The sequence below is a fragment of the Cervus canadensis genome, chromosome 15 (assembly GCF_019320065.1).
Source record: "Cervus canadensis isolate Bull #8, Minnesota chromosome 15, ASM1932006v1, whole genome shotgun sequence".
Classification (NCBI taxonomy): Eukaryota; Metazoa; Chordata; class Mammalia; order Artiodactyla; family Cervidae; genus Cervus; species Cervus canadensis.
This window is the reverse complement of record NC_057400.1, coordinates 23,149,871-23,221,959: the sequence shown is the minus strand read 5'-3', so window position 1 is coordinate 23,221,959 and position 72,089 is coordinate 23,149,871. Positions and strand designations below refer to the sequence as shown.

General features: G+C 35.2%; 1 long non-coding RNA gene and 1 other non-coding gene across 2 annotated transcripts; one reads left to right on the top strand and one right to left on the bottom strand.

Moving 5' to 3' along the window:
* Positions 1-33,259: 33,259 nt before the first annotated feature.
* TRNAC-ACA lies at positions 33,260-33,331 on the top strand. The gene has a single exon. It is a non-coding gene; the product is annotated as a tRNA-Cys (tRNA).
* A 10,759-nt stretch (positions 33,332-44,090) lies between these two features.
* LOC122453849 lies at positions 44,091-52,620 on the bottom strand. The gene is made up of 3 exons (XR_006273197.1): positions 52,477-52,620; positions 50,880-50,881; positions 44,091-44,100 (listed from the first exon to the last, which is right to left on the bottom strand). It is a non-coding gene; the product is annotated as an uncharacterized LOC122453849 (long non-coding RNA).
* Positions 52,621-72,089: the final 19,469 nt, after the last annotated feature.

The following is a 72,089-nucleotide window of genomic DNA, read 5'->3' as shown; positions in this document are numbered from 1 at the left end:
AACCCCTCCTGTATTCTTGCCTGGAGCATTCTATGGACAGAGGAGCCTGGCGGGCAACAGTCAATGGGTTAGCAAAAAATCAGACACGACTGAGTGACTTAGCACACTTTCACACCTGAAATAGTGTCAACATTCAGGGGGCCAGAAAGAAAAGATTTGGAATTGGAAAGCTCCATTTAGCATAATTAAATTTTGACTATACCTCTATATCAGTCTGTTCCACCGACAGATTTTTAGAGTAGAGCAGTCAACTTTCAAGAATAAAAACATAGATGTTCAATTGACTGATGAGAAATCTCAATTTTTTTTTCTAAAAGAGAACAAAAAATAACTATTTATCACATTTTGACACAAAAATAATTTTGTTCTCTTTAAGAAAATGCTGCATGATATTTTGGGTGCTAAAATATACTGTTCACCAGTATAACTGCATCCTCCATCTGAATGGGTAGGTGGGAGAGAAATGAAAGTGACAAGGGGAGTAAGCGAGGTCCCACAGCCCATTTAGCTTCCACTGTGATTATGGATTGAACACTCCTCAGCGAAATGGATTCCACTTTTGAAAGTAGTATGGGGCAAAGATGAAAAAGAGAAGGTAATAAGCAGATTATATTTGTGATATGGCCCTTTGTGCTGAAAAAAAGAAAGGGGAGATATTTAAAATATATAAACAATCATGCTAGAGAATTGTGAGTGTCAACAGAATAAAATGCAAATTCAGAAAGTTGACACCCCAAAGTTTTATGATTTATTGAAATTAAATATAGAGCCGAAACACACTCCTCATGCATACTGATAGGAAAGGGAAACCAGATAAATTTGGAAAAGAAAAGCATACTGAGCTCTTTTAAAGTGGTATATTACCACTGGTTCAGACACAGACAAATATTAATTGTCTTGAATATTAATTGTGGGTAAGGAATATCATCCCTTGCAGAGTCCTGCAGACTCTTTCTTCTAGAACAGCAAGACAGCCTCAAGCAAGCTTTAGTTAACAGGACTGAAACTGCAGGTACAGAGTTATGTGTCTTGTACAGAAGGTGCAGTGTTATATACCTGACACTTTAAGTACAAGATTATGTGCTTGACACTAAAAGTGCAGGGTTCAACGCAGTCAGTACAGACTTCTGCTGCAGTTGATTAATTTTCATATTTCAACATTTAAAAAGAAGATGACAGTGCCTAAGTGTAAGGTCCTAATTCTTCCTGCTCATATTAATTCTCTGGTGAAGAGAATATTTCACCAAGGGAAGATTTAGAATGTAAAGAAGCAAAGGGTATGGGAAAGGTCTTGAGAAAGTAGAAGATTAAAAGGAGGGAAGAAGTGTACACAGTTTGTATGTTGATTGTAACCAGAGGCTTCCTAGGTGGCTCAGTGGTAAAGAATCAGCCTGCCAATGCAGAAGAGTCCAGGTTTGATGCTTGGATTAGAAAGATCCCCTGGAGAAGGAAATGCAACCCCCTCCAGTCTTCTTGCCTGGAAAATCCCATGGACAGAGGAACCTGACAGTCTATGGGGTCGCAAAAGAGTTGGACATGACTTAGGACTAAACAACAACACAAGTAATCAGAAAAGAATGAAGTGAGGAAGTGGAACTTTAAAATCTGTCTAAGAGGATGAAGGGAATCACATTAAGAGCAGAAGATGATATATGTCTTATTAAACCCTTGCTAAAGTTTTGGCTTGAGGAAAAGGCATGACCATGAGAAAAGAATTGCAGGGACTATGTGGGAGACAGGATAACGCCATTCATTTCTGAATATGTCGGAATATAGGGTTTGGGGCCTGCTTATATTTAAGTGGGAAAAGAAGGATATGCTAATTACAATTTGTGAATAAGCACTCTGAATAGCATATACACAGAATAAAATGTCTAGAGGCAGATGTTCCAGAAATAATTAAATAATAAAACAAATTGAAAAGTTAAAAAAAGCAAAGAGAAACTTTCATCATCCAGTTTTCAGGTTTAGTATTGATATTCAATTTTTGTAGAAACTGTTAGAATTCTGTAGAATTTCTGTTGGATTGGCTCACAGGCGTTGGATTGTAAATATGTATGATACGTAAACAACTTTAAGATCTGTAAATGATTTAAAAAGAGAGATAATAGATATGAAAATGCTCCACAATGACATTATAGACACTGGGAATACTGAAATGCTCCTAAGTCACTTAAGTTGTGTCCGACTCTGTGTGACCCCATAGACGACTGCCCACCAGGCTCCCCTGTCCCTGGGATTCACCAGGCAAGAACACTGGAGTGGGTTGCCATTTCCTTCTCCAATGCATGAAAGTGAAGTCGCTCAGTCGTTTCCGACTCTTAAGCGACCCCATGGACTGCAGCCTACCAGGCTCCTCCATCCATGGGATTTTCCAGGCAAGAGTACTGGAGTGGGGTGCCATTGCCTTCTCTGGGGAATGTTGAAAGGAGTACCCAAAAAACTTTTCCAATTCTTGTCTCATTTCTCCTGAAATGTATCTAATTTCCTACATAGAGTCACATGTAAAATATAGTCCCTTCCTTATTGAATATATTTTCTTTCAACTTACCTTCTTTCGAGCCATTGCCTCTCAGGATTTCTGTATAGTGAAGATTCATTTGGCTGCTTTTCTATGTTTATATTTATTGTTTTTGTCATCCATTTTAGGCCCAACAATTCTAAAAAGCAGGAAATGTAGCTATTTACATTGCCTGGTCCGGAAAACATAAATATTACATGATAATGATAATCAGAGATTAATTCACTAGGCAGCATTTTAAACAATTCCATTTTGAAAATAAATTCAATTTCTTACATACAGCTTATATCTTCTAATAAAATTTACAGTAAAACTGGAGATGTCTTTAATATATAGTCAACTCTCAATATATAGGCAAATCTTATTTGCAAAAGCTGAATGTTCTTCCAACAGCATTAATTTCATCATATTTCAAGGACCTTCAATGGTTTCTAGTTACATACTCAGTATGAATTCAGAATTTACAGCTTTAAAAAATTCCGGTCAATATCACCATGGTATAACCAACCATAAAACACTCTTTTGCTTTTGCTTTGATTAAAGTTTGCCATGACTACCCATCACAATTTTTTTTTCAATCAATCTCATGTTTTTCTTCATTATTGCATGCTGATGTTTAATATCAGGACTTTACTTTGTGAAAAACACATTTCCTATAATAGCACCTTAGTGCATTGTTTCATTGTCAGTAATCAATTTTTTTCAACATAATGAACATTGATTTAATTTTTTTGTATTTTGTAATAATTTGCATGATAATAATTATAATTATCAAGGTGATTTTAAGTGTACTTCATAACTAAAGTTCAAAGGAAGAATGAGAAAAAGGGAATATTCTGAAAGGAGCCAAACTAAGCATGATAAACTAATCAAGTTTTGTCCATTTTGCTTCCTAAGACTCTCTTTTCTCCTAATTTTTCTATATCCATCCCCAGTTCTCAGTTTAGAACATCATTTCTTATCTGTATTTATAAGGCAAGGGTTAATAAGAACTCCTTGCTATCTAATTTTCCAATTTTATTGTTGCTTTTTCGTCAACTTAAAAAATTTTTTTTTCAAGAAAAAACAATGTTTCTAGAATGTAATCTGTTTCTATTATCCTTCTACTTTAAACACTCTCCAGTGGCTCTAGCCTATCTTCAAGATCCATTCTGATTTCTCACTAGCTCACCCAAAGTCCTTCACTGCCTGGTTCACCGCCAGTCACTGCTGTTTCTTCTGTGAACACCGTGTCCTAATCTCTTGAATCTGTTGGCAAGTGGCTCACTCAGCCATGTTTTCTATCATCTGTTTTATTTGGAAGGAATGCTCATGAGGACAAAAAAAAATGTTATGTGATTCTGATAAGCTCTAGTTTAATTTACTTCTTCTGTGACTTCCAAATAACTTTGAGAAGGCATGATGGAAAATTGTTAGATATGAGATAGCACTTTAAAAATTATATTGAATTAAGTAATTAATATACCCTTCAGTTCAGTTCAGTTGCTCAGTCATGTCTGACTCTTTGAGACCCCATGAACTGCAGCACGCCAGGCCTCCCTGTCCATCACAAACTCCCAGAGTTTACACAAACTCATGCCCATAGAGTCGGTGATGCCATCCAACCATCTCATTCTCTGTCGTCCCCTTCTCCTCCTGCTACCAATCCCTCCCAGCATCAGGGTCTTTTCCAATGAGTCAACTCTTCGCACGAGGTGGCCAAAGTATTGGAGTTTCAGCTTCAGCATCAGTCCTTCCAGTGAACACCTAGGACTGACTGATCTCCTTTAGGATGGACTGGTTGGATCTCCTTGCAGTCCAAGGGACTCTCAAGTCTTCTCCAACACCATAGTTCAAAAGCATCAACTTTTAGGCACTTAGCTTTCTTCACAGTCCAACTCTCACATCCATACATGACCACTGGAAAAACCATAGCCTTGACTAGACGGACCTTTGTTAGCAAAGTAAGGTCTCTGCTTTTTAATATGCTATCTATCTAGGTTGATCATAACTTTCCTTCCAAGGAGTAAGCGTCTTTTAATTTCATGACTGCAGTCACCATCCGCAGTGATTTTACCTTAGTCTAGTTGTTTCTATAGACAGAATTTTTATTTTGAACCTGAGCTCTTCCTAGTGGCACTAGGCTTAGTCTCCATTTTCTAATTTTAAAAAGTTATGGTAGGAGCACTACATGAGATTTATCTTCTAACAGTGTTTTTATATTATTTTGGGGGGTTTCATTGAGATATAATTGACATATAGCACTATATGAGTTTCGGGTGTACAGTGTAAAGATTTGACTTAGATTTATTGTGAATTGATTACCACAGTAAACTTAGTTAACAACCATCATCTTATATAGATACAATAAATAAAAGTGGGAGGATAAAAGGAAAAAAATCATGTAATAAGAACTCTCATGATTGATTCTTTTAACAACTTTCATATGCAGCAGTGGTAATTATAGTCATTATATTGTACATTGTATCCCTAGTATTTATTTAGCAACTTTTAAAGTGTACAGTACAGCGCTGTTAACTATACATATGATGTTACACAGCAAATTTCTAGAACTCACTCATCTTGCATATGAGAAATTTTATACACATCTAATAGCATCTTCTCATTTTCTTCCCTGTCTCAGCCCCTGGCAACCACCATTCTACTCTCTTTTTCTGTGAGTTGGATATTGTAAAGTAATTAGCCTCCAACTAATAAAAATAAATGGAAAAAAATTTTAAAAAACCCCTCATATAAATAGAATCATACTGTATTTGTTCTTCTATGATTGGCTTATTTGACTTCGTATAATGTCCTCAAGCTTCATTCATGGTGTCAGGTATGTCAGCCTTTCCTTCTTTTTTAAAACTAAATAATGTTCAATCATACGTATGTACAGTATTTTATCTGTTCATCTGTTGATAAACATTTAGACTTAGTCCACATCTTGGCTGTTGTGAAGAATGCTACAATGAACTTGGAGATGCAGATAGCTTTTTGATATTCTGTTTTTATTTTCTTTGGGCATATCCACAGAAGAGAGATTGCTGGATCATGTGATAGTTCTTTTTAATTTTTTGAGGAACCTTCACATTGTTTTCTATAGCAGCTGCAAAATTTTACTTTATCATCAACAGTGTACAAGGGTTCCAGTTTTTCTCTATCATGACTAACTTGTTTTGTTTTTGTTTCAATTTTTTTTTTACAATAACTATCTTAACAGATGTGAGGTGAGCTCACTGTGATTTTAATTTGCATTTTCTTAATAATTAAAGAATTGAGCATCTTTTCATATGCCTATTGGTATTTGTATGTCTTGAAGAAATATCTATTCAAGGCCCTTGCTCATTTTTTAATGGTTATTTGTTTTTATTTGTCTAGTTGATTTTTAGGTTGTTGTTTATGTGTTTGTGTGTGTATTATTTTGCTGTTGAGTTTAGGATTACTTTATACATTTTGTATATTAAAACCCTGTTAGATATATGAGTTGTAAATATTTTTTCCCACTCTCTAGGTTATTTTTCACACTGTAGATTATCATTTTCTCTGCAGAACTTTTGCTCCCTGTAATTTTGGTGTCATATCCATGAAATCACTACTAAGACCTATGTTATGAAGATTTCCTCTTATTTCCCTCTAGAAGTTTTGCAAGTTTAGTCCTTATGTTTATTTATTTATTTTTACTAATTTTAATGTTTTGTATAATATATAATATGGGTTCAGTTTCATTATTTTGCATGTGGATATCCAGTTTTCTCAAGACCATTGTTGAAGAGACAATCTTTACCCTATTGTATAGTCTTGGCTCCCTTATCAAAATTCAGTTTAATGTTTATGTATGGAATTATTTCTAGCCTCTCTATTCTATTCCATTGGCCCATGTGTCTGTCTTTATGCCTGTATCAAATTTAGACAGATTTCTTTTTTAAAAATGTGTTTTTGTACCACTAGACCTGTATGAGAGTAATTTCTTAAAATCTGGTATTAGTATTTTGCTTTATCCATCATTTGCACCAAGCTAGTCTTTTAAGTAACATAATCACAGAGTAAGGGAGTTACATGGTAGTTAATCTGTGCTACTCAACTAATTGGCGATGAAGCAGGTATAAGAACCTTGTTCAAATGAGACATTGCCCAGTGTTCTTATACCATATGACCAATCCCTTTTTCATATAATGATGAAAAACTTACTGTAGTTTTAGCATATTAATTTTTTTTCATTTTCCTAGACCTAATTTTCATAATTAGTGAATAAAAATAAAAACAGCAGATGGGACAGAGAAAGGAGACAGCCTGCTTCAGCAGCATTCCTTGGATAGCTGGACGTGCAGATTGTGGGAACTGGAAAACAGTGATCAAATTGCCAATGATAAAGTCACCAATCGGTCATAATCAAATAACTGTCAAACCTCAACCTTGTTCATATTTCATATGGACCTTGATCCTTTTCTAATTTGTAAATGAAATACACAAAAGGCAAAATTTTGAGTAGAACATACTGTAAGACAAAGGTTTAAAAATTCACTTTTATCCTGGTATTTCCCTGTGTCTTCAAATCTCTTGTCAGTACAATTCATATCATTCTTGCTTAATATTAAAATAAGTAAAATATGTATAATTTAAAAAACTGAGATATTTGTTATTTACAGACAGTTTATATATTAAAATAATAAAAATAAAATTCTAAGTATTGTATTTTAGTCTAATATATGATTCACACATGGCTGTGGTAAAGGAGAAAATTATTTTAGCTAAAGAAGGCTACTGCAGATTTGCAGAATGTAGAGAAGAATAAAGAGTAACAAGGCACAGTCAGTCATCTGATCTTAAGACTTATTCCTTATTCTTTGAAACTAAATAAATATGTTCAATCATTTATCTGATATTTAAAAACTTTATTTAAGAAATATAAAATGTATATTGGACACACTGGGCATGGTATTCTTCTAGATTCACAAAACCAAGCCAAGAAAAAAAAAAAGCTGAAATAAAGCAATATGCATGGTTTAAGATGAATTGCTAAACATAATTCATATTTCTATTGTTAAACTAAGTGTGACCATGTGGCCATGGACATGTAAGAACATGGCACCACTCTGAGGAAAGTCATTGATGAAAATGACAGGAATGGCATATTTGAGAGGAGACATACTAGCCTGAGAAATAGGGAAACAAGGGAGACAAGACATCAATAGATATGCACATAATGAAGCTTACTGACTAGATAGGCATCATAAAAGGACAAAGAGACAATGGAATAAATGCCTCCCTTACACTGGATATTAAAAATGATAATGATAGTAATAATTAAGACAACTACTATATATTAGGCACTTACTTCATTTAAACTTCACAGTAACTTGATGAGTGGGTATTATCCCTAAACTTTATAGATGAAGAAATGTATATTTTTTGTGGCCAAGCCACATTTCTAAAATTGTGGAGCAAGTCAAAGAACTCAGACCTACCTCAAAATCTTTGCTTTTAATCCATAATACTTCCTGCTGATACTGTTGACATTGCTACTGCAGAACCGGTTAAGTTTGTGGTGCATAAATAATGATGGATCAGATATTCTGGATAGGTTAATAAATATTAGAATGGGATAAAAGGTGGAAGGTGGGAATCAGAAAGGAATTCTTAAGCAATCTTCTTTGTAAATTTTAATGTTTTTACAGTTGAACAGAAGGTGTGTTATGTTCTGAAAAAGGCAAGCAAGAAAGAAAGGGGGAAGAAAGAAAAGTGATCCTTACCTTCGTGTCTGGTAAGATTATCTTTAATGCGTATCTTTAATGCTATTGGATTCCTTTTCAATAGCCTGTCATCCCTGAGCAGCTCTTTTGCCTTTCCTCTTAGCAATAACTTCTTTATTAGCTTTCTCTGTAATGTAAAGACTGTGAGAAATAATTTATATAGAGCATACCATATTAAACACAAACAACTCTATTCTTATTCAGAATACAAAATAAAAGCTTTCCCTTGGATAATTGAATATTTTTATTCAATTACCTCACTTAGCTGTCTAGCCACTTTGTAGAGAAAGTCTTCTGTAATACACATGGAATAGATACCCCCAAAGTGGCTAATGGATAAATCAGTGATTGAATAAATGTAATTTAAAAAGGAGATGCTTACTTTTTATATTCTCAGGGTACACTAAAGATAGTGCATGCTTTCCTTGATTAATCAAAGTCTCTATATTTCAAAACAATTGCTAGTTAATTGTAAACACTGTCTTATTTTACTGCAAGTTAAATATGAACCAATAAGAATTATGGTTGCCAATAAACAGGTATTACAATCTTAGGATAAATTAATAGAAGCATAGTGTAACCTAAGAGAGGAGATAATTCCTTTTTTTCTTTTGCTCCACCAATCAAATAATATGTAAAAGGGTACATAATATGTAGGCTAAAACTTGATCATCATAAGAATTATCTATGGTGTTAAAAATAGAAAAGATACAGGCAAAAAAATGGAAAAGGGAAAAATTCTTATTGAAACAACATAATAAAAAATACTGGGTAATATTTGGAACAGACATCTTAAACAAGATGTACCCTTTCTGAGCCTCACTTCAGTAGAGGGATAAGGATAAAGAATGAAGTAAATGTTAGGGCTATCTGAAGCACAGTTTATAAATAGGAAAAATACTTTTTATATTGAATTTCAAGTGGAGAAATTACAGTATCAGCGCTTTGCATTTGGAATAGGATATTTGTTTATAGCTGCTTAATTTGAGGACTTGAAAACTGAAATGGTCATGAGAATGTGGGTCTTCAAAATCTTTTCATTCAAGGGTATGTTTGAAGGATTACAGGCCCTGTCATGAGGAGAGGATATGAAAGGCAGAGTTGCTATCACTTCTGTTTCGTTATGAAATGGAAAAGATAATAATAGTCTAAGCTATCAATTCTTAGAAAGCATAAATTATTATAATTTTAACATTTCTATTCTTCACCAAATTTAAATATTAGTCACTTAATAGTCACTGAACAGATGGATAAAAGTATGTATTTAGAGCAAATGGATTCTGAGTGAAAACTGAGTATCTGAAGAACTGTATCTGTGAAGGGTAGAAATTTTAATTTGTGAACAAATTTTAGTTGAACTGGAAAAGTTTTTAAGGCTGGTTCTTAACTACTTCTTGATGGGTAAATAACTGTTTATTGAATTCTGGACAGGATTGTAACTATACCTAAAATAATTTGCAGAGTAGCAGAGTTGTTTAGTTTTGTTTCAGAAGAAAAAGATTATGTTGCTGAAATTTACATAAAGAATTAAAGTTTTAAAAATTTCCAAAATCTGAATCAGCTTCATAATATGTGAAAAAGATGTCACCAGAGTTTTCATAAATGTTGAGTCTTATTCATTTATTTACCCAGTTAACAAAATTCTTATAAACCTACCAAATGCTAAGCTCTATTCATATAAAATACAATATAAAAAACTATCTTCCAAGTACTAACATTTCATTGAAAACAGTTGTGTAACTAAATAATTGTGGGAACTGATACTTGCTACTATAAAATTTGAGATGGAGGTATTATAACCTAAGGAGGACGCACCAAACCTTGCTAGGACCGGTGAGCCTTGGTGCACCTGGAGACTGCCCAGAGGAGACAACCTACGAGCTAAGTCGGTGACCACTAGAGGCTGGTGTTCACCAGATGGTTAATAATGGGAAGTCCTGCCAGCACCTGGGGTGAGGAGTAATTGCTCTTTCATTTTGATGGAAATGGCATGAAACTTGGCAATGGATAAGAACTTCACTTTTCTGGAATACAAAGCAAATGGAGGAGAGGAAAACAGGAGTGTGGAAATATACTAGGAGCTAAATGAACAGATTGTGAAAGGGTTTGGATGTCATCTGCAGGAGTTTTACTTTGTGCAGTGAATGATTTTTTTTTTTTTTTTCATGAGAGTGATATGGTCAGATTTCTGTTTCAGAAAGACTACCTAGCGCAAGTGCAGTGTGTAGATCACAAGAAGGCAGAGAATTTTGTTAGCGGGCTCTTACACCAGTCCAGATGAGGAATTGTGAGGGCTGAATCAAGGTAGGATAGACATGCTAATTTCAATTGCTCTTGCTGTTCTCAATAGAAAGAGGTTAGGGAAGATATGAAAAGTTTGTACTGTGTCCCTTCTAAAATAGGGAAATTGGCATTCACCCTTGAGAATAATTAATACATAGTTTTTCATATTAATTGGGATCACGTGGAAGCCAGATTCTTTTAGTATGTCTTTTAGTATGTCTTTTAGTATGTCTGGCAGCTACACATGTAGCTACACATGTAATATTGGGTTCCAGGTACATCTCTATTTTACAAAAGAATGAACAGCATCAGGTATTTAAATTTTCTAAAGGTGATGTGCCCAATGCTTTTATTATGGGGGAGGGGGGACCTAATTATGCTAATCAAAACATACACAGCTTCTCTCTTGAGTCAGCACCTACACAAGGTAATAATATATCTTTGTCTCTTACCATCTTTTTTCTCATTCAGTTGGGTTCTTTTGTTTCTGCCAATTCCAGGTGCTCATTCTGTGTTGCTCATGATTATTCCTTTTTATCTTAAAGTGTATACAAAGTTTCTGAACATCCTTTTTCAAAGTTTTTGTAACTTGTAACCATCCCTATTTGCCTACCCAATAATTCAGTAATTCAGACTGATTCTTCCTTTGCATATCTGACTTTACAATGGCACAGTAAGAATTCTTATCCAACAATGTGTTTTCTTGGTTCAGTCAACTAGTATTTGTGCTGTTCCTATTTCTGATATAATATCATTTTTGAACTTTGGTATTTGTGACCTCATAAAACTTATCAGGTACAGGAGAGTCTCTGAATTTATTATATGCTCTTTAAAACTGCTATCATGTAATTTAGTTCTACTAGATTCAGTGCTACTGATTATCCATTTCTTTATTTTGTAAGTTTATTATATTTAAGTTTATTAGTGGACATTCAAGATACCCTGATTATAACAGGACATGAAGAAATATCTGTTTTTTATACCAAATGAATGGGGAATTACAAAAGTATATAAAAATACATTAGTTAACACATTGCTTACTGTGAAAAAGTCAGTACATTCTAACAAATGCCCATGGTAGGTGATAGGCATTTATAAATTCTAAGATTCTACAGAGATGGTCCATAAATTCCTCCAAATTTTACATTTTCTAAGAATTCTCTCTTTGCTAAATATTCATTCTACAAAATGACAGTGACTCTACACCCCTCAGCATGAAAATGCGGTTTCAAATACATGATGTCATCTTTTATTATTTTCTCATTTTTAACATAAATATGGTGATGGACCAGCTACGTGGAAAGTACTTCAAGAAAAGAGACATGCAATTTATTTTTACAGACTAAAGAACAGTCTTTAGTTTTTACTGTCTTTGATACAGTCAAGAAGTAAAATGATATAGTGCAGTGAATTACACAATCAAAATTGAAAATAGTAGACTAAAGGGAAGAGGAGAAGTGTGTCAATAGAAAAAGAGGATGTGGTTAGGAAAATAACAGATAGTTCTCTGAGGTTCTAGTTCCAAGATTTTACTGTTATAATATATTATAAGCTACTCATCATGGAAAAGTTTTCTGGAAAATTTTGTTTCTTCTTTAAAAAAGTATTTGAAATGTTTAAATGACAGGTATTTCATTGCTTAGGCTCAGATATTACAATATAAATCTAAAATAAATATTTTGAAAATTAATTGCTTCATTTGTAAATATTTTGATAGATATTATAATCCAAATAGCTACTATCTGTGTGTAAAGAGATCAATTTGGAAATATTTTATTTGTTTTGCTGGTTATTTAAATGTTATTTAAATATGGTCTAAGTAACTTAAGGTAAGAGGCATGTGATTTCTTTTTTTTTTCTTTTCTTTTAGCAGATATTTTCTACAACTAGATATTTTCTGAAATATATATTTTATTCCATTGTTCTATTTTTCAATCTTTATAATTTTTCCATATTGCTTAAATTATTGTATCATTCAAATACCTAGACGGACAAGCCACTACTTATTAAGCATTTTTTGGAAAGATTCTTGTTATTATCAATATTTATTCTCCAAATTGAACATTGGTATCATTTTTCAAAGTTGTTTCTCACCAACCCCTCAAACCCCAAATGCTTTCAGGGTTTGGATTGGCCTACAATTTTTATGTGATGTATAATTTTGCAATTTCAAAAGCTATTAGCATATGTAAAAAAATTGTGGTACAAGTGAGTTTGAAATATATTGTCCTATACAAAGTGATTTTTAAGTTGTTCTTTAACTTATAGTAATATTGTTGCAGTGAGTTTACTTCAAGAGTATATGCAAAAATAACGACTAGTGCATTTTTAAACCTAATTTCCTAAATTATATAAATGACTTCAAAATACATAAGTGTATTTTTTAATTTTGAGTTATCAACTGTAATTCTAGTGTCTATATATTTCATAAGATAAACGTTTTCTATTCTGAATCAGTGAATATGTGAGAATGTCTCTCAACTGGTAACTCCCCAAACTTGAAATCTTTACTAGCCAATAAATACAGCTTCTAAACTAAACTGGGAACATTTTTATATATATATATATTTCTTTGAGACTTTTCAGTATATGTCATAGTGTATACTTTTACAGCATTCTTGAGGTTTTCTGAATTAATCTTATCCACGTTACCTAGCAACAGACTCAGTTCTCCTCCAAAAGAACACTTGAGGATAGGTGGGAGGGGATTTGCTTTTGGATGGCAAGCAAATCTGGGATGGGTATCTTGCTGCAATTTTTTTTTAATGTGTATATATTTACTTATTTAAAAAGAAAGTCTCAGACTGAGACCTGTGCTGTACTTGATCATTTGTTTTGAAGAAAGATTTGAGTTTTTTGTTTCTTTTTAATTTTAAAGTGAAGCTTTTCAATGTGAAGGCATGATTCACCACAAAACATTATCAAGACATTATTTATATTTCCATCTAAAATAAGTAATCAGTAAATTAGTCTTTGTATTTGGAAGTGTGTTAGAAATACATCATATCACACACCAGAGATTTTAAATATGAGTGCTTTTACTAATATACATACAAATGTGGGTATAGTTAATAAAACATCAATAAATTCAAACTGAGACAATCTTACTATAGTTAAGATGGCAAATTTCAGAATCAAACACACCTGGCATTCAGTTGTAATTCTGCTATTTACATGCATGTAACTTTGACCACTTACCTCAAATCTGTAATTCTTAATTCTCTTCTCTTTAAAATTGGATGACAGCAGCATCTACTGAGTTCAGTTATTGGAGTAACGAATGACAGAGTTTATGTGAAGCACTTTGAACAGAGCCTTATACAGAAAAAAAGCTCAAAAATAGTCATTGTGAACAAAGTGAAATAAAGCATTTTTAATAACATTAAAAATTAACACAGAAGGCATACATTTGAGTGTTAAGTATTCTATATTAAAATTCAATTAAGGTCAAAATAGTTTTCATGAAAAATATCCACAGAATGCTGCTTCATTCACCAAAAAATGAATGTTTTCTACAATAGCAAAAACAACAGAAAACATACCATAACTTACAGAAAAAATATCCATTTGCAGCTTAAATTTCCACAAGCATTTTAAAAACATGTAGTACTTGTTCACCTGATTCAAGAAAAAAAATGTTAGTTTTTTTTTTTTTTTTCCTTTATGCTTTAACTTAACTTCTTAGAGTGGTTATTCTTTTGCTTTGGTGAGTTGAAGGAGTTTTGAAAGTTAAGGGTAGAAGCACAAATATTTCAGACCAAGAAAAAATTTGCAGGTAATTGCAGACTCTATTAAAGCCTTAATTAAAGAGCACAAGGAAAGTGAATTAGCACATCTGAGATTTTAATCAAACTGCTATTTCAACCAATTTTATTAATTGACTGCAGGATTAGGCTGTAACTGTACACTGTTAAGATGTATGTTCGTGATTAGAAAACCCCATGGTTATATCTTACTATTCTTATCTCAGGAACAACCAAATTGAAATTTGTGTTTAAAAGTAGTCTTCAAGGTTTACAGGGATAATTGTAGATCTTACAACGAGCATTGATCTTGTTATGCCTACAATAGCTAAGCCTAAAAAATGATATAATTTGAAATTCAGCAGACAGTTGGTGAGTAGCTGAATGCTTATGGACATTTTGATTCATCTAAAGACAGAAACCATATTCTTGATGTGAAATATAGTTTAGGCAAGAGTTACAGCAGATGACTGGTAGAAGATGGTGCTTATGATTAACAATATGGTATTATACACTTCAAAATGTGTTAGAAGAGAAGATTTCATGTTAATTTTTCTTACCAGAAAATAAATAATGAAGGGACACAAGAAAACTGAAAATGATGGATTGTGGCTTTCATATTGTATTAGGTACATTTATATGTCCAAACTCAAAAATTGTATATAGTTTTGTGCATTAAAAATACTACAGTAAAGGTTAAAGAATGAAAGAAATGGATTACTTCATTCTTGGCAGGAATACAAAAAAGAAAAAGTTATTAGATACAAATAAAATTAATCTTCAAAATCTTTAAAGATAATTTTAGAAAAACCCCAAAGCATTTTCAAAATACACAGAAGAATCCTAAAATTCCAATCTAAACATTAAATTTATGGCCTTCTTTTATTCTTTTTGGACTGCTAAAAGAAATACTATAGATTGGGTGATTTATAAATAATAAACACTTATTCCTCACAATTCTGTTGGCTGAGATGTCCAAGATCAAGTCACTGGCAGAGACAGTATCTACTGAAAGCTCTTTCCTATCCGTGCTTCATTCCTTTTGCCATAGCCTCAACTGGTAGAAGGGATGCAGAACTTTGCTGACGACTCTGCCCTTATGACCTAATCACTTTCCAAAAGCACCAACCTTCAAACACCATCACAACGCATATTAGGTTTCAGGGTATGAATTTGTAGTGGGTCCCAAACGTTCAACCTACAGATGACCTGTTTTACCCTGAAGTTGTCAATAAGTAGATTATTCTGTATTTTTGGACACACACCATCAAAGAAAGGAACAAGTCACATAGTCTTCTAAATAGAAAATATAATAAGGCTTCAGCGTGAAGTGGATTTGCCTCTTCTGTATATGTTATATGTCACTTTGAAGGCAAGATGGGCACACTAAATTTCCTTCTAAATTCTCATTCTCCCAGATTATTTTAGATATTAGCTTATATTCTTTTTAAAGGTATTTTTAAATATTTATTTTAATTAGTTAATTAATTTACTTGGCTGTGCCAGGTCTTCTTTGTGGCATGCAAAAAAGTTGTGGCTTACAGACTCTTAGTTGAGGTATGTGGATTCTAGTTCCCCAACCAGGAATTGAACCCAGGAACTAGCCACCGGACAACCAGGGAAGTCCCGACACTAGTTTATATTCTCATCCCACTAGATAATCAAGAAAAAAAAATAACTCCTTTACATTAAATATTATTGTTTGAATTCATGACATGTTTTAAAGTTTTTTGAAAACACAAGCAAATGACAATTTGCTTTTTCTAGTTTCTCCTTTCTCTCAACTTTAGCAACAAGAATAGCATCAGCCCAGGAGTTTTCAGGCTGTTAGTGAGATTAACCAGTTGGAGCTTGTTCTAAGTAAAAACAGGTTTGCCATGCCTTTTTTTTTTTTTTTTCCCATTTGGGGGTGAATAAAGATGGAGGCTTTGGAATTGAAGAATGTATTAATCCTGGCTTTTTACTTTTGATATTTCTGAAAGTTTGATATCTGGAGCCTTTCTGATCCTAGAAAGACTGCTCCTCCCAGGGCTAGCCAGTTCTCTCTTTTTTTTTTTTTTCCCACAGTAAATTATATTTTATTTCATGTACAGAAAACTTGGGGTGGACTCTAGAGTGAGGGGGAGGGCGACCTTCTGCTGGCCCACCTGCTCCACTGGCAGCTAGCCAGTTCTTAAAGACAATAAAAACGTTCCTACAAATGTGCCTTTCATATACAAACCAGCCAACCCAGAGCCCATGCTCCATCCATCTCTTGGATCAGACTCTCACAGCACTCAGTCCAAGCCATTATTCCTCTGCCTTTAATCATGTGGGACCAGGCACCAGACAGAGAGCTGCTGCAACCTGGAACCCACTGAAATGATCCAGAATAGCCAGTCCTAAACCTGCTTACTCTGCCTTGTCCATTCCTTTTCAGAGAAACCACCAGGGAATGCTTTCTCCCTGCCTTCTTCCTGTCCCCTGTTCCCTCTGCCTCCTTACTGAACTCGTTGCTTCCCCAGATGGCCCCTGGGTCATATGGCATACCTCCACCTCTTGGACACTGTGAGAAAAAACAAAACAAAACAAAACTATCTCTTGATCTGTTGGCCCCACCAACAGAGTCATAGTAAAATCTAAAAGTAAAAACAGTGAATACAGAACAGCTTTACTATTAAAGAGAACAGATATAGCTTCCCACTTCTGGGCATGATCTGATTTTCTAGCCATATCTAATAGTAGAGCAAATAATGTTGCTTTAAGTAGATGTTTGTCTGGTTTCTTGCTTTGTATAAACAATCAAGCAGCCAGAACCCTGCTGCCAATAGATATTTATTCATGTTTGCAACAACAGCTCATGCTGCACCTGGCTAGAAGCAACATGATAAAAGTACTACCTGAACATTCCATGATAAGCACCTTTTTCAAGGTATTAACTTAAGAATTAAAGGTTCTTTCACTTTCATCCCTAAGGAAAAATGACTGATAAGCATAGGACCAGTGAGCAACGTTTTATATGTAAGGATGCTTTAATTCAGCATTTTTGCTGTAATAATTTTATTGTTGTGCTCAGTCATGTCTGACTCTTTACAATCCCATTTACTGCAGACCACCCACAGGCTTCTCTGTCCATGGGATTTTCCAGACAAGAATACTGGAATGGGTTGCCATGTCCTACTCCAAGGGATCTTCCCAAGCCAGGGATTGAACCCACATCTCCTGCATATCCTGCATTGGCAAGCAGATAACTTTTATCACTGTGCTGCCTGGAAAGCCTGTAAAAATTAATACATGTGAAAACAACTCATAGAATTCCTGTTTGTCATAACTATTTGATGTTAAAGTATAGCTTATGTCTCAATTTCACTTTATTATTCTAAAAATCAGTCTCTTTTCCTATTCAAGTCCATAACCTTTCCATTTTTAAAGTGGTACTGAATCCAACCATACTCAAGAGCAGATTTCTAAAAGAATATAGAAACAAAAAATTAGTTTCTCACTTCTCAATGTGCCTGCACACATGCCAACATGACAAAATAGATAATAAATCTCAGTAGATACCATGGATTAGGTTATTCATTTCTTGATGGCTTCAGTAAAGTTTTTAATCAGACCTGAATAATATGACATCTTCGGCGTTAATGATTAAAAGCGTATCTATGGATCATTCTTTAAGTGTTTTTAATAGACACCACTTTCTTCTTCTTATAACCAATCTGTGCATGGCCATCATTTCTACATAAATAGAAACGCCTTCAAGTTTTGAGCAGATCAATTATTGACTTATCCAAAAAAAGATTGATATTGATCTATGAGTTCAGAAATGTTTTAAAGATAATATATTAATAAAATAATGTTCTTTCATCAGTACTTGATAAAAGGACATAATCATCAACCATCACATATTATAGTGGTCTGTAAAGGTTTCCTTACTTTTGTCCACTTCATCGAGAATAATTAATGAAGAAAAAGGAGGAGGGTTTTTAAACTGTCTAAATTTCAACTCCTCAGTTTCTCTTATTCTGATTCTCCCCTTTTCTAAAAAAATATGCAGGCTGGTTTTCATGGTCCTCTGAAACTGCTGCAATGGCTTTCAAGCTTAAGTCATTTTATTTGTATTCTCATCCCATAATAATTTGTTCTCAGAGTTCGCCAGAGAAGTAGCTAACATGCAGGAGGAGCAGGTTTTTCAGCTTAATGTCTTCAGTTATGCTATTACTTAACTGTATTGTAACACTTCTTAATATGCAAAATGGCCTTTAAAATCTACTGCTTGCCCACATTTATCAGTATTATTCAATAACAATTGGCCTACTACAAACTCACAAACTCATGTGCATGCATATCACGAGCATCTCTTCAACATCATTTCTTCTCTTCAGATTCCTTATTTACTAATTATATTGACTCACAGACACTCCCCTGGCATTTTTCATGACTTTTCTAGAAAATTTGGTAATTTTAAATGGTAGATTTAAAAAAAATCACAAGAAGTTTGATGCATTCACCTATTATGAGATTCAATCTATGTCCCTACCTTTGAATCTGGGTTGTGACTTGTACACTGAACGGAAGACAGTGGACGTTGTAGCCTGTGACTCCTAAGGCTAGGTCCTAAAAAGTCATGCAGCTTCTTCCTGTATCTCTTGAACTCTTGTTCTATAGACACTCTCAGATCCCATCCACCTTGAAATGAGAGGCTCATTATTTCTATACTGAAATGAATAGAAATGACATATATAAATGACAAGAGTAGGCGTTCCAGTCAAAAGTTTCAGCTAAGCCCTGGCTTTGAGTTATGCCAGGTATCAGTCAGGGGAGCAAAGACACCCCCCAAATGATTCCAACCTCAAAGTTTCCAGTTACCCTCGGGTATCAGGACCTCTTTGAACAGAGACAAGTCTCCCTGCTGTGCCCTATCTGAATTCCTGACTCATGAAGAGCAAAATACTATGGTTGTTGTTTAGAACACTAATTTGGGAGTGGTATTTAATAAGTAGCAGATAACTAGAAGAAAAAGCGTATTAAATCATGAAGGAAAACTGAGCATTTTTTATAAGCAAGGGGGGAAGAAAAAAAAAAGCAGTTGTAAGAAATCAATCAATAACAGGCCAGACAAGGAAAACAACACGGTTATTGAGTCTACAAGAATGGTAGGAAAAACAGGGAAGAAAAGAAGAGTTGGCAGGAGTTGGCGGGTAAGGTCTCTTGGGATCTATAGATGACCATCTGTAGATGATCAGAGGATATTCAAGACAAATGTTGACTAGCAAGAGTAGAAAAATTATGCAACAGCAGTACTTACTGAGTACCTGTGTCTCTGGGTGCTTACTTAGCTGTTTCAGTCGTGTCCAGCTCTTTCCAAACCTATGGACTGTAGCATGTAAGGTTTCTTTGTCCATGAGACTCTCCAAGTAAGAATACTAGAGTGGGCTGCTGTGCCCTCCTCCAGATTATCTCCCTGACCCAGGGATCAAACCGGCAACTCCTGCATCTTCTGCATTGCAGGCAGAGTCTTTACCCACTGAGGCACCTAGGAAGCCCTATTGAGTGCCTAATGTGTTCCAAATACAAGTTACCCCCCCCAACACACACATACTCACATATATATATATATCAGTTTTTGCCACCCACCTTAATATTGTTTATTGTCATGTTCTGATACTTCCTTGACAGTTCTTTGCACACTTGAAAAATCTTTTTAAAAGAAAACTTTTCTAATATCTTATTATTGCTATTCAAGACATTGTTGCATTTGACTTTTCTTAAATTACAGTTAATGATGCCTGATTCATCATCCACTTATTGCTCCTTGCTCATAGACAAAATTAAATGTGACTGCTGATGTTTTACAAAGAATATTTGAGAAATGCCGCAAAATCTTGCAGTCAGCCATCTGTTCGAGGAACTGTTTCTTTTCAAAGAAAATATAAAGCTTATCAACAATTGAGACTCTTGATTTCTTACCAGTGGAGACTGAGAAGTGTCCAGCAAGATACAGCCACTTGCTCTTCTAATGAATTCTTGGCATCAGTGAATAAGGCATGGCTATGTGTGCATGCTTATTCGTGTCCAACTCTGTGACCCCATGGACAGTGGCCTGCCAGGCTCCTCTGTCCATGGAATTTCCAAGGCAAGAATTCTGTAGTGGGTTGCCATTTCCTCCTTCCAGGGTATCTTCCCCAAACAGGAATCTAACCCACGCTTCCTGTGTCTCCTGCATTAGCCGGCAGATTCTTTACCACTGAGCCACCTGGGAAGACCTAAAGCATGGCTGCTAGGAATGCTTTAATTGTAACACAGAGTACTGCCTGGTTCCTGACGCAGTCACTGATGCTTAGCTGATTGATCTGTATTTGCCCCAGGGCACTTTAATTTGGGCTAGTTATTTTTTTTAATACAATAGAGACTTTTCATTTAAACTTTAACTTTGTAAATATTGAAGTGTGTAATTAAAGCCAATAAAATATGGGTTTGAATATTGAAAAAAAAAATCTTCTTAACAGTCAACTCACTTTCCACTTTCACTTATACATGTTTTAATACAGCTATGATTGTGGACTTGCTTGTCTACCTGATAATACAAATGAACAATGAAATCTTCCAAGTCTTTGTTGCCATATTGTCTTCTTGTAATGGATGGTAATTTAATAATTGTCAGTTACCACAAGTAGACATCTCACAGGTATTTGGATGAAAAAGTGGATATATTGAGCATCTTATTCAATCCAACAGGTATGTTAGGAAACAATGCAGGTTTTTGAAAACATAAAATGAAAAAATATAGAGATTGCATAAATAATAAGACAGTACTTTATGCCCTTTCTCTTTTGCCCTCTTGTCTCAATCTACTAGGGTCTCTTCTATTGTGTAAAATTCAAATTCCTTCCATTGGTGGACACTGTGTCTATCTTTGTCTCTTTTCCTTCTATTCTCTTTGAATAATATCCTCATATTTTTCTCATTTCTGGCAAACTCACTGTAAGTAGGGGCCACTATTTTCTTTTACTTGACATTTTAATTATAAAAATAATTTGAGAATATATTCTTAGACTTCCCTCCTTACACTGTTCTTTTGAAAATGTCTACCCTTTCCCACAGTTTACTTCATTTTTATCATTATACTAATTCTGAAACAGTTAATATAGTGGTCCCAAACTTATATCTAGCAGTCTGTATACCAGTGTGGCTTAGAGTCATGTTTTGTTTAAGCCCCACAGTTACTCAGGGCTTCCTAGGTGGCTCAGTGGTAAAGAATCTGCCTGCCAATGCAGGAGACATGGGTTCGATTCCTAGGGTAGGACGATCCCCTGGAGAAAGAAATGGCAACCCACTCCAGTATTCTTGCCTGGAATAGCCTATGAACAGAGGAATTTGGTGGGATATAGTCCATGGGATCACAAAGAGTTGGACACAACTGAGCACGCATGCACAGTTATAAATTACATCGAGTAGCTTCCTTATGGGTAATTTTTAAAAGGGAAGCCATCTATGTATTTCTGGGTTAAATTAGAAAAGCAGGGTCTACAATTACAAGGGCATCAACCTATTGAAGTTGAGTGGCAGCTAACTCCTTCAGAAAGACACATATTTTTTCATGGTGCTATGTTCCCCATGGCTCTATTGTCTTGAACATAGCCTATTACTTCAGTAGTCCCTGTATGCCTTTGAGTTTGCAAACCCTCTTCTAGTCAATATCTTGAGAGCAAAAGATTTAAACCTTAATTTTCAGCTGCCAGCTGAATAACTTCATTCCAAAGTCTTGTCATTGATCCTTATACATAAGTACTTCCTTGCTTGGTCTGGTAAAAAATTCTCTTAGATACCAAGGTTGGAAGCTATGTACTTTTTTTTTTTTTGGCTCATTTATTTTTCCTATTCTATTGGCATTGATTAATGATGAGGACAGAGCTTATGGATTCAGCTTCTATATTTTGTTAGCTCCTCCTTACCTTTTACCTGGAAACATGAGAGATTCTAAGTGATCCCCCCACAAGAATTAATCCTATGTGTCTTTAATAGATTAATCATCCAAATGCATAACCTTAATCATATTACTACCTGGCTCAGAAAAGTTTCAGCAAATTTCTGTTGTCTGCAGATTAAAAATAAATTTATTAACTTACCATTCTACACCATTCAAAACAGGAACCAACCAATGTGTTCTCTAGAGTATTTTAGAATAGGTATGATCTTAATGATTTTCCAATTCAATTTCTTCTGTGTGTCACTGAGAAGACTAGGTCTCCAAGGGCTAAGTGACTCATCCATAATTCAATAGATAGTTGGTGGAGTGAAGATCAAACCTTGCCCCCCCTCCCCCCAGATTAAGTTTTCAGGGCTACTTCCGTGTTCATCACGCAACTAGCAACCAACTTCCACTTTCATCAACCAGGAACTAGGTTCTTGGCCTTTATCCCATTCTTCACTACCAATACCTGAACCAATGCTGCCAAGACTATTTCAAAAGTATCTCCCTCCTTAAAGGTTTTGGTCGTCTCTTCCATGTGTTCATAGAGTGAGATATATCTTAAAGTGCATTACAAAGTTTAGTTTTGTTAAGGCATTCACCACTTTCTCTGTTACATTTCATCAGCCTACTTATACCTATCTACTCTTACAAACACATTGAAGAAGGGATTGTACTCTTGCAGCAACTGGCACAGTGTCTTGAATGTAATGGTTTAAATTACCATTGAGTCCCCAGCCCAGCCTCCTTTCTCCTTCCCAACCTTACCTTCCACTAAGGATGTCTGTTCCGATCTGCTGATTAGAAATTCTTCCCTCTGGCTCAGAATGATTCTCTTCCAAATGTTCACCATGTGTTTTGTTTGTTTCACATTTTCAAATGCTAAAGGTTATTCTATTGTTTTTGTTTTAACACTTAGCTGATTTCAATATAACTTTCCTCTCTTTGGCCTTTAAAAATGTAGATCAGGAACATTAACTACTTATGTTTTCAGTACCATTAGTAATTTGCAGAGGTATATAAAACGTCATCACATATCTAAAAGGGTATGGCTAGTATAAATTGTGATCAAGAATTGTTCAGCCACAGTCCCAAGTCACTGAAAGTCTACCAGGCTTGTGTTTGTGGAAAATTTATACTAATCCTCTGGCACCTGATATTACATCCTAAGAAATAAGCAATTTAATAGTTGCTTAGTTTAATATCTATTACTAAGTAATTTTAATTTCATCAAACTGTTCATTCCAGTTATAGCTCCATGCTGTGTTGTGAAATTTAATCAAATATTAATTTGAATTCAGGTCATAACACTTCTAGTTATCTCCTCATAATTAAACTCTCACTTCAAAAATAAATTTTTAAAAAAAAGAATATACTTATATCTACAATTGCCTGTCTGCTCCTACTTTGTTTTGCTGAAAAATATAATAATTAATGCTGAATACAATAATAATCTGTCATATTTTTAGATATACAGTTGAGGGTATTTTATATTTTTATTTGGGTTGACTGAAGTAGATAGAAACCAAATTTTTTAAACTTTTACCTATGCTATCTTCCTGATATATGCATATACAAAGCCTTATTTGATCATTATATTTAAAATAAAAGTTGTCACAATTACACATTCACTTAACATTTAAAAACATTTCATAAATGAAGATAAATATAAAATATTCAAATTATTGCTTATTTTCTTCTTGATTTTTCTATCATTTTTTTTTTTGCATTGCCTACCAGTGTCAGGCCTTTTAAAAATAATCTTTTATATTTGATAAGCCTGATATCACTGCCTCTCAAATTTCTTACAAGTGCATTGAGGGCAGGGATGAAATTCTACTAGAAATGAGCACAATGCCTTGAACCTAACCAGTGTTTGAGGAATATTTTTTGAATTATTTTTGAACCCCAATCCTTCCCTTTCCTTTATTTCAATTTCATCTTGTGTAGTTTTCTACTTCTGCCCAGTACTTAGAAATAAACTCCTTCCCGGAGAAACACATATGCAGTCAGGGTTTTTAATCATGAGTAACAAGAGTAAATATACAATCTTAGTTCTCAGGAATACCGTAACTGCTATATATGAGCTTAATCAAAATGTGTTAGATCACAGACTTTAGTATTCTTTGTGACATTAATTGAATAGACATACATAATGTGCTTGCATGATACCAATAAATACAGGCCTAAGGAAGCTAAAGATGGGTAAAACATGCTCTTAGTCTTGAGGAACTTACAATATACTGAGCAAAACATATACATGACAAGAGTGATGTGTATATCATGCCATGGCAACACAGTGGTGGGACCCAGCTGAATAAGCCTAAAAATGTAAGAGAATATCACAGTGAGAAGATAACATTTGAGATAAGTTCAGAGAGTGTGAGTAGCCATTCACACTAGGTATAGGAAACATCTTTGACAGAGGAATTATGAGAAACAACAACAAAAGTGGTATAAGAGAGCAAAAGAATGAATGTCATGGCTTTACTTTCAAGGACCACAATTGAAAGTTAAATGGAATTATGGGTAGGGGGCATAACAGGTCATGAGAGTGTAAAGTACTCTGAAACAAAACATTTTACTATCACATTGGCAAGAAGATCTATTGAACATTTTGAACATGGATAATCATAAGATACAATGTATTCTCTAGAGTCAACATAGGACTTAAAGTGAAAGGCATGACATTTAAAAGAATGCTAAAATAGTCCACGTATAAGATGAGAACTTGAACCAAGGGAGATTTGTAATATTTGGTTTATTTATTTCAGATTAGCAACAACAAAAATAGACATATATGAAAAGATGAAAAGAAAAAACACTCTATTCTTTTTATATCCAACAATGGCTCTGTTCACCCATGTATACAAACTTTTTCCATTTAGTCACTAATATTTTCAGTAAGTAGTACATATCCAATAAGCATATGCTGGTAAGTGAATAATGAGTCTGAGTGATAAGTAAATGAGTTAAGTGTTACTATAGGGAATACATTTACACCTACCTCCATATGGAGATATTTGTTTTGATGCTTCCCATTACACTAAGAGGAATACTGAAGTACAGCCCATCTAATCCTTCTCATCTCTAACTAGTTAGGTTGTAATGTTCAACATCCCCCTTTCTCTTTGTTATCATAGTAAGAATTGATAGTATGGCTTCTTGATTCTATAACTCTTATTCCCTGAGATGATCTGTTATTCATGTTCTCCAATCTATTGTTATGAAGCTAGAGAAGTTTGAGTCTCATTTGGTGTAAAGCCATCATAATAACCACTTAATGTAGGTACCCAAAATATGTTAGTGTCTTACTGTATATAGGAAACTTTCTGTTTAGCACCATTTTTCATTCCAAGCTAGTAGTGACTCTAGATGGCAAATAAAACTATCACTGACTTGCTAGACAAAATGACATCAATAACAAACATGAGAATGTTTCACATTTTAACCACATACATGAGAGGTTTAACAGCTGTAAACAAGTCAGTGTTAGTTTTTTAATGTCCATTGTGCCACAGGAAAGGGATATATTAGGCTTTTAATTTTCAATATTTAGGTAGTCAATAAACAAATATACTTCTTATAAGCATATATAAATAATAGAAGGCATTTTTCTTTAAGTTAAAGTTTAGCTATATATCTCAACTTAAAATACAGTTATATATCTGAAAATTAATTACTTATTACATATGTTACATGTTTATTATTAAACACTACTTGTTTGATATTAAATAATACACACACACACACAGTTTCACACACACACAAGAAAGTGAAAGTGTTAGTTGCTCAGTTGTGTCTGACTTTTTGTGACCCTATGAGACTGTTGTTCCCTGCTAGGCTCCTGGATCCATGGAGTTCTTCAGGCAAGAATACTGGAGTGGATAGCCTTCCCTTCTCCAGGGATCTCCTGCATTGCAGGCAGATTCTTCACCATCTGAGAGGGAAGCCCACATGTATATAGGCGTATATGTGTGTGTATATACACACGTACATATAGAAATGTTTATTCTTAGCCCTCTGGAAATTGACCTTAATTAGAGACAGTTACCTTGCCCAAGGCACTTTCCCTTCTCACAGACAGCTTAAATCTAATGACTACTTAATATGTATTCAACCCCCTCTATGCAACATGGTAAACCACTAAAGAACTTTTCAAACTTCAAGGCTCCCTGTGGGATTGACTAAGACATATGTTGACATTGCATTGCCACAAACTCCTTCAATTATCCATTACTGCTTCCATCCTTTTCCTCATAGAAGTGTTGGATCCTAATACCTTATCAGTGTTCAGTAACTAAGTCATGTCTGACTCTTTGTAACCTCATGGACTGCACCACACCAGGCTTCCCTGTCCTTCACTATATAGAAGAGTTTACACAAACTCATTTCCATTGAGTTGGTGATGCCCTTCAGCCATCTCATCCCCTGTCACCCCCTTCTCTTCTTGCCATCAATCTTTCCTAGCATCAGGATCTTTTGCAATGAGTTGGATCTTCCAGTCAAGTGGCCAAAGGACTGAAGCAGCAGCTTCAGCTCAGTCCTTCCAATGACTATTCAGGGTTGATTCCTTTAAGATTGACTGGTCTGATCTTCTTGCAGTCAAAGGGACTCGCAAGAGTCTTCTCCAGCATCACAGTTCGAAATCATCAATTCTTTGGTGCTTCGCCTTCTTTATGGTCCAACTCTCACATATGCACGTGACTACTGGAAAATCCATTGCTTTGACTATATAAACCTTTGTTAGCAAAATAATGTCTCTGTTTTTAATATGCTTTCTGTGTTGTCATAGTTTTTCTTGCAAGGAGCAAGTGTCTTTTAATTTCAAGGCTGTAGTCAACATCTGCTGTGATTTTGGAGCCCAAGAAAATAAAATATGTCACTGTTTCCATTGTTTTCCCATCTATTTGCCATGAAGTGATGGGACCAGATGCCATGACCTTAGTTTTTTGAATGATGAGTTGTAAGTCAGCTTTTCCACTCTACTCTTTCACCCTCATCAAGAGACTGTTTAGTTTACCTTTGCTATTTGCAGTTAGAAGGTATGGTCTGCATATCTGAAGTTGTTGATATTTCTCCCGGAAATCTTGATTCCAGCTTGTGTTTCATCCAGCCCAGCATTTTGCATGATGTACTCTGCATATAAGTTAAATAAGCAGGGAGACAATATACAGCCTTGACTTACTCCTTTCCCAATTTGGAACCAGTCTGTTGTTACATGTCCAGTTTTAACTACTGCTTCTTGACCTGCATACAGGTTTCTCAGGAGGCAGGTAAGGTGGTCTGATATTCTCAGCTCTTTAAGAATTTCCCAGTTTGTTGTCATCCAGTCAGCGGATTTAGCATAATCAATGAAACAGCAGATTTTATTTCTTGAATTATCCTGCTTTTTTTATGATCCAATGGATGTTGGCAATTTGATCTCTATTTCCTCTGCCTTTTCTAAATTCAGCTTGTACATCTGAAAATTCCTAGTTCATGTACTGTTGAAGCCTAGCTTGAAAGATTTTGAGCATTACCTTGCTAACTTGTGAAATAAGCACAATTGAAAGGTAGGTTGAACATTCGCCACTGGTTTTCTTTGGTATTGAAATAAAAACTGAATTTTTCCAGTTCTGTGGCCATGGCTGAGTTTTCCAAATATGCTGACATACTGAGTGCAGCACTTAAACAGCATCATCTTTTAGGATTTGAAATAGCTCAGCTGGAATTTCATTACCTCCACTTGCTTTGTTCATAGTCGTGTTTCCTAAGCCCACTTGACTTCACACTCCAGAATGTCTGGCTCTAGGTGATTGACCATACCATCGCAGTTATCCAGGTCATTAGGACACTTTTTGTACAGTTCTTCTGTGTATTCTTGCCACCTCTTCTTAATCTCTTGTTTTTCTGTTAGGCTCTTATTCTTTGTGTCCTTTATTATGTTCATCTTTGCATGTTATTTTCCTGGGGTTTCTGTGATTTTCTTGAAGAGATCTCTAGTTTTTACCGTTCTGTTGTTTCCTCTATTTCTTTGTTCCCTTAAGAAGGCTTTCTTATCTCTCCTTGCTCTTCTCTGGAACTCTGTATTTAGTCGAGTATATCTTTCCCTTTCACCTTTGCCTTTCACTTCTTTTCTCAGGTATTTGTAAGGCCCTCAGACGACGGACTTTGACTTCTTGCATTTCTTTTCCTTGGGGATGGTTTTGGTCACTGCCTCCTGTATATGTTATCAGCCTCCATCTATAGTTCTTCAGGTGCTCTGTCAACCAGATCTAATCCCTTGAATCTATTTGTCACCTCCACTGTATAATCATTAGGGGTTAATTTAGGCCATACCTGAATGGTCCAGTGGTTTTTCAACTTTCTTCAATTTAAGTCTGAATAGTTTATAGTTGATCTATTATCCTGATGAAGATGCAAATGATTCACTTTCAGTTCATGTAATAGCATAAAGTTGGGGATCAGCTGAGTCTAGTAAGAGAACAAACCTTAGTACAATGAGAAACTTGGTTTATCATCTATTATTTTGAATAACTGAACTAAATTTTTATTGTTGTTCAGTCGCTCAGTCATGTGTGACTCTGCAGCCCCATGGACTGCAGTGTGCCAGGCTTCCCTGTCCTTAGCCATCTCCCAAAGCTTGCTCAAACTCATGTCCATAGAGTCATTGATTCCATCCAACCATCTCATCCTCTGTCGTCTTCTTCTCCTACAGCCTCCAGTCTTTCTCAGCATCAGGGTCTTTTCCAATGAGTCAGCTGTTTGTATCAGGTGGCCAAATTATTGGAGCTTCAGTTTCTGCTTCAGTCCTTCCAGGTAATATTCAGGGTTCATTTCCTTTATGATTGACTGGTTTGATCTCCTTGCTGTCCAAGGGACTCTCAAGAGTCTTCTTCTGAAATAAATCTGAAATAAACTTTAGGATTTACTATGTATATTTTTAAAATGTGATGATATGAGGATATAGAATAGATGCTTCATTTATTAAAATCTTATTCAGTATCTGTCATTTTTCAGTGTGTTGTTAAATGCTGAGATTAAAAGAATAAATAACAATGCCCCCTTTTTTGGAAAGACATGCCATGTGTAAGAACTAGTTGATTTAGAGGAATCTTTAAATAATGACCTGAACATCATATAATTTATAGCAGTTATTCTCCAAATGTGGTCCCCAGAAAGCAGTATCAGCATTACCTGTTAACTTATTGCCATTGCAGATTCTCAGACCCCACCCCAAACCAACTGAATCTGAAACTCTAGGGTAGATCCCAGCAATCTCTATTGACCAAAATGTGAAATGATTCTGATGCTTATTACTATTTGGGAACCAATCCTTTAAAGAATTACAAGTTTTGAGAGTGGTAATTAAGTTATGGTTTTTCTTTATGAAAGTAAAAACTAATTTGAACTAAATGCATGTTTATCACTGCAATATATAGCAGTTTCTTAAATGAAATTGGAGGAAAAATTATCTAATTAAAATGCCACATCCTTTAAAATAATTTTGCAAAATCCTAATAAATTATAAACACAGAAAGCAAATGAAAAGAAAGTTAAACCAAAACAACAAAAAGCTCTCCTTCCTTTGCTGATTTCTTAAGAATCTTTTTTTTTTTCCAAATGGGAAGACTCTCTCCACATGATACTCTTTGCCTGTTACATTGGGAGGGATTCTTTTAAATCTTATTATTATGAGGGTATTTAGACTGATTTTCTAAGACATGGATTCCTTGACTACAATTATAATGTCTGGAATTCACCTTAGTCCATCTCTGTCACTATTAGCAAATAATAACTTTTGTTGTATAGATGAACAAAAATGAAATGGAAACAGCAGTTTTCCAAATATATTTTATGACTTTTATTGTGGTGGGCATTTTGATTGAAATGATTGAGGAAAATCTGCAATCTTATTACATTAAAAATTTTTGGAGATACCTCTTTTTATTATATATAGTGTGGTATTTGCAGTTATAAGGAACCCAGTTCAGCATAGATTATAGAGTTTCTGAAATGTTCTGCATGCTTCCGTATTTATTCTAGATTCTATTACAGTTAAATTGGGGCTATGACTTAGTAGTTTGTAGACAATGGCTTGTTAGAAGTTAGTAAAGTATATCACTTCTCAGTTACTTGAGAACAATGAGTCTTCCACAGCCTCTATTCCCTTAATGTCCCATAATGGCAGCATCAAAATATAGAAGACACCTGAATTCTTGAGTTACCAGATGGACAGTTAATCTAGATTGTTACCTAATCCATATAATATTCAAGAAACACAGCTTTGCTACATTAAGAGTGGAGATTTATAATCTTGATGTAGCATAGCCTAACATCCTGTCTAATTATTCTGATTATCTTTAGTAGCCTTTTCCCTAATAATCACTAATGGGAAATAGAGCTTGCTCTTGCTTGCAACCCTTCTATGGAGGCTTTTTGTTTGTTTTTACTTTTTGAATAGATAACACATTCATATGGTTCATAAACTAAACACAGATTTTCCTTAAAAGTCTGATAGCTTGGGTTGTATTAAACATGACTGTGTTCCCTACTGTGCTTGTGGTAAGGTTTATTGTAAGATAACCTTATGGGTCTTGTACCGAGAAAATCCACTCATGGTAGAAACTTTAGATTGTCCAAATGTCACAGAGAAGACCTTTCCAGTCTCCTACATGCATATCAGGAGCTACTTAGAACAGACATAGATAAACGTTTATTTAAGTCTTTTTACCAGGGAGTATGCTTTGGAGTAAATTGTATTCTCTCAAAATTCTTACATTGAAGCTCTAATCCTCAGCATGACTGGATTTGGAGACAGGGTCTATATGGAGGTAAGAAAAGTTAAGTCATGAGGGTAAGGCCTTAATCCCATAAGACTGACTTCCTTATAAGAAGAGGAGATAGCAGAGAGTTTTCTCTCTGAATGTGAACAGAGGAATTCTGATAAGCACTTTCTTATAAAGATCTGCTTTAGGTCATTTACTGTATCCATTTCTGTTTTTCAATATATTGGCTTCAAGTTTGATAACAACTCATTTATGGTTCTTTTTTCACAGATTATTTTAATAATTTTGAGGCAATTTTAGAACCATTGTTTGAAATAGATACTAACTTGGAATCTTTGTATTCCCAGTACCTGACACGAAGCTCTAATTGTGCAACAGATTTCTGATATTATTTGAGAATACATGAGGCACTCTGAGACATTTTTGAGGTCCCAGTACAATCAGTATATTTTTCTCCTGAAATGATCCATCCTGAAAAAATTATTTGGAGCCTTCAAGGCATCCACACACCTTTCCATACTTAAGAAAGTTCTGTGTATGGTTTGTTGTTATTGAAATAAATCTTGGATTTACAGCTGTAGTATGATAAAGATATTATGATTGCTATTCATTAATTAAAAATTATTGAATGCCTATAATGTGTCCTAGGAATATAACAGTAAAAGAAATGAGCAAAAACTCCGTATCCTGGATCTCACATTTTAGTTCAGAGAAATCTACAGCCAAAAAAAAAAAAATAAAATCAAGTGGTAGTAAGTTCTGTAAATAAAATGACATGTCATCCCTTCCATAAAAGCAGAGTGCCACCTCTCATTACTTAAAGACAAAATGCCAAAATATCATAAATCATTAATACTTGGTAGAATAAATGCAATGACCAATTTTAGTTATATGGTTTGTTTTTATTGAAATAAAACAAATTATCAACAATCCTTTTAAAAGATATTCTTTGAAGTGGAGTTGACTTATAAGTACATTACTCAGTGTACCCTCTACTGCTGAGTTTATGAGGTCTCATCTCCTCTATCTGAGGCTCATGAATTTTCCCTTTCTTAGCTGAGGATCCTTAACGAAGTCCCTTCCTTCGCTAAGGACTCTCCATCCTGGCATATTGCAAGTCAATTCTTGGATGCTTCCTTTGATCATTTTCATTTTAGAGAAAGGAAAAAAAAAAGCTTCCCACCTCTTTCTGAGAGTTCCTCTCTTTCTTACCATTTGTTAATTTTTAATAAAAGGTAAATTTTGCTTATAAATTTGAAATCTGTGTGTGCATCCCAGGGAAAGGGATGGGGGTTCTAACACAAGTGAAATTAACATAGCAAAGCAATACTCACATGTAATTGTCTTTTCTGGTGAGATAATTCAACTGACTAGTTGTGGGAACAGTTTGAAATACTTGGGTGGTCTTTTTTTTTTTTTTTGGCCACTCCCTTCTTATCCATTTAAAGGTCTACATAATTAAACTTTTCCAGACATTTAAATACATGATTTGATCAACATGGGGAGATATACCAGAGAAGACTGCCCATTCACACTTGCAGCAGAGGGCCAAAATATAAGATGTAAAAGGACTAAATAAACACAACAGAGCATTGCCTTTTTCCTTCTTGCCTTCTGTCTTTTGCCCCTTTCCCACTTGGCCCCCACATATTCAACTTCTTTTCCTTTCTACTATCTTTCTGCCTTGCCTTGGGAACCATGAGTTGCTTATACACCATGAGGCTTCCAAAAGTAATTCTTGGAAAAACTGCTCTGATGGTTATTGCAACCCCGAGCAAAAGACACGACCTGCATCCATGAGTTTTGCTTAAAGTCAAAAATCATGGCCTGAATCAAAACTATGAAGGCAGCTATTCAGGTCTCCCTATGCTGTCAAAACCCTGACTGCTTCAGTTGGGAAGCTATACATCTTCAGATGCTCTGTTTCACAAAAACTGAAGAAATCCTTTAACCTCTATTTAAGTTACTTAAATTTCTTCTGAAAATTCAAGATCAGAGCATTTAGGACATAGACACTAAAATTTTCATTGGGGCTTGAGGGCAAATGATAGGTGAAGAATAAATTTTAGCACTGAATGATTATTATGCAATAGTATAACGTATATTCTTATTCTTTAAAAATTGCCTAAATTTGCTTGAGGGAAAAGCAAACTGTAAAGACATATTTCTAACATTCATATAGACTTATTTGTGGAATTGTCATCCATGATTGGAGCATGAACCCTCTATTGGTTTATACATGTCTTTATAGTAGGACTTCCCTGGTGGCTCAGACGGTAAAGCATCTGCCTACAATGCAGGAGACCCAGGTTTGATCCCTGGGTAGGGAAGATCCTCTAGAGAAGGAAATGGCAGCCCACTCCAGTACTCTTGCCTGGAAAATCCTATGGACAGAGGAGCGTGGTAGGCTACAGTCCATGGGGTCTCAAAGAGTCAGACAGGACTGAGCGACTTCAGTTTCACTTTCTTTCACTTTATAGTAGGTATTATGGTAATTGATTCCTTAAAGATGTAACCTGTTGATAAACATAGCACCAGCAGTCCAAGAAAATGCATCATGTTATGAAATACAAGCATATCTTCATTTTTGTAAAGCAATGTGATCACTGAAATGATGATCCAGGAAGAATTTTTAATGTTTCTAAATCCAGTGCTATGGAACATTATTTTCCAATAGTCAGTTTAACAAATCAGCTATAGTTTCCTTTTGTGGAACCAAAATTTGACAGATAGTTTATATATCTAAAATATTTATGAAGTTAACTTTATCATTAAAATAGTTATATCAAAAATTATAAATATCTTCAGTTTGGTTACGATTCTCTTAGGAACAATGCTGGAATGTCCAGGTTAATACTCCTCTGTGTGTATGTATATGTGGGTATTCATGCATTTGTCCTAGATATTGAATTTATGCTTTATCTCTGACTCAGTTTATACAGTTTTGAATTTGTAAACAGGCCACCAGCACAGAACAAGCAGTGATATCCAATGTAATCCTAAAGGAAGAGCCAGTAACATCTCATTTAGAACTACAAATGTGGTTTTTGTATTTCCTTTTTGTATAGAAAGATACATGGAAGGGAGGGAAAAGGAAAGAAGTGAAAGAAGGAAATAAGGCATGAAAAAAGGAAAGAAGAAAGAAATAAACAGGGAAAACTCCAGAAGAGAGAGAACATCTAAATAAAGATCTCCAGACCCAATTGTGTACTTCAGGTGGGCTGTATATTTTATGATTTAAAATCCTAATGGTAATGGGATACTGCAAAACTATGAGTAGATTACTAGAGTTTTATAGCAATGTGATTTATTTTATTTGGCCATTTTGTGATGTCTGCATAGTTTTAAAATCAGTAGGATTAGACATGTACTCTGCTTAGTAGGATGCAAACAACCTAGCAAATACACATACAGCACACTTAGGGCTTCCCTTGTAACTCAGTCAGTAAAGAATCTGCCTACAATATAGGAGACCCAGGTTCAATATCTGGGTTGAGAAGATCCCCTGGAGAAGGAAATCGCAACCCACTTCTGTATTCTTGCCTGGAAAATCCCATGGACAGAGGAGCCTGGCAGGCTACAGTTCATGGGGTCGCAAGAACTGGACATGACTTAACGACTAAACCACCACCACAGCACACTTAAGATCAGCACTGAAGTAGGATCTATAGCCAGTGGCTATCAGGCATCCATTGATTTTTAAAATTAAAGCAATTTGAAAATCCCTAGAATCATAAAAACTAGTGTCTTTTGAACAAATTACATAATAAGTAAGAAAAAGACTGTCCAGGGATTAAATTGGAACAAATTGAAGATATTAACTCAGCAAAAATGGAGTCTGTGCCCAAACTCAAGCTATGCTGATTTAAGAAAAAGGGGCTAAAATTTAAAATAAAAAAAAATAGAGTAGATGGAAGGGCATTTAAAATTGTTTCTTTGAAAACTATTGTGAAATTGTTTATCATAAAAGTGAAATGATTACAAATGTATTTCCAAATTGCCTTAATATTAAAAAAAAAATGTAGGAGAGTTTCATGCAAAATGAATGAGATGAAGCTGTTCTAGCTTGACTCAGAGTTGGACTCTCGGTGTGAAGTACTGCAAAGGAAAGCTAAATATATTCAGGATAGAGGAAAGAAATCAGCAGCCTGTATTATTTCTTTTGGGAAAGTGGGTGATGGAGATAGAATGACCATATGGGAGCCAAATCTCTGTAAAGGGACATTTATCAGTGGAACAGAAGGACTTTAGTTCTGCAATCTGGTTGCTATGTTTGTAGAAAAAGTACCATTTAAACTCTTTTCTATTTCATGAATCTTTTTTTTACATAAGAAAACTCTGGTTGGAAATGCTACTATAAGGATTTGTTGCATCCTATGTGTTTTATGTTCATCCACACTGAACTTGCTTGGTTAGATGTCAATAGGTTATCCTTGGAAGAGAGACTATGTCAGGAGAGTAAAATATTTTACTGCAGTACTATCCCTCTTCTTGTCCATATTGCACATGCTAAATTACCCCTACCTCCTTTTCTCACAGTGCCCCACAATGGCTTCTTTCCTCCTCTCCCCGTCCCCCCACCATATGGTCCTATCATTGCTTGCAAATGTTTTCAATATGTTCCTACTAAAGTGAAGGATGGTTCCTCTTGATTCAGTTTTACCCACTATATTCTAAGAATGCAAGCTAAACTTAATAACCGATTCCCACGTAAGGAAACCAGGCAGGGAAAAATTAAATATGCAAACATTTTGTGGGAAAACTTAAGTTAAACTTAGAGGATCTGTGGGAAAGTTAAGACTTAAAAATGTGTCTTTTGCTTATACATCTATGGTAATCAAGACAGTATTGGGTTGGTGAGGTATGGATACATGGATCAAGGCAATAGAAGCCAGAAACAGATTCCCATAATTAACTGATTTTTTTAAACAAAGGTCAAAGGCAATTCAATAAAAAATGACTAGTCTTTTCAATAAACAGTGCTGCAACAATGAGATGTTCATATACAAAATAAAGAATCAAACAAACCTGGGATCTTAGGTCACCTTCATTATTTCCTTCCTCTACAAATTTTTGCATATGAGGTTCCTGGTAACACATGAACCTACTGATACAGATCAGGGAACCCTTGATTATGTATTTCTAGATCTATCCTACATTGTTGTGTCAATTTATTTCTATCTATCTATGAATGTCTTTAACAATGGTTTACAGCCCAACTCAGATTAAGGCTTAAAATCAATCATAATGGACTTGCCCTATTTTGAATTGGCATTAACTTTAACAGACAGTTTATCTTGTGAATCTCTTTTCCCCCCAGAACTTGAAGAAAGTGGATTAGGAAGAGGAGTGTAGGAAGAGTGTATAGAGGGGCATTTACCTAACGGAAGAGCAAGAGTAGGATAAAAGCTGTCCCGTTCAGGTAACAGTGTGGAAGGCCTGAGAGAATGAACTTAACATTTTCACAGATTCTACTTATTTTAAGGGAAATGTTAAGGATGCAGAGTTATAAAATTATAGAATTTAGAAGCTCCCTCATCCTAATCAAAAAGTGGAGATCACTAGGTGTTTGGAATTTTGTTCCCTTTTAAAGACATCTCTCAAATGAACAGTTTTATTTATAAGTTCCCTAAATCCTACTGTAATTTAAAATTTTCTCTGGTTAAATTTTGCCACTTAGAAATATACAAATTAGATTTAAGATGTGAAATACATATTTTTTTTAAATGCTTGCATCTGACTTGGAGGAGACATACACTTAAATTATGAAAGAACAGGAATGGTTGATTATATATATTGTTGGCATACTTCATGGCTTAGGCTCCCATGCTATTGGTTGGCTGCCTGAAATTGAAGATCCAGCAAATTCAGTGGATGAAAATTTTGATAGTGAGATCTACTACTAAGTCACACTCTCAGAGAATAAGCAAACAAACAAAAACAATAGGAAAATTCTCATGCATTTTAAATAGAATACTTGAGCCAAAGTTTGTCCTGTAAGGACTGCCTGCTGCAACAAACCATTACATTGCAAGACTATTAGAAGTTTTTCAGGATGAGGCAGTCAGTGGGAAATATCGATAAAATTTTGAGATCTGGGCAAGAATGAGTAACTAAGACAGAGAAAATCTGTGATATAACTATTTACCATTTGAATACACAGCATCGAGAGGCTTGAAGTAAGACCTAATAAATACATCGGTGTTTCAAAAGTGACCTGTTTGACCAGATGAGCCATACGTTGTCCCAGTGTTGTTGTAGGTCAGTTGCTCAGTCGTGTCCAAATCTTCGCGACCCCTTGGACTGTAGCACATGCCAGGTTATTCACTATCTCCCAGAGTTTGCTCAAATTTATGTCCATTGAGTCAGTGATGTTATCCAAGCATCTCATCCTCTGTCACCCGCTTCTCCTTTTGCCTTCAATATTTCCCAGCATCAGAGTCTTTCCCAGTAAGTCAGCTTTTCGTATCAGGCAGCCAAAATATTGGAGCTTCAGCTTCAGCATCAGTCCTTCCAATGAAAATTCAGGACTGATTTCCTTTAGGATTGACTGCTTTGATCTCCTTGCAGTCCAAGGGACTCAAGAGATTTCTCCAACACCACAGTTTGAAAGCATCAATTCTTCAGTTCTCAGCCTTCTTTATGGTCCATCTCTCACATCCGTACATGACTACTGGAAAAATCATAGTTTTGGCTATACAGCTTTGGATGACTTTGCTTTTTAATATGCGGCTAGGTTTTTCATAGCTTTCCTTCCAAGGAGCAAGTGTCTTTTAATTGTATGGCTGCAGTTTGCAGTGATTTTGGAGCCCAAGAAAATAAAATCAGTCACTGCTTCCACATTTTCACCTTCTGTTTGCCATGAAGTGAAGAGACCTGATGTCATGATCTTAGTTTTCAGAATGTTTAGTTTTAAGCCAGCTTTTTCCCTCTCCTCTTTCACCTTCATCAAGAATCTCTTTAGTTCCTCTTCACCTTCTTCCATGAGAGTGGTACCATCTGCATATCTGAGGTTGTTGATATTTTTCCTGGCAAGCTTGAATCCAGCTCAAGAGGACTGGAGGACTCTAGCTTGAGTCCTCTCAAGTCATGCAGACTCATCCGGTCTGGCATTTCACATGATGTACTCTGCATATAAGTTAAATAAAAATGATGACAATATACAAGCTTGTCATACTCCTTTCCCAGTTTTGAACCAGTCAGTTTTTCCATGTAAGGTTATAACTGTTGCTCGATCTGCATACAGGTTTCTCAGGAGTCAGGTAAGGTGGTCTTGGTATTCCCATTTCTTTAATAATGTTCCACAGTTTCTTGCCATCCACACTGTCAAAGGATTTCATGTAGTCAGTGAAGCAGAAGTAGATTTTTTTTTTTTTCCTGAAATTCCCTTGCTTTCTCTATGATCCAACAAATTTAACAGTTTGATCTCTGGTTCCTCTGCCTTTTCTAAATCCACCTTGTATATCTGAAAGTTCTTAGTTCACATACCACTAAAGCCTAGATTGAAGGATTTTTGAGCATAACCTGACTAGTACATGAAATTAGGAAAATTGTATGGTAGTTAGAACATTCTTTAGCATTGCCTGTGTTTGGGATTGGAATGAAAACTGACCTTTTCCAATCCTGTGGCCACTGCTGAGTTTTCTGAATTTGCTGACAGACTGAGTACAGCACTTTAGCAGCAGCATCTTTCAGGATTTTAAACAGCTCAGCTGGAATTCTATCCTCTCCTCTAGTTTTGTTGGTAGTAATGCTTCCTAAGGCCCACTTGACTTCTCAATCCAGGATATCTGGCTCTAAGTGAGTGATACACCATCATGGTTATCCAGGTCACTGAGACCTTTTTTGTATAGTTCTTTGGTGTATTCTTGCCACCTCTTCTTAATCTCTTCTTCTTCTGTTAGATAATTATAATTTCTGTCCTTTATCATGCCCATCCTTGCTTGAAAAGTTGTCTGAGGAGGCTTTACACATAGCTGAGAAGAGAAGCAAAACCCAAGGGAGAAAGGGAAAAAGATATACCCAAATGAATGTAGAGTTCTAGAGAAGAACTAGGAGAGCTATAAAGGCCTTCTTAAATCAACAGTCGTCCTAATTAGAGAGATTTTTGCCAGAAGTAAACTGTTTGTCCAGATAAATTGGTTTACAGTAAATTCCCAAAACAAGCGGTTAAGCCACGTCAACACGGATGATCTGAATTTGGGGTCCTGATAGTTACATTTTGGTGACTATTATAAAGGTATCTTTAGTGTCATTTAAGAGAACAAAAGCCAAAAAATGAAAGAAAACAACATACTTTGGTGCCCAATTCACATTCCAGTTCTGCTTTCTGTTTGACCACCAAGGTCATTGCTATTTTAAGGCCATGTGTGTAATATTTATTATAACTTACACATTTTATAAAATTCAATGTTAACTTAATCATGCAGGTAAAGAATCGAAACCAGTATCTGTCATATAGAAGTTGCACACCAAAGACAGTTCCTCCTTGGGAAGATTAAGATCAATAGGGGAAAATACTAATATTTAAGTCCCTTGAATGCAGGAGATAACATCATACATTTTCTTTTATGTTCATAAGGATGACTTCTTTACATGTGCGTTTGTACATTTGTGGTACTCATTACATTGTGTTGATTATTGCCATGTGAGAAAACTTATTAGTTACAAAAACTTAGAATACATTTATGACAGTTTTTCAAGTTAAATTTTATTTTTGTGCTGTCTATTATACAATCTATGTTATGAATTTATAGTTTGCTGAGTTTAAGGAATGATTATTCAGTTGTTCAGTAGTTAACTTGGGTATGGATATACAGCATTGCATTTATCTATCACATGTTGATGGACATTTTGGTTGTTTCAGGTTTTGGCTGTTAGGAATAATTCTGCTATAAATTTATACACAAAAATATTTCTCTGGATGTATGTTTATTTCCTGGTAATTAAATGTCTGTATCATATGATAAGGATAAGTTCTTTATTTGTAAAAGTGTCCAAGCTGTTTTCCAAAGTGACTGTATAATTTATATGTGTATACTCCTACCAGCAGTGTATGAAGGCTCAAGTTCCTCCACATTCTTGACAATATTTGGATATTGCCTGTTTCTAATTCTAAATAGCGAGTTTATAGTAGCATCTTGCTGTACTTTTAATTTGCATTTTCTTCATTACCAATTTTGCTGAACATCTTTTCATAAACTTACTTGCTACATTCATAACCATTTTTGTGTGGTGTCTTAACTTATTCTGTTGTGTAAGTGTTTAATATATTCTGGATACAAAGCTTTGTTTAACTTTGGTATACAATTAATTTTACCCAATCTGTGATTTGTCTATTCATTTTCTTAAATGTTTGTTTTGAAAAACAAAAATTGTAAAATAACTGTGTCTAATTTGAATATTTTTTTCCTGTGGTTCAAATCTTTTGTATTCTAAGAAATCTTTTTAGAATACTCAATTCATATATTTTCTTCAGTTTCCTGTAGAGGTTAAATATTTTAACTTTGACATTAGGTCTGTGATCTGTTTTCAGATAAATTTTGTTTATAGTGAAATGTCTTTCAGTTTCAGTTTTCAAGGACAGCTTTATTAAATAAAAATTATTGATTTATAGAATTTTATGTAATTTCAATGCTGTTTGGCTTTCATTTTTGTTAAAAAGTAAAAAGTCCTATTCCTTGTATGTAATATATAATATTTTTCTCTCTGATTTTAAGAGTTTTCATTTTGACTTTACTCTTAATAATTTAAATGTGTCTAGAAATTTCTCTTTTTATGTTTACCCTCCCAGAGTTTATTAAGCTTTTTTGAATCTATAAATTTTGAAAACAAATTTGGGGAGTTTTTCGACATTATTTCTTCAAAAATGTCTTGTCATTTTACCTAGTTGTCTCTTTCTGTGACTCAAAATTACACATATGTTAGAATGCTTGTATTTTCCAAACAATCTGTGAATCTTTTCCTTTGTCATCTTTGTGTTCTCCAGATTAGATAGTTTTTGTTGGTTTACCATCACATACATTGATCCATTTTGTGTCATTTTTTTTAGCTATCCTGGTTAAGTTACTCAGTAATATGAATTTCCTAGGGATGCTATAATAAGTTATTAAAAACTAGATTGGATGGCTTAAAACAACAGAAATTAATTCTTTCACAGTTCCAGAGTTCCAAAGTCTTTTTTTTTTTTTTTTCTTTTGTTGCATCTTTCAGCTCTTGTTGACATTCGTTAGCTTGTAGTTGCTTTGCTCGAATCTCTGCTTCCATATTCACATATCATTTTATTTGTATGTGTGTCTTAAAATTCTCTCTACTTGTCTGGTATAAGGATGCACGTGATTGTATTTCAGTTCAGTTCAGTTCAGTTCAGTTCAGTTCAGTCACTCAGTCGTGTCCGACTCTTTGCGACCCGTGAATCACAGCACGCCAGGCCTCCCTGTCCATCAGAAACTCCTGGAGTTTACTCAAACTCATGTCCATCAAGTCAGTGATACCATCCAACCATCTCATCCTCTGTCGTCCCCTTCTCCTCCTGCCCCCAATCCATCCCAGCATCAGGGTCTTTTCCAATGAGTCAACTCTTCTCATGAGGTGGCCAAAGTATTGGAGTTTCAGCTTCAGCATCAGTCCTTCCAATAACACCCAGTACTGATCTCCTTTAGGATGGACTGGTTGGATCTCCTTGCAGTCCAAGGGACTCTCAAGAGTCTTCTCCAACACCACAGTTCAAAAGCATCAATTCTTTGGTGCTCAGCTTTCGTCACAATCCAACTCTCACATCCATACATGACCACTGGAAAAACCATAGCCTTAACTAGACCATAGCCTTTGTTGGCAAAGTAATGTCTCTGCTTTTTAATATGCTATTTAGGTTGGTCATCACTTTCCTTCCAAGGAGTAAATGTCTTTTAATTTCATGGCTGCAATCACCATCTGCAGTGAGTTTGGAGCCCAAAAAATAAAGTCTGACAGTTTTCACTGTCTCCCCATATATTTCCCATGAAGTGATGGGACCGGATTCCATGATCTTAGTTTTCTGAATGTTGAGCTTTAAGCCAATGTTTTCACTCTCCTCCTTTTCCAGTAATCTAACTATTCTTGGTCAGTTTCATACTACTTTGTTTCTTGAGGCTTTGAAGTGTGTTTTAATCTTGTAGGCCTTGTTTCCTCTCACTGATATCCTATTTAGAGCCTTCCTAGCTTTTCTTGAATGTTTGTCCCACGTGTACTTTAATGTAACTCATATCCTGAAAGTAATCATTTTATTGGATCTTTACATTAACTTTGGATGAATCTTTTAATTTTCTTTATAATTTTATAATGTTCTGTCACATATAAGTACATGAAACATTATTTAGCCATACTTTCGTGGGATTTTTTTTTTTTAGTGTTTTCAAAAATTTCCTGTTTTAGGGTTCTCAAATATGTTATTAAGCTTATTCACAAGTATTTAGTATTTATTTATTTTCCACTATATCTTCTTCTTTTTTTCCCACTGTATCTTCTAACTGGCCATTATCTATATATATGAAAGCTACTGAGTTTTATGTGTTATTTTAGATTCTTTAACTACTTGGATCCTTTAACATTATTTGATCATTGTGTTAGTTTTGTCATTAAATTTCTGAGGTTATCTAGATAAACTGTCAAATCACCTGCAGATGAAAATAATTTTCATTCAACTTATTTACCTCTAATTGTTTCCTCTTTTCTGGTTGCATTGGATAATATATTCAGTAAAATTTTAAATTACAATGGAGCTAGTGGGGCATTTTTATAATGACAAGAACTGACACCTTTATCTAGTAAAGTGTGCCTTTTTTTAATAAAATTTTTGGCTAAGAGATGTGTATGTGCAAAATTCTGTATTATTATTTTTAATTAAAGTTGGTATATTTTAATCAAAAGCTTACAGCACAAATATATATTTCCCTCCTTGTACTTACTTTTTAAATATAATTTATGTTTTCAAATATTTTAAGACTCACATAAATTTTTAAAAAGAATGCAGAGGGTTTCTGTATGTACTTCACTCCTTTTTCCAGTGATATTATCTTATATAACCCTAGTACACTCTCAAAACTAAGGAATTAGCATCAGTAAACTATTAGTAATTCAAATACAGGTGGTACTTTTACTTCATCAGCTTATACATGCACTCTATCTGGAGGGTGTTGCATATTTTATAAAAACATATTGTATCTATAAATTTGAGTAACCACTGCCACATTTGGCATATAGAATTGTTCCAGCATCCCATAGAAACTTGTGTTACCCCTTGATAGTTCTATCTTTCCTTTAATTTTAACCCCTGCAACAGTTGTTCTCATTAATAAAATCTTATTCTATAAATGGAATCATATGAAATATAATCTTTTGAGATTGACTTTTATTTTTTTTCACTCAGTCATATATTCAAGTGTTTGAATATATGACTCAAGTCATATATTCAATGACTACATCAGTAGTCATTCCTTTTTATTGCTGAATGACATTCATGATATTAGTATTTTAATGTTTAATCATTAACCTATTGAAGAACACTTGGGTTGTTTCAAACTAATACAAGTTATACTACTATGAACATTCATGTGTAGATTTATTTTGTGAAGCTAGTTTTTAATTTCTTTAGGACAAACACCCAGCCGTATGGGTGTTCACACTTCCTGGATCATCACCAACTGTGAACCTTCCATACTGTTATCCAGAGTAGCTGTAGCATTTTACAGCCCCCATCAGCAAAATATGATATCTATGTAGTTGCTCCATATCCTCAATAGTACATTGCATAATTAGCCATTCAAATAGATGTGTAATTATACCCATAAAATTCTACTTGCAGTTCTCTGATGGTTAATGACATCAAGCAAATTTTTTTTTCTTTTCTATATTTGCCTTCCACATATCCTCTTCATGTAGGGTCTTTCTTACAATTGAATTCAGGGATTTATTTGTATATTCTGGATACTAGGCTTTGTCTTGAAAAATATGAAATTTAGAGTTATTTTCTTACAGTCTGTGGATTGTCTTTTCATTCTCTTAATAGAGTTCTTTGCAGAGCAATAGTTTTAAAAGTCCATGATGTACAATCTGGGCTTCCCTAGTGGCTCAGCAGTAAAGAATCCACCTGCAATTCAGGAGCTGCAGGAGACTTGGGTTTGATCCCTGGATCAGGAAGATCCCCTGGAGGAGGGCATGGCAACCTACTCCAATATTCTTGCCTAAAGAATCCCACAGAGAGAGGAGCCTCGTGGGCTATAGTCAGTGGAATTGCAAAGAGGCAGACATGACTGAAGCGACCAAGCACACACGCATATGTAATGTACAATCTATTATTACCTTTTTTAAATGGATCATGCCTTTTTAGTCATGTCTGAGAACTCTTTGCCTATCATAGATCATGAAGATTTTCACTTGTTTTCGAAAAGTTTTCTATGTTTATTTGTAAACTAAATCTGTAATTTTATTGAATTAATTATGTGTAATATAAAAAGTCAAGGTCATTATTCATTCTTTTTCACTTGAATATACAATTTTCTCAAAATAACTTGTTGAAAACACTATCCTTCCACTGTGTTGACTAAGGGTAATGGTATTCTAGTCCAGTTGTCAAAATCAGGAACTATAACATTGGTAAAATACTAGTAAACAATTTGTACATCTTATTCCAGTTGTGCCTTAAAAATATCTTTCTAATAAAAGGAGATGAAGAAGGAAGAGGTAAAGGGAAAGAAAGAGAAGGAGGAGTAGGACATTAGTGGGGGTGGGGAATGGCAAATGGGAAAAGTAATGGGGAGGAAAAAGAAATTTAAAAAAAATCCCTGTGCAAGGTCATACATTGTGTGTTTCCTTAGTTCCTTAGCGCTTTCTTAATTTCTTTCATCTGGAACATTTCCTGAATTTTTGTTTTTCTTGATAAAGGTGTATTTGTAAAGTGTCAGCCAATGTTTTGCTATTCCTCAGTTAGGTTTGTTCAGTCTTCCTCATGGTTAGATACCTACATTTTTAGTTGAAATACCACAGATATGATATTTTTTTTCTTTTTCTCTTATTTTTTAAGAAGGCACATTATTTTTTTAGCTGATTATTGGTAATGTGAAATGTATTCATTTGTTTAAAGTTGTGTCTTTCAGGTTTCTCTGTTCTACAGTTTATTTTTTTCCTATGATATACAGTATATATACACATATATACATATCTATATATAGATATACATATATACACACATATATATATCTTATAAAATTTTCACTCTTTAACATTTATAAGTTTTTAATATGTAAATTAAGCACATATATATTTTATATTTAGTTTTTATTCATCATGCTCATCTTCATTTGTGTCTGACTCTGCAAATCTATGGACTGTAGCCTGCCAGGCTCCTCTATCCATGGAATTTTTCAAGCAAGAATATTAGAGTGGGTTGCCAGGCATTTCCTCCTACAGGGAATCTTCCCCACCCAAGGATGGAACCCACATCTCTTGCGTCTCTTGCCTTGAAGTTGGATTCTTTACCACTATTTTTTTTGTATTTTTATTGTTTATTTCCCTTGTGTGATTTCCCTTGCGTGTGTTCCCTTGTGTGATTTCCCTTGCATTTTGGTTTAAAATTTATTTTAGTATTTTCAAAAGTTTTTATTTCTGTTTGGGCAGTTACCATTGTAATGCATTTGTATTTTTATTGTTTATTTCCCTTGTGTGATTTCCCTTGCGTGTGTTCCCTTGTGTGATTTCCCTGTGTGTTCCCTTGTGTGATTTCCCTTGCATTTTGGTTTAAAATTTATTTTAGTATTTTCAAAAGTTTTTATTTCTGTTTGGGTAGTTACCATTGTAATGCATTTTATAATGACATTAGTACCATTAGATGTATATAATTTGATTAAATATTTTTAGTATTTATTAGCACATATACTAAAAAGGAGTATTTTTTAAAATGTCAATTCAGCTTATTTTTTCTTGCTCTTTGGGCCCATTTATTGCATCATTTACTTCTTTTTGTCCAAAACATATAAGATTTACTAGCTATTAGCACCTTATTTTGCTTCTATACACGTTGAGCAGAACTTCCGCTATCATCTCGGATGTTGGATGATGTGCTTTTCCTAGTAAATTTACGCACAGTGTGTGAGTACAGTGTTCCCTGAGTTCTTTTTTTTTTTTAATTCAGAAGTTGTTTATTAATGTATTCAGAATATATTTACTATCCATTTTTATATCACTGAAACAAGATTAGAAGTTTAAAGGTGGCGTTTCCCACCATCGTCTCCTCCCTCGCATCCCCTTGATCCGCCTCTCCACAGTCAGCAGCAGCCCTCACCCTCGGATCGCTCCACGATCAAACTCCAGCTCCCAGCCGCTGCCCCTTCCAGGAGACTCACATTCCTGCCCGGCATCTGTATGGCTGCAGCAAGGACTGTCTGATTCTCATTCCATTTAGGCTGCCACAGAGCAGCTGTTTCACTCTCTGCCTTAAATGCTTCTCCTCTGACTCAGACAATTGCCCCTCTGTGAGGATCGGACCCCTGCTTCTGTTCCAGTCCTACTAACACTCCTGTTTTTCCCCCTGCTTCCTTCATCCTACCAAGTTTTGCATGGTTATATACAATTTTTTTTCACTGTCCAGGTCCTCCTGTCCACTCCCAGCTGGTGTTCTGCATGCACTTCTGTGTCTGAAGGTGTATTCCTGATGTATCCATGGAGAGAGATGTACTCCACATCCACCTACTCCTCCATCCGCCATCTGGTTCTCTCTCGAGTTCTTACATATGTAAATTGTTTCACTATAAGCTGTATTCTTAAATAAGTTGAGAAGGATGTATATGGGTTTATCTCAAGACAAATTTTTGTATCATTTAAAAATAGGACACATGTTAAAATTCTGAGGATTTATTAGATTGGATAATTGATGTCAAAGATTTAGACCTCTACATGTTTGCCTCTAATATTGGAGCTCTCTAGATAATAGAGTTTTTTTTTTTTTTCTTTTTTTAGAAAAAGAAACATATACCCATTTAAAAAGATTTCTTTATATAAACTGTAAAAGTTCTTAAGAACCAGAAATTTTTCTTAAATAATATTAGTGGAAAAGAGAGTGTTTTAAGTCAGTTTTCAGTGTCTTCATTTATATATATGTTAGAAAAGTCACAGGTTAACATTTCACTTTTTGGATAGGATTTAAGCTCAACTGAAGCAGAGACAATAGGAGATGAGAATGTAAGGATGATCTGGCTCATCCCCAGGACATAGTATAGTCTCATAGCTCAATTGGTAAAGAATCTGCCTGCAATGCGGAGACCCTGGTTCGATTCCTGGGTCAGGAGGATCCACTGAAGAAGGGATAGGCTGCCCACTACAGTATACTTGGTCTTCCCTTCTGGCTCAGCTCAGTTGGTAAAGAATCTGCCTGCAATGCTGGAGACCTGGGTTCGATCCCTGGGTTGGAGAGATCCCCTGGAGAAGGGAAAGGCTACCCACTCCAGTATTCTGGCCTGGAGGAGTCTATGGACTGTATAGTCCATGGGGTCGCAAAGAGTCAGACAGGACTGAGCGACTTTCACTTTCACTTGATATAAGGAATGGCACTGACTTATAGCAGTGAAGTGGCAGCCTATTCTATAAATATTCTATAAATACCTATAACATCAATAGACTACCAAGATGAATTACATAGTAGAAAGTATATTTAGTTAAAAGAAAAGTAGAGGCTCAAGTTGTGATTTTTGATTCTGCATTTAACAGGTAAAAGAGAATGGGTCACTTATCTTCTCTGAATCTTTGTTCTCCTATTTTTCCAATGAGCATGATGTGCTGTTGGAAAGACAAAATCAAATAACATATGTAGAAGTAATATAAATTCAAATTGTTATTTTAACTTCTTGGCAGATTGATTATATTTTGTTCATCTTTATTACTACAGGATTTGTAATATGACCTTATAAACAGGAGATGATCCATAAAGATTTGTTAATTGAATAAAATAATTTAACTTATGGAAAACATTTTTTCTTAGTTGTGGAATGATGGTGCTAAACTCCATACAGATTATGGCATGAGACACCTGTAGAACATTTAGGAGACTTTTTTTTTTTTTTTTGAGGATTTGTAATAAACTCACATTCCTCCTCTTCCCACATGGAAGCACTTTAGTGCTATCTCTAGCAAGTTGTGCTTTGCCATGACTCATATACTGTCTTGAATTTCTTCATTTGCTTAGTTAATTAGTACTTCACCTACCTACCTGTTAAGAGGGTCAAAACAATACGAGTGAAAACCCATTGTAAAATAAGTATTCAAATTAACCAAGGAATTGAGTTCAAGCCAGTGAAAGCTTTAGTCTAACTTCCTTTAGTAGATGAAAGTTATTTACATACAATTAAAACAATAGTAGTTGTGTAAGATTCAATTTCCCCCTTTTTCTGTAATATTTTTTTAAAACTCTCAACTATTTAGAAAAAAAAAGACTTCAATTTTCATGCCCTTCTCATGAGATAAAGATTCATAACTACAGTAATATGAAAGAATATGTTTCAAATGTGGTTAGAAAGGCTTACTTCTTACTATGCTGTGATAGCTTTATCTCTTAAAGAACTACTTAGATTTTGTTTGCCTTTGTTATATTCATCTTGTCAACTTCATTTTCAGTTACTCAAATATAATATTATACACTTCCTGTAAAAGCCAGGGGAAAAACCATAGAAGTCATACTTTCCTAGGGTAGGTAGTATCTGTTCTTATCAGTTTAAAATATCTAACCCACTTAAAAGTTCCTCCGATATTATAATAGTGGCCATTCTGTGAAATGTTAGTTTCTAAGTTGCCTCAGTGCATAGAACGAATGTGCAGCCTCTTTCTTCCTAAGTGAGAGATGAATGACCTCATTTAGTTTTAATAGCTTACTTAGGTGATTATTTGATGAATGCATTTTATATTTTTATTACCTTCAGGGAGAGTCATTGACAATAAGAGGCACTTATGGCTGGAATGTATAAGCAGATATGAGTAACACATAGATCAACCCGGTAGGAAATACAGTGCAACTCCAGAGTGTGTAGGGAGAAAAAAAAAAAAAAGAAGGTATTATTTCTCAAACACAGTGGTCCTTTGCTATTATACGCAGGCTATGTCGTTGTTGTTCAGTTGCCCAGTTGTGTCCGACTGTTTGGAATACCATGGACTGCAGCACACGAGGGCTGCGGTCACCACCCACAGTGATTTTGGAGTCCAAAAAAAAGTAAAATCTGTTACTGCTTCCACTTTTTTCGCCATCCATTTGCCATGAAGTGATGGGACCATCGGATGCCATGATCTTAGTTTTTTGAATGTTGAGTTTTAAGCCAGTTTTTTCACTCTCCTCTTTCACCCTCATCAAGAAGCTCCTTAGTTTCTCTTCACTTTCTGCCATTAGAGTGTTATCATCTGCTTATCTGAGGTTGCTGATATTTCTCCATGCAATCTTGATTTCATGCTGTGATTCATTCAGCCCAACATTTCACCTAATGTACTCTGCATATAAGTTGAATAAGCGTGGTGACAATATGTAGCCTTTGCATACTCCTTTCCCCATTTTGAAGCAGTCCATTGTTCCATATGTGGTTCTAAGCGTTGCTTCTTGTCGTGCATACAGATTTCTCATGAGGTAGGTGAGGTGGTCTGATATTCCCATCTATTAAAGAATTTTCCATGGATGGTTGTGATCCACACAGTCAAAGGCTTTAGCATTTTCAATGAAGCAGAAGTAGATTTGATTTTTTTTTTTAATTCCATTGCTTTTTCTATGAAGCGATGATGTTGGCGATTTGATCTGTGCTTTCTCTGCCTTTTATAAATCCAGCTAGTACATCTGGAAGTTCTTGGTTCATGTACTGTTGAAGCCTAGCTTGAAGGATGTTGAACATTAGCTTGCTACCATGTGAAATTAGCATAACTGTATAGTAGTTTGAACATTGTTTGACATTGTCTTTCTTTGGAATTGGAATGAAAACGAAGCTTTTCCAGTCATGTGGCCACTGTTGAGTTTTCCAAATTTGTTGACATATTGAGTGCAGCACTTTAAGAGCATCATCATTGAGGATTTGAAATAGCTCAGCGGGAATTCCATCACCTCCATTTGCTTTGTTCATAGTAATCTTTCCTGAGCCCCACTTGACTTTACACTCCAGGATGCCTGGCTCTAGGTGAGTAACACCATGGTAGTTATCCTGGTCATTAAGACCTTTTTTGTACAGTTCTTCTGTCTATTACTGCCACCTCTTCTTAATCTCTTGTTTTTCTGTTAGGTCCAAACTGTTTCTACCCTTTATTATGCCCGTATTTGTATGAGATGTTCCCTTGGTATCTCCAATTTTCTTAAAGTGATTTCTAGTCTTTCCCATCCTGTAGTTTTCCTCTATTTCTTTGCATTGTTCACTTAAGAAGGCTTTCTTATCTTTCCTTGCTATTCTTTGGAATGCTGCGTTCAGTTAGATATAACTTTCCCTTTCTGCTTTGCCTTTTACTTCTCTTCCTTTCTCATCTATTTGTAAGGCCTCCTCAGACAATGACTTTGCCTTCCTGTATTGCTTTTTCTTGGATATGGTTTTGGTCACCACTTCATGTACAGTGCTACAAACCTCCATCCATAGTTCTTCTGACACTCTGTCTAACAAATCTAATCTTTTGAATCTATTTATCACCACCATAGTGTAATAATAAGGAATTGAATTTAGGTCATACCAGAATTGCCTAATGGTTATCCCTACTTTCTTCAATTTAAGCCTGAATTTTGCAATAAAGAGCTCATGAACTGAGACTCAGTCAGCTCCAGGTACTGTTTTTGGTGACTCTATAGAACTTCTACATCTTTGAATAGGTTGAATATAATCAACCTGATTTGGTGTTGACCACTTTGAGATACCCATGTGTTGAGTCATCTCTTGTGTTGTTGACAGAGCATATTTGCTGTGACCAGTGTGTTCTCTTGGCAAAACTCTGTTAGCCTTTTCTCTGCTTTATTTTGTACTCTAAGGCCAAACTTGCCTGTTACTCTAGGTGTTTTTTGACTTCACACCTTTGTATTGCAATCCTCTATGTCTTATTTTGGTGTTAGTACTAGAATGTTTTGTAGGTCTTTATAGAACCATTCAACTTCAGCTTCTTTAGCATTAGTGGTTGAGGCATAGACTCGGATTACTATAATGTTGAATGATTTGTCTTGGAAACAAACTGAGATCATTCTGTTATTTTTGAGATTGCACCCAATTAATGCATTTTGGACTCTTATTGACTGTGGGGGCTACTCCATTCCTTCTAAGGGATTCTTGCCCATAGTAGTAGATTTAATGGTCATCTGAATTAAATTCTCCCATTCCCATCCATTTTAGTTGACTGATTCCTAACATGTTGATGTTCACTCTTGCTATCTCCTGCTTGACCCTGTCAAATTCAGCTTGATTCATGGACCTAACATTCCAGGTTCCTATGCAATATTGTTCTTTACAGCACTGGACTTTACTTTCACCACCAGACACATCAATAACTGAGCATCATTTCTGCTTTGGCCCTGCCTCTTCATTCTTTGTGGAGCAATTTTTCCTCTTTTCTCCTGTAGCATACGAGATACCCAGTGACCTGGGACCCTCATCTTCTGGTGTCATACCTTTTTCTCTTTTCAGACTGTGCGTGGTGTTCATGAGGTGACAATACTGAAGTAGTTTGCCACTTCCTTCTCAGTGGACCACATTTTGTCAGAATTCTCCACCATGACCTGTCCGTCTTAGTTGGCCCTGCATGGCATGGCTCATTGTTTCACTGACTTGTGATCCATGTGCTCATTTTTGTTAGCTTTCTCAGACTGTGGTTTTTGTTCTGGAGGCTGCAGAAGTTTAGTTTTTGCCTCTTCTGTCTGCCCTCTGATGGATGAGGATGAGAGGCTTGTGAAAGCTTCCTGATGGGAGGGATTGGCTGTGGGTAAAGCTAGGTCTTACTCTGGTGGGCAGGGCAGTGCTCAGTAAATCTTTAACCATGTAGAATTAAGGTTAACCCTATTGAAACAAATGAAGATGAACACCTGACCTTGTGCCCTTTGAGTGTCGTGTGCTGAGTTGCTCAGTCATGTCCAGCTGTTTGTGACCCCATGGACTATAGCCCTTTGGGCTCCTTTGTCCATGAAATTTTCCAGGCAGAGATCCTGGAGTTGGTTTCTGTTTCCTACTCCAGGAGATCTTCCTGACCCAGAGATCTGACCCTCATCTCTTGTATCACCTGTATTGGCAGGATTCTTTGCCACTGCTCGATCTGGGAAGCCCAGAGATTTGTGGAAGCTGGCATGTATCATGAAACATTTTTACTCCTACTAAGTACTCCTTTAGTAAAAAAACAAAACAAACAAACAAACAAAAAAAACCAAAAAACTAGAGATGCACAGGTGGTTTAGTCTGTAGCCGTATCAACAGATACTTTTCTAGCTCTGTTTCAAATAGACACAGAATATACTAAAAACGTTGGTGCTAGTGGGAAAGACCTTGCCTGCCAATGCAGAGACATAAGAGATGTGGGTTTGATCCCTGGGTCAGGAAAATCCCCTGGAGAATGAAATGGCAACCCACTCCAGTATTCATGCCTGGAGAATCCCATAGACAGATGAGCCTGGAGGGCTACAGCCCATAGCATCACAAACAGTTGGACACAACTGAAGTGACTCAGCATGCATGCATACTAAAACCATTAGTTATATAAGGAACTATCACTTATGAAAATACTGGTATTTTTGAAAAATATAACTCTATAATTTAAACCATGGGAAACGAATCTATTAATCCCCAAAAGCATTAAACAGATTATTTACTGTGTTTTTGTTTGTCCTCTTAGAATTTATAAAAACAAAATCCAGGGATATTTAGAAAATCTATTATCTAAACTTATAGAAACCTCCATTATTATACATAAACTGAGATATTAAAAATCATTCTTCTGAAAACTTATTTTTATTTGAATAACAATCATTGTAACAAGGCTAGAGATTATAATTGCAATGGATTCAAGAAAGCAGTTATATTTTACCAGGTGTATCTCTTGATCCTGCCCTTTTCCACCCCTTTCTCTACCGTCCCCTCCCAAGTTTAAAGAGAGACTGGAAAGGGAATAGTGGTTTCTGTGTCCTAAAAGACCACAAGCATGGCCAGAACTGTGGAATGAAGGCAGAAAGGAGTAATCTTCAGTCCTTGCTGTGGTGGAGAGTGGGACAAGGACAGGTTATGAACTGACTGGTATCGGGATTTTCACAAAAGCTGTTGGAGACCTTTACTTGATCTTTGCTACAGGGTCACTGACTATGGGGGCTGTGCTGTAGAAAGCAAGATGCAGTAAGAAAAAGCCAGGAAAGTGAAGAATGACTGTTAATTAGACAGTGGCGAATGAACTGAGCAGTGAAAACATGGGACTGCCATACCTTGAGGAGAAATTTGGCAGATGTAATAGCTTGTGCATTAGCGACAGCAAAGGATGTCTGCAAAGGATGGTTTTCTAAAGGTTGAGACTTTATTCTTGCTTCAGAGTTCCTTACATAGCAGAATGGTTTATCATTGTCAAACCTATCACTGTCACAAAATATAACAAGGTTTTTGTGATTTTCTACCGAACTTTATGGGTGTTTGCAAAGCATTTATGTGGCTCTGAAAGGTAAATGTGTTCCACCAGACTTACATAAACATTATTAGGAGGAGTACAGCTTCTCAACCATTTTTCTCTTGTCAGTGTCTTTGTTTCAAATATTATTTCTCAAATGTAAATGGAGCTTCCTTGTTCTCTTACTGTGGCATAGACTCAAATCTAATGTTGAAATAAAAATAGAATCTTTGTGCCATTCAGTTGAGGTCCCTTTTCTGAGATCATATAATAAAAAATCTTCTGTGTGCTAAAAATTTGACATGGAAGCCTGAGAGTTTTAAGGAATAATGCAAACTTACTTAATGCATGCAATCCCCAGGCATTTTTAATAGGATTTTTAGTCATAACATTTTACATAACCACACAGAAACAGTACTGTTTCAATTCTAGTCTTTTACTATCAGCAGGAAACTAGAAAATAGTGTTTCCTGTGCTAAAAAAAAATTTGCTGGTGATCATAATTTTTATAGTTGAGCTCCTTATAGATGATTCTTTTGGCTTGTAAAGAAAGTGGCAGTAACCATATCATATTTTAACAGAAGTGGAAGAAAATAGATCCATTAGCACTGCATTGCATTGGGTCCAGAAAGATACTTCTCAGTCTACATAGATTTTGTGTACAAAGATCATTTCTATATACTTGGCAATAATTTCAGTGGCTCTATAATTTACAAGCCTTCAAAAATATTAGATTGATAATGTTCCACGAATACAACAATACAGCTGCTCTGGAGGAAACCTTTCCCTTCTCCCTGCTTCAAATTTAAATGAATGGCCAACTTTTAAATGCATGAAACTTAATTATAAAGTTTAATACCAAGAGGAATACAGTTTTGCTCATGAAGTTTGGGTGTCCACAAAGAGCAATGAATTGCTTCTTGGCAAATTCAGCTATCTAAGAATCTCTAAATGTTTTTGTGGAAAATAGAAACTGAGAATCTATAAAATCTAATTTATCTCTGTGCCTTGCAAGAAATGTAGAAAAATTATATTATTTGAAAATCCTCTTCAACTGGAATGGCATCCAGATTAAATTTGGGAATTATGACTGGTATTAGAAATTTTAACTTCTTTTGATTAAGGGAAGTCTATTTTATCAGAAATGCACCTGTAAATTTTTTAACAAGGATACACTCAACACTTTATGCTAATTCTAATAAGAGAAATATTAACCATTATTATAAAATATTGAAGGCTTGTGATGCTCCATATACTGTAAGAGGTATTTTACATATATCTCACTTATACACAAACCGATTTTATGAAGTAAGTACTTTTATCCTCAAATTACACATAAAGTGACAAGTCTTAAAGTCACATGTAGCTAGTAAGTAGTAAAGTTGAAATTCAAATACTAGTCATTCTTATTCCATAGATTCTGCTCTTGGCAGTTGTTTTGATTATATAATTCTCATAATACACTGCCACAAAGTGGCATAGTGGTGTAAAATAACAGTAATCACTTAATATTATTCATGATCCTGGGGGTTGACCAGGCAAAAGTACATGGTTCTCTGTGGATCTCTCCTATGACTGGGTTCACAACAGTGGGTAAAGTATTATTAACAAAATGTTTCTCACAGACTACACTGTTGTCTAGAACATGGACAACATGTTTAATCAAGACCTCTTCCTGTAACTTGGGCTGTTTCAGAGTATTGGTGCAGAGATCTAAAGGTGCGTATGTCAAAAATAGAATCTGATCGAAGCTTTATCGTCTTTCTAACGTTATACAGCATCACTTCTCAGCATTCTATATGTCACAAGTTACTCAATAAAGCTAACATATTTTCAAATGGAGAATAAAGATGCTTCATTTCGCAATAGGTTCAGTGTCAAAGAATTTTATCATCATTTTATTAATATGTATCTTTTTAATCATGGTAAGCATATCTAACATAAAATTTGCCATCCTAGGCCTATTAAATGTATGATTCAGGGGTATTAACTACTTTTACATTTTTTAACCATCAATCACCATAACTCTTTTTATCTTGCAAAATGTAAATTCTTTGACACTAAAAATAACTTTTAATTCCCCATTCATCCCAACTCCTGCAAACTACATTCTACATCTGTCTCTATGAATTTGACTGCTCTAGATACATTCTACACTTTTAGCTATTGTAAATAATTTTACCAAAATGAGAATATATAAATATTTCTTCAAGCAGTGGAATTGATAGATCATGTTAATTATTTTTTGAAAAAACTGCTATACTGTTTTACTAAGCAGCTGTCCAAATTTAAATTTGTTCCAAGAGTACACAAGTGTTCTAACTTCTCCACATCTTCACCAACATCTGTTATTCCTGTTTTATTTAGAGTCATCCTAGTGGATATAAAGTAGTATTTCACTGTAGTTCTTATTTGCATTTTCTTAACAATTAGTGATTTTGAGGATCTTTTGATTACTACAGCTTTGTAATAAATTTTAAAATCAGGAAATGCAAGTCCTCCAGCTTTGTTCTTCTTTTTCAAGATTGTTTTGGCTGCTTGGTGTCCTTTGAAAAATTTTTTTAAAGAAATTTTAGAAGTTTTTTTTTTTTTTTTCTGGAAGAAATGTCATTGGGGTTTTGATAGGAATTGCACTGAGTTTGTAGATTCAGTTATGTTGTTTGTTCTATTTTTGCAATTTAAATGGGGTTATTTTCTTCCTTTTTCAAATTGTTCATTTGTTAGTTTATGGAGGCTTCCCTGGTAGCTCAGTTGGTAAATTGTCTGCGTGCAGTGTAGGAGATCCAGGTTCATTCCCTGGGTTGGGAAGATCTCCTGGAGAAGGAAATGGCAACCCACTCCAGTCCTCTTGCCTGGAAAATTCCATGGACGAAGGAACCTGGTAGACTACCGTCCATGGGATCATAAAGAGTCGGAGACAACTGAGCGACTTCACTTTAGTGTATGGAAGTAACTGACTTTGTTGATTTTTGTATTCTGCTACTGCTGAATTCATTAATTAATTCTAACCAGTTTTTGGTGTGGTCATTAAGGTTTCCCACGTATAAAACCATGTCATCTGTAAACAGGGATCATTTTACTTCTTCCTTTACAATTTGGATGCCTGTTATTTCATTTTCTTGTCTAATTATTCAGGCTAGGACCTGCAGTACCATGTTAAATAAAACTAGTGAAAGTTAGCATGCTGACTTGTTCTTGATCTAAGAGGAAAACTTTCAAGATTTCACCATTAAGTGTGATGTTATCTGTCATGAACACATTTGAAATTACCATAGTAATTTCTAATAATTTTGTTTAATTAATGTCATTTTCATAATCAGAATTTTATTGTATTTATAGTTGAGTCATAAGGAATCACTAAATATAACTTATGACTAGTTATGCAAGAATCAAAAGATTAAGAAAACAGTCAAAGTAATTCAGGGCTGATGACAAAAATGCTAGCTGGTTTATCTGGAATGGAAATATGAAACTAAAATTAGTATTATTATATCCAAGACATGCTTGTTTATTTGGAAGTATTTTTGATTCTCCAAAGATTTAAGTTACTACTTTTATAAAATGAAGGAAATTGTTAGGCTAAGTTTATTAACCTTTAACATGTAAACTATAATTTAAATATGCCAGTTGTATAATTTCAAATAAGTGAACAAAGGATAGCTTAATAAATAGTACTGGGGAAATTAGATACTAATTTTTAAAAATTTAACTTTAAACTTTAACTTACACTGTCCCCAAATCCATTTCAGAAGGATTAAGAAATTAAGGAGAACAATGAAGCTGTTGAAGTACAAAATGAATAAACAAGACAGTTTTTATAATATTGGGGTACAGAATGCCATTCAAAGGAGCACAATGGCAAAGATTGGTATACATTACAAGATGAAAGTTAAAACTTCTGAATAAAAATGACAAAGTCAAAAGGCAAAATCCTTATTTATGACAAAGTTATTAAGAAATGGATAAGGGAGATAAAGAAACTCTATCAAAGATCTCAAAAACATTTCCCCACAGAAGTCTCAAATAATACAAGCAGGCAATCCAGAAAAAAAGAAAAGAAAAAAGAAAGAAAGAAAACAAATGACCAATGAACATTTTAAATTTGAACTGGCTACAAATAAAAGAAAATAATATTTCCCTGCTGGAGTGGAAAGATTAAAAGACTGGGTAATATCTCATACCTGAAGTGTGATAGTTATTTGCCCATTTGCTCCCAAGTCCATTCCTTCTCTTTCTCCTCTTCTTTCTTCATTGGAAGGGGACTGACTCCAAACACTCATGTCAGTTGCTTTCTAGCTGAATTTGCCAAAGGAATGAACTGGTAGGAGACTCAAATTATTTCTTCCCTCTCTGACTCCTTACAGCAGTGCCTCACTGAGTGGCACTGCCTACTTGGATCTTCATAATTCCAGCTCATGATTCCAGCTTCCTAATTCTGGTAATCTCTCTTCCATCGATCATATTTCCACCATGTCACACCCAGTGGGCAACATGGCATCAACAGGACAACTGGTTGCAGGAAATCGGGGATAATCTGTGTGAAGAGAATGTAAAAAGCAGATTGAAACCAACTAAAAGTCAGCCACAGGAACCAGAGATCAAATTGCCAACACCTCCTGGATCACAGAAAACAGCAAGAGAGTTCTAGAAAAATGTCTGCTTCTGCTATATTGACTATGCCAAAGCCTTTGACTGTGTGGATCACAACAAACTATGGAAAATTCTTAAAGAGATGGGAATGCTAGACCACCTGACCTGCCTTCTGAGAAATCTGTATGCAGGTCAAGAAGCAAAAGTTAGAACTGGACGTGGAACAAAAGACTGGTTCCAAATTGGGAAAGGAATAAGTCAGGGCTGTATATTGTCACCCTGCTTATTTAACTTATATGCAGAGTACATCATGAGAAATGCTGGGCTGGATGAAGCACAAGCTGGAATCAAATTTGCCGAGAGAAATATCAAAAACCAGTACCGTCACTTAATGGCAAATAGATGGAGAAACAATGGAAACAGTGAGAGACTTTATTTTTAGGGCTCCAAAATCACTGCAGATGGTGACTGCAGTCATGAAATTAAAAGACGCTTGTTGCTTGGAAGAAAAGCTATGATTGACCTAGACAGCAGATTAAAAAGCAGACATTACTTTGCCAACAAAGGTCTAGCTAGTCAAAGCTATTGCTTTGCCAGTAATAATTGTGGATGTGAGAGTTAGACCATAAAGAAAGCTGAGCTCCGAAGAACTGATGCTTTACAACTGTGGTGTTGGAGAGAATCTTGAGAGTCCCTTTGACAGCAAGGAGATCAAACCAGTCAATCTTAAAGAAAATCAGTCCTGAATATTCATTGGAAGGACTGATGCTGAAGCTGAAGCTCCAATACTTTGGCCACCTGATGCGAAAAACTGACTCATTGGAAAAGATCCTGATGCTGGGAAAGATTGAAGGCAGGAGGAGAGGGGGACGACAGAGGATGAGATGTTTGGGTGGCATCACCGACTTGACGGACATGAGTTTGAGCAAGCTCCGGGAGTTGGTGATGGACAGGGAGGCCTGGCATGCCGCAGTCCATGGGGTCACAAGAGTCGGACACAACAGAGTGACTGAACTGAACTGAACTGAAAAGTCAGCCTATGTTTTCTATAACCACGAGCTAACAATTCTAAACAATGTCAGTGACATTAAAGAAACACTTCTCCCACCACGGCCACCATTCTAAACGTTTTCCCCCTGCCACTCTTCAGGTGGGATGGGCATGCTACCAGTCGGGTCTGAAGAGTGGCAGTAGTATAGTAGTAACTTCCTGCTGTTACTCAAGATTACCTAACCAGCCCATTTGGTTTCTCAACTCTTACATTATCTGTCACAAATTTCCTGTTTGGAATTGAGAGGTTTCAGTTTCCATGTTGAACTCTGATGAATATGATCAAGTATGTGTAGAATGATTTTGTACTCTCATTCATGGTGAATGTTAGCAAAATAAATATAAACTGTGAGATAAAAATTTAGTCACATTTCTCCATTTTAAATTTACTTATTATGAGATGAAAGTATCAGAGGGATTTATGTTTTCCAGTTTAAAATGTTTTATAGCCTATTAGCTGTTTCTATTACTTTTATAATTTACTTCTAATTTGAACAGAAAAAAAAAAAAATGCCCCATACAAGCTTGTACTGCATTCTGTCAGCTAGAAAGAGTAAATGTGCATCACTGATTGTAAGGGTGTGCCTACAGAAGAGAAAATTTTTTTAATAATTTTAAAAAATCTTAGTTAATGACAAACATGACTAGAATAAGTCACAGAGACTTAAAGGGGGGAATTAATCAATGGGGAAGGAGGGACCTGCTGCTAGTATACAATTAATTTCCAAGCGAAAGACTGAGTGTACTAGGATATTATAGTGTTATAAAATGTGCTGTGAAGAAACAGAAAATGGCAAGCATAGCTCAGAAGGGGGAAATACCCTGGGTTTCTCAAAAGAATAAGAGGTAAGCATGCTTTCAGGGATTACTTTTACCAGCGTGCAGGAAGCCAGTGAAGTGAGAGTCACATGTGTTACTGTAAAGCTCTGACGGATAAGGTATCATCATATAAAACATGCAGCGCTCAGTGGTGTAAAACACCACTTCTCAGGCTATGTGACTCAGGCACTTGGGGAATTCAGTTATTGCAAGGATTCTGTACAGGCAGCACATTTTGGTTCCAGTATTACGGAGTAGTACATCTGGCACACTACTATGAGACACAGCATATGAATGTACTTGGAATCAGCCATATCTGAGTTTGAATCCATTCCCTCATCTAGGAGTGAGGCGCTGAACATATTACTCAAGTTGCTATAACTTACATCTTTCCATCTACAAAATGCAGATAACAATCCTTACATTATAAACCTGTATGAAGTGAGTAAGCACATCTTATAATTGCTCAATACCCTTTATTATTTAAAACTCCATATACTGATGAATGAAATGAAAATTCATTAGTGAATTCTTATATTCAACATTGTTTATTTGTCATTATGAAATAATCTCTCATTATGAAATCTTCTTTTGTCATTTTGAAGGTTTGAAAATTGAAGATTGAAAATATGACTAATATGGTATCAGTTCAGTCACTCTTTGCTCTACCATGGACTGCAGCACTCCAGGCCTCCCTGTCCATCACCAATTCCCGGAATTTACCAAAATTCATGTCCATTGAGTCGGTGATTCCATCCAACTGTCTCATCCTCTATTGTCCCCTTCTCCTCCTGCCCTCAGTCTTTCCCAGCATCAGGGTCTTTTCAAATGAGTCAGCTCTTCACATCAGGTTGCCAAAGTATTGGAGTTTCAGCTTCAACATCAGTCCCACCAATGAACCCCCAGGACTGATCTCCTTTAGGATGGACTGGTTGGATCTCCTTGCAGTCCAAGGGACTCTCAAGAGTCTTCTCCAACACCACAGTTTAAAAGCATCAATTCTTCAGCACTCAGCTTTCTTTATAGTCCAACTCTCACATCCATACATGAGTACTGGAAAAACCATAGCCTTGACTAGATGGACCTCTGTTGGCAAAATAATGTCTCTGCTTTTTAACATGCCATCTAGGTTGGTCATAACTTTCCTTTCAAGGAGTAAGTATCTTTTTAGCTCATGGCTACGGTCACCATTTGCAGTGATTTTGGAGCCCCCCAAAATAAACTTTGTCACTGTTTCACCATCTATTTGCCATGAAGTGATGGGGGACCAGATGCCATGATCTTTGTTCTCTGAATATTGAGCCGTATGCCAGCTTTTCCACTCTCTTCTTTCACTTTCATCAAGAGGCCCTTTAGTTCTTCACTTTCTACCATAAGGGTAGTGCCATCTGCATATCTGAGGTTATTGATATTTCTCCCAGCAATCTTGACTCCAGCTTGTGCTTCCCCCAGTCCAGCCTTTCTCATGATGTACTCTGCATATAAGTTAAATAAGCACGGTGACAATATGTAGCCTTGACGTACTCCTTTTCCTATTTGGAACCAGAGAGTTGTTCTATGTCCAGTTCTAACTGTTGCTTCCTGGCCTGCGTACAGATTTCTTAGGGGGCAGGTCAGGTGGTCTGATATTCCCATCTCTTTCAGAATCTTCCACAGTTTATTGTGATCCTCACAGTCAAAGGCTTTGGCATAGTCAATAAAGCAGAAATAGATGTTTTTCTGGAACTCTCTTGCTTTTTCAATGATCCATTGGATGTTGGAAATTTGATCTCTGGTTCCTCTGCTTTTTCTATAACCAGCTTGAACATCTGCAAGTTCGTGGTTCATGTACTGTTGAAGCCTGGCTTGGAGAATTTTGAGCATTACTTTGCTAGTCTGTGAGATGAGTACAATTGTGCAGTAGTTTGAACATTCTTTATCATTGACTTTCTTAGGGATTGGAATGAAAACTGACCTTTTCTAGTCCTGTGGCCACTGCTGAGTTTTCCAAATGTGCTGACATATTGAGTGCAGCATTTTCACAGCATCATCTTTTAAGATTTCAAATATCTCAACTGGAATTCCATCACCTCCACTAGCTTTGTTCATAGTATGCTATCGGGCTCCACAAAATGTTTTTTACAGCTCAGACAGGTTGTTATCAACTAAATATAAATATTATGAATATGTGAATTTGTGTCACTAAAGTTTTTTTCAGGCGATCCCCATATTAAAATAAATAAAATCATCATTTTAAATGAAATCAATTTGAGTGAAGATAAATTCCCACAAAATAACAGTTTGGAGACATTAAAATGTCAACAATCTGGCTAAAACATAATATGTGGGATTCTTATTCATAATCTATAATATAAAAATGATTAATTTCATAAGATGTTATATATTTAATAATATTATTCTGTGTTGCTTAGTCATGTCCGACTCTTTGCAACCCCATGGACTATAGCCCACCAGGCTCCTCTGTCCATGGATTCTCTAGGCAAGAATACTGGAGTGGGTTGCCATTCCCTTCGCCTAGGGATCTTCCTGACCCAGGGACCAAACTTGGGTCTCCAGCATCGCAGGAAGACTCTTTACTGTCTCAGCCACTAGGGAAGCCCAGTTTTAATAATAAATAATCCACAAAATACTATGTGTCAGGTACTATTCTAAGCCTCTCACATACATTAACTCCTTTCATCCTACCAAAACACTATGAGATAAGTAATGTTGTTTCTTTTTCAATTTTAAAATTTATTATTGTTATCTTTTTATAGGTGAGGAGAAAGAAGTAGTGTGTAGGGTATTTTAAGTCAAGAATATACAATCATAAGTATTTGTTAGTTGAAGTGTTAGTTTCTGAATAGACTGATGTAACATAGTACACGAAGGAAAGCTCTAAGGCACTGTGACTGTATTTCCAGTGTCCTAGTGTTCTATCACTAGTATTGTGAGTTTAAAATCATGTTACAACTCTATGACCGTGTTTCTATGCCTGTGTATTTTTTAAATTCTTTTTATCAGAGTGAGGAAGTTCTTACTAATTACTACTTTTCTGAGATATTTTAATGTATCTTTCTGAAGATTTTTATTGCATCTATTAAATTGGCTGGCAGACTTTTATCTTTATTCTATTATTATGATAAATTAGAGATTCATTTTCGAATTGGCCTAATATTTGCATTCCTGGGATAGATCTTGCTTGGTCATTATCTTAATTTAAATATGCATATATAGTGCTGTATTTGCTTTGCTAATATCTTTTGTGAGTACTTGTGCCTATGTTTATTAGGAGTATAAATGATCTGCAGGTTTATTGTAAACTTTTTGCTTTTGGTAATATTGTTCTTATAAAACTCTTTGAAAAATATTACTCTGCCTTTCTAGTCTCTGGAAGAGTTGTGTGAAACACTTTTTGTCTGTATGGTATTATTTCTTTCTTTTGTCTGTATGGTCATATTCTAAGTATTTGGTGGAATTTGCCATCATCTGACAAAGAAGGCAATGGCACCTCACTCCAGTACTCTTGCCTGAAAAATCCCATGGACAGAGGAGCCTGGTAGGCTGTAGTCCATGGGGTTGTGAAGAGTCGGACAGACTGAGTGACTTCACTTTCCCTTTTCACTTTCCTGCATTGGAGAAGGAAATGGCAACCCACTCCAGTGTTCCTGCCTGGAGTATGCCAAGGACGGGGGAGCCTGGTGGGCTGTGCAGTCCATGGGGTCGCTAAGAGTCGGACACGACTGAGCGACTTCACTTTCACTTTTCACTTTCATGCATTGGAGAAGGAAATGGCAACCCACTCCAGTGTTCTTGCGTGGAGAATCCCAGGGACGGCGGAGCCTGGTGGGCTGCCGTCTATGGGGTCGCACAGAGTCGGACACGACTGAAGGGACTTAGCAGCAGCAAGAGCAGCCATCATCTGAATTTGAATCATCTGAGTTTAGAGAGGTTTTTTTGGGTGTTTAGAGGGCTAATGTGTGTTTCTGTTTGTTTTGTGGAAAAGTTCTGTAGCTTTGAAGTAAATTTCGTTAGTAGATGTAAAGATATCTATCCAGTAAATCTATTACTACTTTAGTGATTCTTGAACCTGTGTCTTTGAAGGAATTTTCCCTATCATATGAATTGCTAATTCATTGGTATAAAGCTGTTCATAATATTCTTTTATGTCCCTTCAGGATCTTTAGTAGTCTATAGGAACTTTAGTAACAACCCTGTTTCATCCCTAATATTGGCGATTTGTATTCTCTGATTTTCATTGATTTGTCCAGCTAGTTCTTTGTCAAATTCTTTGGTTATTTTCAAGAACCAGCTTTTAACCAGTTAATTTTCTTTATTGTTCTTCTTCTAGTTAGTTTCTTCTACTCTTATTTTTTATTATTTCTTGCCTTGGAGTTACTTTGCTCTTCTTCTTCTAGATTCCTGAGGTAAAATATTAGGTTGTTATTTTTTCTTAAAGAAAAATACAGATTTAAAGGTGAAATATTCATGCTAAGTGCTATTTTCCTTGTATCCCATAAACTCTGATGTATAATTAACCCTTGAACAACACAGGCTGGAATTATGCAGTTCCACTTACAGATCTTTTTCAGTTGTTTACAGTTGTACTGATATACTACTACATGAGCTAAGGTTGATTGAATCTGTTTGCAGATGAGGAACTGTGGATAAGGATGAACTGAGTATATGAAGGAGTAGTTATAAATTATATACAGATTTGTGACTACATGGAGAGTTGGCATCCCTAACCCCTGTTTTGCTTATCATAGGTTTTGAAATATATTCTACTTTTTTATGTGATATGTTCTGTGTCCAACAGATTATTTATAATTGTATGGTTTAATTTCCAAATATTTTGTGGTTTCCTAAACACTATGTCACATATTCCTAATATAATGCCATGTGATCCAAGAACATATTTTGTATGATTTCAGTCTTTTAAAAATAACTGGAACTTGTATGGAACAGATTGTGATCTGTCTTGGTGAGTATATATATGTGTGCCCTTGCAAAGAAATGTGTATTCTATAATTTTGCATATAATATTTTATAAACATAAATTAGGTCCAGTACTTATTAAGAATGGTGTTCAAATGCTTTTGTCTTGTTAATTAATTTTTTATTAATTGTTCTATCAGTTGCTGAGAGATGGACATTAAAATCTCCTGTGATTTAGTAGTTATTTATTTCTTGCTTTAATTTTGTCAAATTAGATTCATGTATTTTTAGGCTATTTTATAGGAAATATAGACACTTATAATTATGTCTTCCTGATGAATTGACTCCTTTTGTGATTCTGAAATGTGCTTCTTTATCTTTCATAATACTTTTTTGTCTTGAAGTATATTTTATCTTAAAGTATATTTTATCTTCAGGATTCCATGTTAGCTCAGCTGGCAAAGAATCTGCCTACAATGCAGGAGACTTGGGTTCGATCCCTGGGTTGGGAAGATCCCCTAGAAGAGGACATGGCAATCCACTCCAGTATTCTTGCCTGGAGAATCCCCATGGACAGAAGAGCCTGGTGGGCTATAGTCCATGGTGTCACAGAGAGTCAGACACGACTAAGCACAGCATGGCATATTTTATCTTATATTATAGTCACTCCAGCCTTCTTATGTTTACTATTTGCACTTTGAACCTATTTGTTTAACTCTATTTAAAGTGTGTCTTATATACACAACAGATAGATAGGTTCTGTATTTATTCCATTCTCATAATCTGACTTTCAATTGGAGTGTTTAATTCATTAACATTTAACATAATTATTGTTATAGTTCAAATTAAGTCTAGAAATTTATTATTTATTTTCTATTTGGTTTCTTTGATTTTTATTCCTCTATTTTCTCCTTAATTTTTTTTCTGAATTATTCCTTTTTAAAATTTTTCACATCTTAGGTATTCCTTTTGACATTTTTAACTAATTATTATAAAACTAACAACACCTGTGTTTATTTTTTCACAGCTTACGTAGGATGATGGTTTATCACTTAAATGTAGAATAATCTTAACATAGGCCCTTTTAACCCTCCTTGACACTCTGTATCTTGTTGTTTTCACATGTAGTATACCTTCATATATGAGCAACTCCAAATGATAGTGTTAAAACTTCCATTTTATGCAAATCAGTTCAGTTCAGTCGCTCAGTCACGTCCAACTCATTGCAACCCCACGGACTGCAACACACCAGGCTTCCCCATCCATCACCAACTCCCAGAGCTTGCTCAAACTCATGTTTATCGAGTCAGTAATGACTTCCAACCATCCCATCCTCTGTCATCCCCTTCTCCTCCCTCCTTCAATCTCTCCCAGCATCAGGGTCTTTTTCCAACAAGTCAGTTCTTCACATCAGGTGGTCAAAGGATTGGAGTTTCAGCTTCAGTATCAGTCCTTCCAATGAATATTCAGGACAGATTTCCTTTAGGATTGACTTGTTTGATCTCTTTTCTGTCCAAGGGACTCTCAAGAGTCTTCTCCAACATCGAAGTTCAAAAGCATCAGTTCTTCGGTCTTAACTTTCTTTATAGTTCAACTCTCGCATCTTATACATGACTATTGGAAAAACCATAGCTTTGACGGACTTTGTTGTAATGTCTCTGCTTTTTAATATGCTATCTAGGTTGGTCATAACTTTTCTTCCAAGGAGCAAAAGTGTCTTTTAATTTCATGGCTTCAGTCACCATCAGCAGTGATTTTGGAGTCCAGGAAAAGAAAGTCTGTCACAGTTTCCATTGTTTTCCTGTCTATTTGCCATGAAGTGATGGGACCGGATGCCATGATCTTCATTGTTTGAATGCTGAGTTTTAAACCAACTTTTTCACTCTTCTCTTTCACCCTCATCAAGAGGCTTTTTAGTTCTTCTTTGCTTTCTGCCATAAGGGTGGTGTTATTATCTGAGTATCTGAGGTTATTGATATTTCTCCCTGCAATCTTGATTCCAGCTTGTGCTTTATCCAGTCTGACATATAGCATGGTGTACTCTGCATATAGTTAAACAAGCAACAATATACAGCCTTAACTTACTCCTTTCCCAACTTGGAACCAGCCCATTGTTCCATGTCCAGTTCTAACTGCTGCTTCTTGACCTGCATATAGATTTCTTAGGAGGCAGGATGGGTGGTCTGGTATTCTCTACTCTTGATGAATTTTCCACGTTTTGTTGTGATCCACACAGTCAAAGGCTTTGACGTAGTCAGTAAAGCAGAAGTAGATGTTTTTCTGGAACTCTCATTGGCATCACCATTTTTTTCATGCATTTATGCAAATATATACCTTTTATGCAAATATATGTGTTTAAATAAATTGGGAGCAAATATAGCTTTATTTACCCAAATGTTTATTATTTCTAATGCTCTTTATTCTCTCTTGAATAATCAAGTGTCCTCTGCTATCATTTTCCTTCAACCTACAGAATTTATTTTAGACTGTATTTTTGTATCAGTCTGATGGTAGCATATTCCCTTAATTTTTTATTTACATGAAAAATGCCTATAAACCTTTATTCTTGGGGGATATTTTCACTGAACACAGAATTCTTTGTTAACCTTTGTTTTTTGTTTGTCTTGTTTTGCTTTCAGTGCTTTCAAACATTTTCTGTTATCTTCTATTTTCATGTTTTTGTTTAGAAGTCTATAATGGTTTAGATTGTATTTTCCTTATGCTTAATATGTAATTTTTTTCTATTGCCATTTTTATTTTTTCAAAATTTTATTTTCATATTAGTCTTTAGTATTTGACTCTTATATGCCTATATGTGAATTTTTTCAAATTTACCTAATTTAGGTTTTAATAGGTTTCTTGCACAAATGGGCTAAGTTTCTTAAGTCTGTGAATTTATATGTTTCATCACATTTGGATACTTTCCTGCCTCTGTTTATTCAAATATGTTGTTATCTCTAGTCTTTCTCTCGTCCCCTTTTGAGAAAGGAGAACTTTTTTGATTAACCTTCCTTAGATCTTTAAAACTTTGTACATCTTGCAGTCTTTTATCTCTTCTTCTGAGTGCATAATTTATATATATATATACATATATATATAAAATCTGCCTTAAATTTAATTTTTCTTCTATTTCTTTTATTAATAAGTAAAGCTAATATATTTCCTTTTTAAAATGTTATTTTTCAGTTCCAAAATTTTCTTTAGATATTGCATTTAGTTGTTTCTTATATTTTCTACTTCTTTTCTAATATTCCTATCTATTTTTTAATGAGCATATTTTACTTTACCTGACCACTAAGCATATTTATATCAGCTTCTGATAATTCTACATCCTGGTCTTCTCAAGTTTGGCACCAGTTTATTGCTTATTCTTAAAAGAGAGTAATACAATCTTGCTTCCTGTATGTTAAGGATGTCAATTTTATCCTGAACATTTTATATATTATGTTATGTAGACCATGAATTCTCCATATTTCCCCCAAAAGTATGCATGTTTTTGTTTTACTGGGCAATTAACTTGCCTACACTCAAACTTTAAAGTGATATGCAGTGATTACATGGCAGTTCACATCTCAGTTCAGTGCTTTCAGCCTTAATAGAAAGCTGAAAGCTTTCATTTTCCCCATGCACATTTGGGGACAGCTATAAAACTGGGCTGATACACATGGACTTTTCCCCTCTTTTTTGGTTCTCTCTTTTCTAGGGTTTTCCTAAATCTCCAGCAGAATTTTATTGCCCTGAATTCCTTCCATTGATTTCTCAAGCAAATAGATTTAGACTCTTTTTCCAGGAATGTTCCCCTCATACTCTGCCATCATGGTCAAAAATTTATGGCCACCCTCAGGGAAACAAAAATAAAAGTGTGAAATTTACTTCAATTTTTTTTGTTATTCCAAATTTTGACTTACTTTCACCATTTGACTACCTTTACTTTAAAACTTTCTAGAGCCCTAGATAGTAGTTTAATATATTTTGTTCAGAGTATATAACTGTCATTTACATAAGAATGGAATCAGAGTTTATAACTGATATTTGTGGAAAGATTCAGTATTCACTCTGTCCTATTGGTAACAGACTCTTCTATCTATTTTAACTAAGATTTGTAGTGAGAGAAAGTAGAGATAGTAAAAAACCATGTGGCATTTACTTATCTACTCAGGCTAGTCCTATGATTCCACACTGTTGAGATATCATCACCATCAATGCAAGTATAGGTGATCACTCTACCAGTAAAAAAGATCAATTTCTTCATATATTAAAGTATAATTTCATTCTTTCTATTGTTTCTTAATTTACCCGTATTTTATTTTCCCTAAGCATTGTGTATCTCTTTGGCATAACCAAACCATTTATCTATACTTCTGATTTTAACACCATTGCTAAATTCATATTTACTTTAGCAACTCCAGAATTATATTGGGTTCCCCAGGTGACTCAGTGGTGAAGAATCCACCCACCAGTGCAGGAGATGCAGGTTTGATCCCATGGTCAGGAAGATTCCTCTGGAGAAGGAAATGGCAACGCACTCCAGTATTCTTGCCTCGAAAATCCCATGGAGAGAGGAATCTGAAAAGCTACAGTTTATGAGGTTGCAAAAAAGTCAGATACGACTTAGCAACTAAACCATAACAATGACAAAATTGTATTACAATGCAAAAATAATGCTTGGATAATTTTCTGTTATTTCTTAAGATAAACTGCATAGAGTGATATCTATATTTAAATTTTCAAACTTGGCCCCAGACATTGTAAAAGCTGGTAATAATTGTTTTTGTATATTAACATAGTTTAGGGGGAAAAAAATCTCGCTCTTATACTTCAATACATCTAAGACATCATCAGTTGTTGTCTTTGTTTAGTTGCTAAGTTGTATCCAATTCTTTGGGACCCCAGGAACTGTAGCATGTCAGGCTTCTCTGTCCTTCACTATCTCCCAGAATTTGCTCAAACACATATCCATTGAGGCGGTGATGCCATCCAATCACCTCCTTATTCTTTTAAGGAACATCAAGAAAGTAGAAATATAGTTAATTTACATGTAATACAGTGCTTTAAAAAATCACTTGAAATTTGTTTTCAACAACTATTGCTAATGAACTTTTCTTCTGTCTTGCCATGGAGTTCTTTTTTAATCATATGTTAATCTGCTATATTGCGATACTATTCTACTCACACACATTTTTGTTTCCATGCTGAATCACAGTATCAAAATTTTAAGAGATATTTTAAGCTGCAATTAAATGCAACACTTTCAGTACAAATAATGCACATAACTCAATTGATGTGAGGACCATATAAACAACTATGATTAATTTCATGCTTGCTGAGGCAATAATAGCTACATTGTAACTTTTGCCTGGTAAGCTTTCATCAATTTTAATAATCCTCTTTAATCAAGAAATTTTTATGTTTGAAAATACATTTATTAGTATAGTTAAAATGTTATTAAATATTTATTTATTTTTTAACCAGAAGGTAAGCACACACATTTCTTGAGAAAGGAGCCATGCTTCTAGATAAACATCTTTGTGTGGCACTTTTGTTTATTCACTACCTATCACAACATTTTGGGTTGTTTTCATTTCTTGAAATACTCATTCATTGGAAATTATTACTATGGACTTTTTTTCAAAAATAAAAGTCAAGATCAAAGTTTTGGCTAATTTTCCTGCCCAAGAGTAAACTAATTTGAGTTTTACCATGTATTGCTGTATATTCCCTCCCTATATGCCCCCTTTATATATACTATATTTAATCTGCGGAGAGTTTTTGATGTTTGCTGAAATAACTACACAGGAAAAGTCTGAAGCTGACCTTCTTATGTGCCAAGGTTTTTCTTTCATAAAATGAATAGGAAATTTCGACAAAGGACAACTTAGGATGTTCTTTTGAAAACAGAAACTACATGGTAGTATTTCTTAATGAGTCCTCTAAGTTCCAAATAAGCAAGTGTGATCAGAGCACACACAAAGAACAAACACCCACAAGTCTTTCTATTTCAAAGGAAGATTTTCAGTAGATATTTATATTGCAATTTTTCAAATATTCTTTAGCCAGTTGCTCCCAAATGACCTCATCCCCCACCCTTCTTTGTTTCAAACTTCTTCCTTCATCCACTTCTTGTTTTTCTGTTATTATATTGTTTTTCTGAGTCATTATAGTGTTTTCACCTTTATGTCTTCTTCATGTGACCCTGGTTCATAAAATGATTCCCTGCCCCCTTTTCATCTTGGCCTAACTAACCTCTTTTTCATTCTTTAAAACACAGGCCATCACCTTACTCAAGGAAATTTCCCCTGATCAGAGCATATTTGATTTTAATCCAAATTCTAGAAAAGAGTTTAGATTTCGGTTCTTTTTTTTTTTCTCATTCTTTTCCTTTTTAGTAAAATAATAGAGAATATAAGACAATATATTAACAGAGTTTTTTGGTTCTATATTAGCAGCTCATTACAGCCGAGGTAACTTAAACTACATAAATTTATTTTCTCTCAGATCTTGAAGTGAGAAAGTCTGGCATCAAAGCACTGGCTGGTTAGACCGTGGTTAGAGGCTCTGTTTTGTGGTTTGCAGCGGCTGTTGTCTCACTGTGTGCTCGCATGGTGAAGAGAGAGGGTGAAGGGAGAGGGAGAGAGAAAGGCAAAGCTCCCTAGTGTTTCATCTTGAAAATACACTGATGCTGCCAAATGAAGGCTCTGTTCTTAAGACCTCCTTGACCTTTCATACTTCCCTAAAGACTCCATCTCCCGAAATTCTCACGTTTGGAGTTTGCACTTCAACATATACATTTTAGGAGGACACAAACATTCAGTCTGTAACAGGTTATCTAAGTAATCCCTTTAGAATCAGAGAACAAAAGAGATGGACTTCTGGTTATTTGAATAAAATCACTCTGTCCTCTTACTTAACATTGTCCAAATAAGTATTCACCTTGGGATGCAAAAGAGGGTTGCAGAGAGGCAAATGACAGGGACTCTGGTAGGTGCAAGCTACTGTGAGAATTTATTGAAGCTACTGTTTTGACTAGGTTTATTGCAAAGAAAAACTATCTATCCTATAAATAACTATCCTATATTTTAAAAAAATACAAATACTATTTGTCTTATTGTTTTA